Raw genomic sequence first — 72,089 nt, forward strand, 5'->3', positions numbered from 1 at the left:
AATGTAAGACGAAAGTGTAGAAAGACACATTGGGCCTGAAGAGCATGCCATAGGGTGGCTGTTACTTAGTCCCACTTACCCTGGATCACGTTTATAGCAAATATCTTTGTTTAATTAATGAGTTCACAGTCTTGAACTAACTTTTATTCCATTTTTTTTTCCTCCTGGATTGTTTTGAAGTTTTTACATTAAAAATGTCAAATATATACGGTTTGTTTGTTTTTTGCCATGAAAAATGGCAACCAAAGTACGAGTTCAGACACTGAAAGCGGCAAGGTTACATCTGAAAACCTCTTTCTTTTCACGTGGTCAATTCTATGTTGAGTGTTAAAAAGTATGAAAACCAAGAAATCCATTTATTTTGACCCAGAAAGGAAAAAAAACTCCTAATGTGGTTAATCAAGAATGCCAACAAACACTGAGGCTGTAGAGGTGGATTAGTAAAAGTAATAAAGTAACCGTAACGTTATTTCTGTAACGTGAAATAAATTATGTATGAATCAAGTAGGTTTGAAGCGGTTGTAAAGTAAACTGTGTACGAAATAAACTATGTATATAAATACAAATTACTTCATTTAATTTACTACGTTCGATTCTTACACCCCTGGGCGTAGAAAGGTGCTTCAGCTTGCACCTTATATTCTAAAGAGTTATTTCATTCTATAAATTTTCTTTTTGCGTTTTCTTCAATGATATTTCTCGAATTTTAAAGCCTTCATTTTAGAAGAGTATAGGTTAAACAAAATATCTTTCTTGAACAGTTTCTATTGTTTAACTCAACATAAAGTTTTATTATTATATATTTGATACTTTAATGGTTTATTATTAGATATTTAATACTTTAATGATTTGTCATTAGATATTTGATACTTAAATGGTTTATTATTACATATTTGACACTTTAATGGTTTATTATTAGATATATGATACTTTCATGGTTTATTATTAGATATTTGACACTTTAATATTATCGATTTAAACCTAACTAACAAGCTGAATAATAATTTAGTGCATATTTGAGATGCTGAGTATCCGAGACATATGTAGAGAAAGATATGTCTACAAGCAGTTACAAGAATAAAATAAATAAATACGAGTTCCGAAACAAACATTAGTGTGTGTATGTTTCCTTATAGAAAATCCACATTGAGATATCTGCTGTGTTTACCAAGGGGAATCGAACCGCTGCTTTTAGCGTTGTAAATCAGTGGGCAACAAAAATGAAAAAGAGCTTTTAAAATGATAAAATAATTATATTTCCAGTAGCTGTAGATGCTTTTCTTTAAGAATTTTCTAATAAAATAAAAGCACAGCTAGTATTCACCTACTTTATTCTTGTTGCTAAGTCATTGCTAAGAATGACTATACCTGTTCAACACAATAACATGACTTTGCTTAAATTTTGAACTTCTGTTTGCTGTTGTTGTTTTTCTCAGTCAAATTATTTGGCTTATATATATAGAATCGTTGCAGAAAGAAACAAAATAATAGGTTGTGAAACCGGTAATTGCAATTATAATATACAGACCTTAGACACCCTTGTTTTAAACTAAAAATTGTAAAGAAAAAAATGATAATTAATTTAAAAAATGATAAATAATTATTCATTACTTGTTTTCCATCTTAGTAACGACGTTTTGAATAGATTATTCGCTAAAACATTGTGTCTTTCTACACTTTCGTCTTACATTTTTACTATGTGATGTGGGCTTGAACAGATGGTTAAGGTACTCACTCAACTTGTGATCTGTGAGTCGCAGGTTTAAATCCAGACGGACGTTATACTGATACGGTCAATCCCACTATTCGTTGTTAAGAGAGTAGCCTACGAGTTAGCGATGGGTGGTGATGACTAACTGCCTTTCCTCTAGTCTTACACTGTTAAATTAAGGACATCGTAAATAACTCTCTTGTATCTTTGCGCGAAGTTTAAACCAAACTATTTGATATTTTCAACTAAAAATTCAATTTTAACTTCAGCCTATAAAGTATCACGTAGCACCTCATCCATATTCATGCACAAGTATGCAAACATAGAAACAATATCTGAAAAACTCTTGCATAATGCACTAAACTATTTTAATAAGAATTGACATAAAAATGATTTAATGAGTGATCTCGATACTACGTACATGATGAACATATCCTAAGTACCTCTCTCCTATAAATATATATTTAAGAAATATAAATCAAGCTGGCCACCACGCACTAGACGCTTAAAACTAGTTTTATTTTATTTTATTAGTATTATTATTTCATTTCTCCGATAAATATATATGGAAAAAAGGAAATATATATATATAAAAGTGAAGAAAAAAAACCAACAAAACGAATAGAAATATTATGGAAAAAAAAGATAAAAATGAAATGGAAATTTAAAAAAATTAAATAGTGGATAAAAAATGGGCAAATCAAGACAATACGTGGATATTACCCTGAAAAGGGCCTGAGTACTGTGAAATACTCTGGCCCAAAGTCTACACAACAACAAATTCTAACCAGTAGACGACACGAAAGTTAGGGATGGAGGAAGAGGTCTTGTGCACCTGACCCTCCTGGGTATTCAAAAATTAACATACCCAAATACCCACAAAGAAGAAGCGAACTTAAATTATTGAAATCGTGCAGTACCGTTGAGTCCGCCACGAAATAATCGATCGCGTGCTTTGTAAGGTGTTCACAATTAATATCACCTTAAGGTACTTAACAGTCTTCTTATTCAATTCCCCCCTTCAGTGGCCGACAGAGCACAGATAGCGTATTATGTAGTTTTGTGCTAAATTATAAACAAAAAATCTTACTCCGTTAGCAAATTTAAATTAAACATGTTAATATTGTTAGCTTCTTATTCTGAAAGCTTATTATACTGCTATTAAAAATATATGGGTAATATTTGGTTCGTAATTAGTTTTTTAACTAAATAAACAGCAAGTCTGAAATTGAAATACACTTCAAATATTCACAAAATACAGTTAAGGAATTAGTGTAATTGACAATATATTACTGATTGCAATCAACGGAACATGAGTATCCTTAGATCCAAAATTACCCTAGATCTAATATGATCTGAATATGTCATATTATCAGGAAGATTATATTTCACACAAAACGAATGCTCAATAACGAGTACGAACCCACATTTCTACCTCATGACATCGATATATAATCTCTGAATCCGCCAATGTATACTTTTCATAAGTCAGCACACGATGTTATGAAAAGTCTATTCATTATTTCAAGACGTCTTGAACGTCATGCTCTCAAATTACTTGGGTTGAAAAACTTTGATGTATTCGACGCCCATGGAGATACTCTATAGAGTCTATCTTACACTTTCTGGCAGTAAAACTCAGAGTTTCATGACCATTAAAATCTCTTACTCAAGACAATCTGTCTGTAACCTAGCAGCATGATACTGGGTATTAACCTTTATTAAGATAATCTGGACCAGTTGCACCCGAAAGGTTATTGTTGGGCCTAATGCCACGTCACTGTATATCAATCGCTTCAGAATTGCAGTTATGTACATCCCTTTATATTAGTGCCTCTCTACACAATACGTAATTTAAAAATGTAAAAAGTATACCGCTTTGACTCGATAGGCAACACAGCTTTTCGGTCGTTGAATGTTTGTTTTTGAATTTTGCGCAAAGCTACACCAGAGCTATCTGAGCTAATCGTCCCTAATTTAGCAGTGTAAGACTAGAGGGAAGGCAGCTAGTCATCACCACCCACCGCCAACTCTTGTGCTACTTTTTTACCAACGAATAGTGGGACAGACCATCACGTTATAACGCCTCCACTGCTGAAAGGACGAGCATGTTTGGTGTGACAAAGATTCAAACTCGCGACCCTTAGATTACGACTCGAGCACCCTAACCATCTGGCCATGCCAAACCACTCGATTGTTGATAGCAATAGCATTATTACCGTTTTGTGAGATTGGAGTAAATCTCCCTAATCATCAAACTGGAGTAAAATCCATGTTAAGAACAGTTGACTTTGATCCTAAACTGTTGTGTCTGGTGTACAAACAAATTTTTTGGTAACATCTTCACAGTATTTTAAGTATAAATTTGGATATATCACAATAACCTACGATTTTTTCTGCGTTTCTCTGACTTACACCACTTGAACAATGAAGAGTTCTGATACTCTATACACCTATTTGTCAGTAGCAAATTACAATGATGCACAACTATAGACAAAGAATAAGCAAAATCTAAGTAATTTTCAGAACACTTGATAAAATTTGCGAAAATAATCATGAAGAGGTAAAGCTTTTTTTCAGGTTCATAGCAAGTGTAAAATGCACTACAACGGCTGTCATGCAGTGTCAGCTAGTTCAGTTGTAGTAATTTTTTACACGCTAATTGTAAATTGTCCACCAGAAGCTGAACTGACAAAGAGCACTTTTACACTTTTTTAAAAAGATTGGCTCGATTGCCGTAAGTCTTTGTATGTTAACTGCAAACTGTTTCTGATTTTTTTATCAGGACTGGAGATAAAAATGTCCATGAAATAGATAACATTTCCAATTTTATATACTATTACACCCTTGTGCAAATTAATTGAAACAAGACGAAGAATTACGATTTTTTTCAATTTTTTTTCGTTTTATTTCTGAGAATCCAAAAATTACTCACAAATTAATACATGATATGACCGCCTTTATTTTTCAAAAGATCATTAATCCGCTTTGGCATCGGAGTCTACGAGTTGACTGCAATCTTTCCTAATTTTTGGATCGCGGTACCACACCTCAATTATGGCCTCAATTAGCTTATCTTTCGTAGTACAGTCTTTTCCCCGAAGACTTTCTTTACAAATTGCCCAAAGATTTTCAATAGGATTTAAGTCTGGAGAGTTTCCAGGCCAGTCCAGCACCTTTATTCGCGTTGTAGTCATAACATTCTTCACAAGTTTCGATGTGTGGAACAGAGCCAGATCTTGCTGAAAAATATCAGATTCATCTGGAAATCTCTTTTTCAATTCTGGAACGACTCTTCTCTGCAAAACTTCGATGTACTGTGGTCCTCGCATCATACCTTCTACGATATGTAAGCTTTTGATGCCATAGTAGGTAGAACAGTCCCAAAACATCTTCTTCAAGGGATGTTTTACGAACTGATTGATGCGAGATTCTCGAAGTTTCTCATCTGGAGATCTGCGAACATGTAGACTTCTTTGACCCTGTACGAAGAAATGAGTTTCGTCACTGTATAACACATTCCTCCATTGTTCTTGCGTCCAGTTCTTGTATTTCAGACCCCATTGATACCGTTTTTTCTTCATTGAGTTGGTAAAAAGTTGTTTCTTGACTGGTCTCCTCGAGCTTCTAACGCAATTTCAAATGATATAATTTTCTTTAAATTTTCGTCATATGTCCCAAAAATAAATCGACCACACTGTAAAACACAGCTAATGACGCCGTCTGTGTGAAACAATGACTATTAAAGGAAATCAGCGGATCTAGCGAGCCTACACAGGCCGCCATGCTGAAAATATTGTAAAATGATCATTTGTTTCAATTAATTTGCACAAGGGTGTACTTTTTCAGTTTGAATATAAAAATACCTATTCGCATAGGTGAATTAATTGTTACCTTCTACAAAGCAGGGTATGCAATTAGCTTCTATTGAGATCATAAGAGATTTAATAAGAAAAGAAAAAAGTAGAACTTTATGTCTTTTATACAGGGTGTTCGGAAAGTCACTATGCAATTATATATTTATTAACAGACATGTTTCAATATAGAATACAGGAGGAAAATATGAATGGCAATTATAAACAATGGTTAAAGTGACCCTCGTTGGCATCAATACAGGCCTGGATTCTTCTTATTTTGTTTCTAAACACCGCTATCAGTTGCTGGCTTGAAATATTGTACAATATTTGCTTCCTTTATAGTAAAACTGATGACCAGTTTTCGGAATTGTATGAAAAGTCTTGCCTTAAAGGGATGCATAGGAGGGTTTTCCTGAACCCAACTACTACTAGGAATTTGCGTATATTTTGCTACCCATAAATCTTAGAGTTAAGCAAGAAAGAACAAAAATTAATGAATACTGGTCAGGAATAGATAGAACACTTCCAATGAAATTGGTATTAATTATATGAAAAACTATAAAACGCATATAACTTAGTTTAGGGAGATGAAAAAATCCATTTTTTTGTTTTTGTTTTTAATGCATCAGGTAATGTGCTCTTGATATAAATAAAATTCAGACTGTATTATAATAACTATTAGAATACAAAAGTTACTCAGGTGGTATTTCACTTAATAAATTCACAGGTTTAATGTTGATTTTTGACAATATTTGTTGTGTTTAGTTTTACCAGGCTTTTCTACTACGTGATGATAACAGCAAGAGAAAAGGAAAATTTCTTTCATACTAGCATTAGTTTTTCACTTAGCTGAAAATTACGTAACCTGTTTTCAACACGTATAGTTTAAAAACAAACAACACTAGAACATTTTGTGCTAAATTGTTGCTTTTACCTGTCCATTAGCACATGTTGTTTTTAGTTTTAGAGGATATTATGTATTTATACGTAATATATGTTTTACGATAATTACACGTTTTATAACCATTAGTACAAACATTCATCGCAATCAACAAGTTTGTTTGTTTTTTTGAATTTCGCACAAAGCTACTCGAGGGCTATCTGAGCTAATCGTCCCTAATTTAGCAGTGTAAGACTAGAGGGAAGGCAGCTAGTCACCACCACCTACCGCCAACTCTTGTGCTACTTTTTTACGAACGAATAGTGGGACAGACCGTCACGTTATAACGCCTCCACTGCTGAAAGGACGAGCATGTTTGGTGTGACAAAGATTCAAACTCGCGACCCTTAGATTACGACTCGAGCACCCTAACCATCTGGCCATGCCGGGCCCAATTAAAAAGTCAAAAATAAAATATACAAAATTAAATATTTTGCTATTTTGACGTTCCTGTAAAAATGGCCCAGTATCATACATGGTCTATTGGCCAGTGTGCACGTATTATTAATATAAGAATTTGTAGTTTTCGTGTGTTGCTGCAAAAAATTTGGGGCCGTTGGTGCGCTGTAAAAGTGATGACCAAATTCCACTCTTCAGTCAGATAGGAGAAATCCAAAAGTTGACAGTAGGTTAATTTGACTTGTTATCTTCCCTGTAATTTATTAATGCAATATTATTGACAACTGTACACAGAAGAAAGTTCGGGCCCGGCATGCTTAGGTGGTTAGGCACTTGATTCGTAATCTGAAGTTTTGAATTCCCGTGGTAAAAGAGTAGCCCAAGAGTTGGCGGTAGGTGACTATGACTAGCTTCCTTCTATCTAGTCTTACGCTGTTAAATTAGAGGCAGCTAACGCAAATGACACTCATGTAGCTATGCGCGAAATTCAAAACAAACAAGATTATATTTCTTTTGAAGCATTTTACGCAAATCTGAAATAAATACTAACAAAACACTTGTGTTTATTAGAACTCCTGCCCCTAATGGCACAATGGAATGTCCACGGATTTGAAACGCTAGAAATTGGTTTTCGATACCCCTAGTGGGCAGAGCAAAGATAGGTCTTTTTGTGGCTTTATGCTTAACTCCATACAAATTTAGGGCTGCTGTTAGTTAAATTAGAGACGTGAGTACTACTAACATGTTTAAGATGCAAAATATAAATCAAGAAAGTGGAATAGAAAAAAGATTCGTAACCATAGCACTAAAAGGAGTTTATTGATTTGGGTATCGCAAAATTAGAAATCTTCTGATTAAACCAAAACTATTACGAATAATTAAATTTCATTATAAATTATGAAAAATCTAAAAACAAAAGCATTCACATAGCTAATAAAACAAAGGAAAATCCTCGCGCTATGTAAAAATCCGAAAACAATATCTAAATTTATAGTTACAAAAAATATGTATGTCAAATAGAAGAAGACATGCGAACATTTGTAAGTTTTTTCAATTTGAAAAAGTTCGCATGCGCGATCAATAATTAGAAAAAGGTGGTACTGCCCAATATGCCAACATTTGTTCACTTTTAATTAGGACAGATTAAAATAACAGCTACTGTATTATAGAAGAATAATTTAATTTATTTTCTTAATCCCAGCAGTTCATTAATTGTGGATTATTAATTCTTGTGTCCCATGATATATGATGTTAGAAAAATACGTAGCTTCGAGAAGTGTTGATAGAAATAAGTAAAAACCATATAACCTTTCGAGAGGGCTTGGCATGGCCAAGCGCTTAAGGCATGCGACTCTCAATCCGAGGGTCGCGGGTTCGCGCACGCGTCGCGCTAAATATGCTCGCCCTCTCAGCCGTGGGGGTGTATAATGTGACGGTCAATCCCACTATTCGTTGGTAAAAGAGTAGCCCAAGAGTTGGCGATGGATGGTGATGACTAGCTGCCTTCCCTCTAGTCTTACACTGCTAAATTAGGGACGGCTAGCACAGATAGCCCTCGAGTAGCTTTGTGCGAAATTCCAAAACAAACAAACAAACAAAACCTTTCGAGAGGTGGACCTTTCTTCTTCAAGGGTAATGTGTCCCACGACGTAATTAATATTTAAATTTATAGAAGATCTCAAATTTATTTTAGTGTAGGTTATAATAATAACCTACAATAATAACCTTTTGTTAAAGCCACCATTTACGAGGAAGCCATTATCAAGAAATATTGTCAACATACGTTTCAATAAAATTATTAATTGTAGAAGATTCCATACCATCTCTCTGAACTGGTTAAAGGCAAAATATATGTTGAAATGTTTTTCAAAGTAGAAATCTGGTCTACTTCGGGACTTGCTTTTAGAAACACTGAAACATTCAACTACATGCGGAAACGTTGTGTCACGATTCCTCGTGCATGTTGGCCCTTTTGAATCTGTAGTCAGCGTTCATTTTTATTTTTATAGAATCGGCACGACTGACTTCATTTATTTGGGAACTAATATTCATTTCATCATGCTATGAGGGGACGTTGGATTTAGAGCAACTGGATACACACATTGTACATATACAATGCCTCTCTTTCACACTCACACTGGCTTTGACGTCAGTAGTTATCTCATATGTATTAGAACACGTGCAACTTGTCCATTACCTAGGTCAAGCATGCAATAGTATAAACACTCTTCTGTTGTCTGATCAGTTTGATGAGTGGTCAATATTTCAGCACGTTTTTCCATGGACAAAGTTTGTTTGTGTAATCCTTTAATTAAAGCGCATGTCAGCAGCAAACTTTACTATTTACTGAGTATTAATCACTAAATTTAATGGATTGATTTAAATTTTATCAATGTAAAGAAAATAACCCTGGGTCTGGTTATGTCTATTTTTATCACTTTTAAATGGATGAATGCCGCACAAATATGTATGTCAGCCCTAAATTCCCAAATAAAACCCGGTCTTTGCACCTAACACACCTAACAAACTGTTTTTACTACACTACTTTTAACTATTAAAGCCTTGGAATACAAAATCAACATTAAATACAAGAACCCTATTGAAAACACCATTAAGACTAAATATTTATACTTTTCTCACATCCTTATCGTCTCAGTTGTTATGTTTTTCTTTTTATTTATATCAATAGTAATGTATTTTATTATGCAAAGAATCTCCAAGTTGAGTTATTTTCTCGACTATAGGTTATTTAATTTCTGATTAATCAGCCTTGGTATTGAAGGAAATTCGATTTAAAGACATATTTATACGGTAAATTTGAATTAAAACTGGTATTATGTTAACGAACTAGACATGAATCGTATATTATTCGTAATGATAAGAAACCCACTTGAAGTAAAAATTTGTTGACCTGAAGATGACCAAGAAGGTCAAAACGTTGTTCTCTGCTTTATTCGTAAAAGTGTTAATACCAATACCAGCCGTTTTGAGATACGAATCATATATTAATTTCAAAGTAGCTTATTACATTCATTCCTAATCCTAAAAGGAACGTAGGATCGAACAGTTAAGTGAATCACAAAATAACCCTAACGCATACAGAACGAGGAAAGTCTTTCTTCTGAAGACACCAATTATCGGGTCTCATATTTTGTTACAAGATGTTTTCACATGCTCTTAAGTTCAGTAAACCTGAACCATACAATATATTTTATGCTCTCTTTAATAATGTATATCTTTTAAATGATTATATATTTCATTGCTGTCAGTTTGAACAAGTGGGCCCGACATGGCCACGTGGTTAAGGCACTCGACTCGTAATCCGAGAGTCGTGGGTTCGAATCCCTGTCATATCAAACATGCTCGCCCTTTCAACCGTGGAGGTTTTATTATGCGACGGTCAATCCCACTATTCGTTGGTAAAAAGAGTAGCCCAAGAGTTGACGGTGGGTGGTGATGACTGGCAGCCTTCCCTCTAATCTTACACTACTAAATTAGGGACGGCTAGCGCAGACAGCCCTCGTGTACCTTTGCGAGAAATTCAAAACAAACAAACCTTCTTTCAACGTAGCACATAGTGTACTAGTAAATGTTTGTGTGCTGGTTCTGTTAAAAGAAGAAAAACGTACGAAGAACTGGCTCCCATACTACATGCACAAGGCGGTTCGCTGAAAGGAAGGCAGTGAACAAATTTAAAATCTGGCTTTGTAAATATATAACATTTTTATAAGACCAGATCTGCTAGAGAATTTTAAGATTTTTTAGACTTATATAGGCTGGCAAATCTCTTATCTTAAACTTAAGCTCCTTAGACTTTAAGTGTAACATAACGTAGGTAAATTTTGGCAAACTTTTTTCTTCTCCTAAAATAGTTTTTATGTAAAAAGATTGAGTTACTTTAACTTTTGTTTCCACGTTAACGTTCACTGTGCTTTTGAGAGCTTTCGTATAGTTTATTTAGTTTATCTTTAACCCTTATTTTTCTTTTAACATTCATCCTTTCGAAGACAGATTTTAGTAGAATTTTAGATTATAGGATTTTACAGATTTTTCATTTTGTTTCGAATTTTCACGTTTAATTTCAAGTATGAATATTTCATAAGAGCTCAGCGAATTTGAAAGATTTCCTAAGCTGGAGTCAACCTTTTTAGAATCAACAATCACCTTTAGTGAACTGGTTTAGTATATTTTGAATCTGAGGAATGCACGGTATTTTCTAACTCACAGTTTAATTACGTGAGGTTTTTAAATAAAACCGTTGCTTAACTTCGATTTTACTTTTACTTTGTTTTTAATTTAATTTGTCAGGGTTGTTTTACTTCGTTATTGTTATTACTTTATTAACTTCAGTTGATTCGTCTTTAGTTGGATCGGCATGGTCAGGTGGTTAGGGCGGTCGACTTGTAATCTGAGGGTGACGGGTTCGAATCCTCCTCACACCAAACATGCTCGTACTTTCAGCTGTATGGTCAATTCCATTATTCGTTGGTAAAAGAGTAGTCCAAGGACTCGTAATCTGAGGGTGACGGGTTCGAATCCTCCTCACACCAAACATGCTCGTACTTTCAGCTGTACGGTCAATTCCATTATTCGTTGGTAAAAGAGTAGTCCAAGAAGTGGCGGTGAGGGGGGATGATGAGCTTCCTTCTATTTAGTCTCACACTTCTACATTAAGAATCGTTAGTGGAGATATCCCTCGTGTAGCTCTGCGTAAATTTCAAAACAAACAAATTATCATTATTTATAGGGGACCATGTTGGACTGAAGAAGTGTGTGTTTTCTTATAGAAAAGCCACATTGGACTATCTGCTGAGTCCACCGAGGAGAAACGAACCCGCTGATTTTAGCGCTCTAAATCCGAAGACTTGCCGCTGTACCTGTAGGGGACTGAATTGAAAAAAGAAACCAGTAAACTTTTGTTTTCTTATTATTGTATTCTTATACCAAATATATATATTTTGTAAACTAAGCACGGTTTTTTTATCTGTCTCATTTTGCGTGACAACCTTGATTGAAGGTCAGGATTGTAAACGCTTCACACCTCGGTAGACTTAAGCCTTCTCTTAGCAGGTTATATTTAACTAGTGTGAAATAACTCCGCAAGCTGGAAAGTATTAAAGTTGTTCAAAACAAAAACATTACGCATACTGATAAAACATAAGTTTCGCTTACTTCCTGAAAACGTAAGTTAATCTGTAGTTACTTAGAAAAATTACATAGCATTTTAACAAGTCATAGAGAAAAAAACATTTTTTTAGTAACAATAATTCAGAAATATTCTATCAATTTCAAGAACTGGAAACTTAAGTAAGTGTGTTAAGGCCCTATATATATAATCTTCAGAGTAAAATGAATCGTTCATCACGAATCGTTATTGTTGTACACGAAGAGAAACCGTGTGAGCAAGAACTAATAATAATAATAATCTATGCGTAATATTAAATTCTACGACAGAAGGTGAATATTACGTCCACGCTCTCAGAATAAAAGTGGAACAACAAGTACCCTATTACTTACGTTTATAATCGTATTACTTAAATTATTCAGACCTGTACAAATATGGCATAGAATTTCCTTCAATTCTATTGATATTGGTTGTTTCTGAAGTTTTCGTTTTTCTTGTTTCTAACGTGTGCAGTGTATTGAACTGCAAAATATGTGCAAGAATCAATTTCATTTCTCATTAAATAGACAAAAAGAGTTTTCCATAAACTTAAAATATTAGGGGAACAGTACAGGTGACCCATTGCGTAGTTTTGCGCTTAACTACAAACGAACTTAAACTAGGAACTAAGTCAAGGCTTTTATTAATAACCTTGAATACAGTCCTCATTCACAAGTCAACACAAGACTGGTGCTGCTATGTGCACTTTTCTATATTTAAAACACGTTTTACTGGTATTTCAACAGAGTTTTATCAGATGACAGACCAGTTCGGTAACATTTGTGCTTTTATAAGTTGCATGAAATGTACCTGCTAAACGAATATTTTCCTTTGAGAAAATAGTTTATTTAGAATTAAGAATCGAACTAAGACCCCTTCAGAAGTTAATTAATAAAATTAATAGTTACTGAGAAGTGTAAGTTGTTTAATGGTAATCATAGTGTAAAATATATATTAATTACTTGGCAGAATGTTGTTTGTATGCACTTCACTCTAAAGTCGTATTTATACACACAACAAAGACGACACGTCTTGAAAATGGAATGTAAATGACAGGAATCATTACATATAAGGCCCAGCATGAATAGGTGGTTAAGACACTAGACTCGTAATCCGAGGGTCGCAGGTCCGAATCCCCATCACATCAAACATGTTCGTCCTTTCAGCCGTGGAGGCGTTATAATGTTACGATCAATCCCACTATTCGTTGATAAAAGAGTAGCCCAAGAGTTCGCGGTGGGTGGTGATGAATAGCTGCCTTCCCTCTAGTCTTAAACTGTAAAATTATGGACGGCTAGCGCAGATAGCCTTCGTGTTACTTTGTGCGAAATTCAAACAATATAAGAAAACACGCATTACAAAAAACAGTTGTTCGCTTGCCACAAAGTTTCTACCTAATCACTTATTTCAAGGCCGCTTGGTGAATCATTTAGAAAAAAAGTACAGAAAATGAAGTTCAAAGTGTGACAAGTCTTTTAAAGCACGTTTTAATCAGTTTACTAATATAATGGACTTCCAAAGAGAGCCCTGTTTATTTTTTCTTACTACTATACCTTATATAACCTTGCTGTTGTCGTTATTTTTGATTTTGTTATATGCAACAACTTCTAAGATTTTATTGCATATTTATTCTTGGAAATACAAAAATGGAAAGTCGGAAATTAGGACTAATGTATTGGTTGTAATGATTTTATTAACGGCTCCTAATTGACTAATGTTTAATTTTACGCTTTAAATAAGGAGCCGTTAATAAAATCATTACAACCAATACATTAGTCCTAATTTCCGACCTTATCATTGCATGACTTTTGTATTTCCACCCAGAATGACACTTAGTCTAGACTGCCTTGTGCAGAAACAATTCTATGTGTTTGATGGTGAAAAGATGGGATAGGGATTTCAAAAAATGTATTGTTTACAGTTTTGAAATTCCACCCCTCTCACTCTTTCCTGCTGTCATTCATCATCCTATGTGACACCTCTGTTGTTTCTCAAGTAGTTGCAAAAAACAGACAAACAAAAAGCGTTTACATCCTCATTAAAATACCGTTTTATGAAGTCAAAACTGTAAAACTCATCGTGACTGTTGTACTTGAACCTTAATTTTCAGCTTGAAGTAGCAACAAAACTTTAGTAGATATTTGTCAGCCAAACTTTATCAGAATAGTATACCATTAATACAATTTTCTATGTTCCATTTTTCCCAATTACTAAACGTTTTTATTCCTATTTTTATTTTTAAAAGTATTTGTTTATAGCAATTGGAATCCGATTTGCGAAAACATATTACACGTACTGTAAGTTATCATAAAATGGGATTTCAGTTAATGGTTCTGGGATTCCACACATGGTACCAGTGCGGAAAGAGCACGAATAGCCTATCTTATAACAAACTTCTAACAAGCAATATTGTGTTTGGGATAGCCCGGAACTTCTATTTACTCTTACAAATATTTTGTTTTACCCTAAAAGGAAGTCTGCAGTGTTTAAATAAGTGTGTTATAATTTAAATTAATGCAAATGGCTTATATTATGTTCTCATGCGTGTGTGTGTTGTATCACATTATTTTCATATTATTACATTTTTAAAGTCACATTTCTCATACTGCGTTTTTCGTCTATAAGGACGGGCCTGGCATGGCCTAGCGCGTTAAGGCGTGCGCTTCGTAATGTGAGGGTCGCGGGTTAGCGCCCGAGTCGCGCCAAACATGCTCGCCCTCCCAGCCGTAGGGACGTTATAATGTTACAGTCAATCCCACTTTTCGTTGGTAAAAGAGTAGCCCAAGAGTTGGCGGTGGGTGGCGATGACTCGCTGCCTTCCCTCTAGTCTTACACTGCTAAATTAGGGACGACTAGCACAGATAGCCCTCGAGTAGCTTTGTGCGAATTTCCAAAACAAACAAACTATAAGAATGCGTGTTCTTTTTTTTTCACTAAGATAATTCTATTTATTTCATTACACCTGTTTTGTTTTATTTTGACGAATAAAGTTTTATTCTCGATAGGCTGTATTTATATTTTTTATCGAATATAAATCGTATCTTAGCCAATATTTGTTGTTGTTGCTGTTTTTGAATTAAGCACAAAGCTACACAATGGGCTTCTGTCCTTGGCCCACCACGGGTATCGAAACCCGGTTTTTAGCGTCGTAAGTCCGCAGACATACCGCTGAGCCACTGGGGTAGAGAATATTTATTTTGAGCCTAATTTTCCCAAAACTGAAAAACTCCTTTAAATATGAGAAATAATTTCTTCTGTTTTTTAAAACTACGTATACAACATTTTTTATGAAAATACTAAAATTATCAATATAATTTTTTTATGATTTACCGAAAATTCGAACACTTGTTCTTTGATTTTGACTATTTTCTTAACAGCCTTCGTACTTTCACTTTAGTAATTCAATTTCTTATAAGCTGTCGTTATTTCTGAAAATGTAATACGTATGGGCTTACTTTATCCTTTCGGGATGTCTCTTGCTTACCCGACATTTTATATAATATTGTAGTTTTCACTTCAAAACAATTACGATCTCGGTATGACAGCGGTAAGACTACGAGCTTACAACGCTAAAATCAGGGACAGACACGCATTTGTTTTATATTGTTTGTTTTTTTTTAGTTTTATTGAATCGATTAGTTTGTTTTGAATTTCGCGTAAAGTTACACGAGGGTTATTTGTTCTAGCCGTTCTTGATGGTCAATCCCATTATTCGTTGGTAAAAGAGTAGCCCAAGAGTTGGCGATGGGTGGTGATGACTAGCTGCCTTCCCTTTAGTCTTACACTGCTAAATTAGGGACGGCTAGCACAGCTAGCCCTCGAGTAGCTATGTGCGAAATTCCAAAAACAAACAAACCGTTCTTGATTTTGCTGTGTAAGACTAAAGGGAAGGAAATCAGTTTAAATACTAGATTGTGGAATAGCACTCAACCTACACAAAGAATCTGATAGTCTAATTAATCATATTTTATTTTGCCACAGAAAAAGAATGTGTGCTGCAAACTTCTAAAATAATAATAAAAATAAAGCTTTGACTTTATTTTTTCGTCCTTTTACTGGGATTGATTTTATTCAATTTTTGTTCTTACTTACAAGTAAGAACTTAATTTAGTTATTTTACAGACTTCTTGAATAAAACGACGTGTTGAATATCGTAGTAATTTTCGATTAGATCAAAGTTAAGCTACTTAAATGATATTTTATTACTCAAAATCACAAAAATAGTTATACGTTTGTTTCTATCCGCTGTTGTTTATATATATTCAAGAGTTATTTTGTCAGAAATAAAACCAACGAGTTGAAATAATTAGGTGCCGTGATTGGTTGAAAAAGTGGAAATATCAAAACAACAATTCCTGTATATTTGTTTAGATGGAAGTCAACTAAATATTAACAGTGTCCACAACCAACACTTGTCTGGCCAAACAAATAACAGCATTTTACCGTCACCCTTATAATGTATCCGCGGCCTCAAAGTCGAAGCGTGATTTTGTATTTACTTTTGTAGTAGCAAAACACAGATGCATAATACACACTGGACTCGATAATTATTGTACACACTAAGTAAGGTAAGATATAACACTATAATATTACACTATCATAGCAATGTGTGCTTATAGTACAGAGACATGTACTTGTAAGTTTGAAGTAAAAGTATACGGCTTGGACTGAAGTTACAGTAACATACGTCATAGCTTCATCAGTAACTCCCACATCTAACGAAAACTACTTGAAGCTAAGGTTTTTTCACTTACTTCATACTATGGTGTGAGTTCCCACAAGATGTAGAATGCACCCTGCCCCTGTCATTTTTAGTCTAGCCTACCCGTCACTTGGAAGAGGCTGACACCGACTCTGTAATAAGGCCTGGCATGGCCAAGCGCGTAAGGCGTGCGACTCGTAATCCGAGGGTCGCGGGTTCGCGCCCGCGTCGCGCTAAACATGCTCGCCCTCCCAGCCGTGGGGGTATATAATGTGACGGTCAATCCCACTATTCGTTGGTAAAAGAGTAGCCCAAGAGTTGGCGGTGAGTGGTGATGACTAGTTGCCTTCCCTCTAGTCTTACACTGCTAAATTAGGGACGGCTAGCACAGATAGCCCTCGAGTAGCTTTGTGCGAAATTCCAAACCAAACAAACAAGACTCTGCAATACAAAGAAAAAAAATAAGTAAATCAAAGTAATGTTCTGTTTCGTAGTTTAGTCAATATTAATAGGTTTTCAACACGCAAAGTACAGCCTTTTCATTTTTATTTGTTTATTGATAATACATTATCATTTACAGCGTTTATCGTTGAAAACAAATATAATAGCTACCGAGAATTTTATTCTTCTAAACCACAGGAAAAACATCGGGAGCCAAAGCTTAGCGAAGACCTTACTCCATGTTACTTCCTGGTGCCCTAGAGTAGCACGCCTATTTTGATGACTATCCGTCTCCGGTTTGGTAATTGTAAGCGGATACAACACACGAGAAAGAGAAAGAGGCCTTTGATGGGTGGAATATGAGAGCCAAAATCGAACACAGACTCTATGCTATTCTCCCTGAGGGTACTACTAGGTACAGAAATTAATCAGCTAGTAAATTCAATATTACATAAATGATTTTCTTTGTAAAAATCACTACTGATTATACTAGTGCAACAACATACCATCTCACGTGAAGACAGTTGTGTTTGTTATTATTGTTTTATAAGACATCAATGTGCGTTTTCTTATAGCAAAACCACCTTGGGCTATCTACTGAGCCCATCGAGGGGAATCGAACCTCTCACTTGAGCGTTGTAAATCTGGAGACATACCGCTGTACTAGCGAGAAGCCTTGTAAGACAATCGTAATCACTGGTTTGACCATTCTCAAGTACACAAAAAAGAGTGATCTTACTAGTGATCTAAATGCCGCACCAATTTAAAAAACACAAGTCTTTTTCACTGTAAAAGCTGTTAATTTGAAATTAAATAATATGTAATAAGTAATTGAAGTAAAACAAAACTGTTAAAACAAACAACTAATTACCATTAATTCAAAATAAAGATATTTCTATTCAAGATAAAAGACTTACACTTATTAGTTTATAATAATATTTTGCGTTACTGTTCTTGTAATGAACTAATACATAGTAGTTTCTGATTTTTTTATTATTATCTTAACAGTGTAAGATTTGAGATCGGGATTTCTCAGACTACCAACGAACACTTACCCAACTGAGCCAGTGGGTTAAACTGCTAGCAACTGCTGGTAAAGAGATTTTAATAATCCACTCAAATTAATATCACTCAAACTACCACAGTCTGAATAACAATACAATAATCATACACATGTATTTGTTAAAGTACCATTTATAAAAAAAAGTTTTTTTGTTGTTGTTTTTTCGCGCAAAACTATACGAGGGTTATATACGCTAGCCGTCCCTAATTTGGCAGTGTAAGACTGAAAGGAAGGAAGCTAGTCATTACCACCCACCGCCAACTCTTGGGCTACCCTTTTACCAACGAATAGTGGGATTGACCGTCACATTATAATGACCCCACGGCTGAAAAGGTGAGCATGTTTGGTGCGACGGAGATTCAAACCCTCGACCCTCAGATTACGAGTCGAGCACCTACACCAACTGGCCATGCCAGGCCAAGTATTTTTGCTAGTAACAAAATACACTATAATATAAACAAATTAACAATTAACAACTTTATAGAAAAAATACAAATGGTTTTTGAAGTTTAATCTCTAACCAAAACAAGTACATAAAACATGCCATAATCAAACATGAAACGCTGAACAATCGACGACTTAAATAAATGATGCTTTACACGAAAAGTTCATAAACACCTCATTTTCTTCTCTTTTCAAAAATCTTACTTATATTTAAGTTCATGGCTAGGTGGTTAAGGCACTCGCCTCGTAAACTAAGGGGAGCGGGTTCGAATCCCCGTCACACCAAACATGCTTCCCTTTTAGCCGAGGGGGCTTTATAATATGACGGTCAATCCCACAATTCGTTGGTAAAAGGGTAACCCGTGAGTTTGCGGTAGGTGGTGATGACTAGCTTCCTTTCTTTTAGTCTTACACTGCTAAATTAGCAGTGTAGCTTTGCGCGAAATTCAAACCATACCTTTTTTTTTATACTTGTATTGCTTAATTAAGAATTTCTCTTTAGACCGTATGTGTAACAAATATGTATTGGATTTTCGCATGAATTTTTGCATTACGTTTTTCACTTCAGCTGGGACTAACGTAGTTGGCGTGTGTACTCAGCTTAGATCTACAACAATAACTCATTGTTATTTGCTGAATTTGACATCCGTTTTTAAGAACGTAAATGGAATTACCCATATTAAGATATTATTTATTATTATCAAATATTTATCAGTTAGTGAAATCAGTAGTACTTTGCTTATGAACAAGAAGAAATTTTTTGTTACCTTTATCCTAGAAAAATTAAGTAATATAAATTAACTGTATGGTTATAGTTCTTAGGCTTGTGGGGTTTCCAAAATATGATCTCAGTTTTCCAAGAATTATATTCATGTATAGATTCAGAATTAAATAATTTCCTTTTTTGTAATCTATTCTCACATCAGAAATTATGTTCTACTTAACTGTTCCAACATCAACTATAAAAAAATTACCCCCCTTTTCCCGATGACTCTGCGGTAAGTCTGAAGGTTTATAATGTAAAAATCGAGTTTCTATACCCGCGATGGGTAGAGAACAGTTAACCCATTTTGTAACTTTATGCTAAACAACACGCAAACGAAAGGAAGTCAAAACATAAAAAATAAAGAAAGGATGTGTTGTGTCTATAACTTTATTTCAATTTTTGTGCTTCTGTTATTTTAACATCTTAACCACCGAGCCACTAACAAAGAAATCACAAAAACCAAATGAGCGAGTTTGAGGCCCTGCATTTTACTTAATTCAGAGAGATAATCATTGCTGGAGAGGCAGAAAAAAACATATTTACTTAAAAATAAGGAACACATTGTATTACTTCTACTATCACTAATATTTATTTCTGTTGAAGAGCTCCATGGACAAAATAAGTGAATTTGCTTTAAATCCTTCACCTAGCAATAGTGCCCTTTAGTCTCCACTCCACGCCCTGTTGCCCCTGTGAGCGTCCATGGCCGCATTACGATATGTATCTAGATAAAAACGTTTTACCAACGGTTTGTTACAAAATTTGACAGTCTGAACAATAAAATTTAATTAAAAACATATGTATAATGTTAAGAGCTTTAAGTTATTTAGTGTAAACGAACGTAGTTTCCTGCTACAATTTGAAGTAATTCTAGCTAAAGAAAAAGGATAATTTTCTTTTATTTTATATTTTTATGGTGGTTATGATTTGTTCCATGAAAAAGCTAAAATATTTAAATTTATTCTTTATTTTTAAGGAAAATACAGTGGTGTAGAAATTCGAGCCCTCCACCCACACTCGTTATCCTGTCCTTTGTTCCTTATTCTCTTGAAATAATACCTGGTCTGCCTATTAGTGAGGTTATGACACTAATGTGGTGCAAGAAGGTCGACATTAGTGTCCTTCAAAAGTAAGCCAGGTAATTCGTGATGACGAGAAACCCAGAAAGAAACTTCTTGAGATACACATAATCCAGGTAATTATTCAAGGTTACAACTTAACGTACAGGCTACTGGTAATGATAGCCACTCAGGATAAATTTCATGTTGCTTTTGAATTAGATAACATAAGGTTCAAACAGTATGGCAGATGATATTGCATAGTCAGCCAGGTAGAAGTTATTTCTAATCGAATAAAAAGTGACCATCATTCTTAAGTTATCAAGTGAATACACTGTACTTGCGCAAATAATAAGCTTATTCATTTGTGTTTACACTGTGTGCAGTTTATTTGTTTTATTCTCACCAACTCAGTAACCTAGAGAAGTTCATAATTATTTCATAACATATACGTTGTGGATTATTTGTTATTCAGGGAACCTATCTAACGGCTATACAGAAAATCATTTCCTCCTGAAAATGATACATGGAGTAAAAACATACCAACATACCAGAGACACAATACAATCTTGTTTATCAAAGTGGCCTGTCTCCTCCTCCCACTGTTCACACTCAACTTATAGTCCTCTTAACCTTAGAATAACAGAGAATAAGTTTATTTTTATATTTCACAGACTATATTTAAGATTGGTAGTTCAAACTACTTTTAAATAGTTTCCTAATTTCCTCATTTCCCTAACTATTTCAATAATTTGTTTATTTCCAGTTTCTACTTAAAAGCCTACGTGCACAAAAGGTTGAAATAAATTTTCCTGTAATTAACTGGCCTCCTAGATCCTCCCAATGGCACAGCGGTGTGTCTTCGGCTTCACACCGCTAGACATAAGGTTTCGATACCCGTGATAGGCAGAGCGTAGATAGCCCATTGTGTAGCTTTATGCTTGATCCTAAATAAACAAACAAATCTCCCAGTGGCCCAGCAAAATGGTTTTTTACTTATACCATTAAAACCTGAGTGATGGGCAGAGCACAGAGAGCCTATTGTGTAGCTTTATGCTTTAATAAATTAAAAAACAACAACAGTCCTTTAACAAATATTTCACCACCAATCGTGTCAATGATAAACTCACAGGCGTAATTAATTACAACGCTAAAATCCGGGCTTTATTTCCCATGGTGGCCAGAATGCAAACATCACGCTGAATAGCTTTGCAAAAACATCAACATAACTGGTATTTTTACACAATTCATACAATTTACAGCTTTGTAATTTCTACTTTTCACGGACACTTATTATTTTGACCTCGTTTTCTCTAAACTGGTTTCCTTGCTAACTGAATATGTTGCTGCTGACCGGGTGACAGTTAAGATTAATGAACTGACTGAGAATTGAGTCGGTTCATACTCACAGTGGAGGTGTGTGCTGCTGTGAGAGTGTTGGATGTCTCTGAATGTTGTATTTTACAATAATTTGATCAGTTATGGCACTTATCCGAGGCTGTATTTCCAGACTTAGTAATTACACTCAGGTAGTAACTCGAAAATAGTATATACTTTTTACTTTAAAATATACGTAAATTGTTAAATGTAACCAGCACTACTAATAGTTTCAAGTTGTAGTAATTCTGTTAATGTTACTAGTTATGGCAGTACCACCAGATTGGCAGTCGTGCTGCAAAAATTAGGAGATTTGAGTGTTTATAACGTTATAACATACCAACGTTGCTGTCCGAATCATAGGAAGCAAACATTGTATAATTTAAAGAGATGTTATAAGTTACGGTTGTTTTCCGTAAGCCTTTATAAAAGGTGATTATAGCAGTAATAGAAATTTAGCGTATATTATAATTTATAATTAACTATTTTACATTTAATGATCATTTACGAGATTAGTACATAAAACAGCTGTTACTGTCTTTGGTTGTTTCACTATTTTGCAGTATTGTTATTACGATTTAGAGCTATTTTACTGTGTTTTTAGCTTAACGCATGATTTGAACATTTATACGTTTAATTTGAGTGTAAAAACCTCAAAGCACACCACAGAAACAGTGAAACTGTAAAAAAAAAAAAGATACTACATTATTGACTGCCCGTTATCGTATCTTCACTACAAACTGTGAAGAAAGTATGTCCTCGAAATGTTTGTATTTACAGTAAATCACTAAATGTCTAAATGTGATATACGTTAGTTATTTAATGAATTTTTATTTTTCAAATTTAAAGCTTACTAGGTTTAGCTTCACTTATAACCAGGAATTAAGTGATTTTAATATATCTTTTTAGTAATAATACAGTTGCTCAAATTTAGTAGTAGTTTATTCTGTACACATTTTGCATTGAAATATACTCAAAATTGTTTTTGCATGCATTCTAGCTGTTATAAAGATATCCCATCCATTACGAAAAAAAATTTTTTTTTGAGATATTGATAATGGAATAAGTTATTTTAACATGTACCTGCAATGCTATGCATGTAGTTTTGCGGAGTCTTTCGCAATCTGATGAACCAGACTTAAAGCTATTTACAGTTATGTTTTAACCTCGGTAAAAATAAGATACATATTGGATATCACAGGATTATTTTAATATATTGGATGGGGAAACTAAGTGAGTTAAGAAAAAAGACCAGGTCATAGCTATTACAAATATCTGCAAATCACTTGAATAATATATATAGAAAATATGATGTCAAACAAGGTTTTAGGTAATATATTAGGTCAGTGTTATAAAATCATTTAACTGAAACTATGATTCACTTGATTCCTATCGCCACCAGACTTACAACAACACTATTAAGGTTATCTGCTGGTGTCGCTAATTTTGAACTGTTGACAAAAGAGTAGGCAAATATAGCTAGCAATATTCATTACCAACATGTACCATTTTTTATTCTTTCTTGTATATAACATGGTGTATTTTATTAGATTGAATCTAATCAGTTTGTAAGTACCGCTAATTGCCTAGCTTTGTTGTATTCATAGAAAAATATTTAGTACAAGTTGAAGGAGGTCATATGCTAAAATTGCAAAGTGTGATATTTTATTCAGTTTTGGTCATTTAACTCATAAAAATTTAGTAATGGTACAGTTGCTTAGACGTAGTAACTAGTTTATTCTGTACACATTTTGCATTAGATACTTGTTTTCAAGTTTATTCAAATTTTTTTTATTTGTACTGAAATTTATTAAAAATATTTTTTGCATGAATTATTGCTGTTATAAAAATATTCCATCCATTACAAAACAAAAACTAAAAAATTTAGTTTTTTCAGGTAATTGATAATGGAATAAGTTGTAAATTAGTTAAGCTTACAAATTACATTATTTTAATTTATACCAGCAATACTATACATGCAGTTTTAAAGGATTTTTGTCAGTTTGGTGAGCTGGTAGAAACTGCAAGCATTGAAGGGCCTAAGAAGAAAGTGGATGAGTATTCTAGAGATCAGGTTTGGACATGGGAAAAGAGTATTTCGAAAAAAAAAAATTGGCAATAGGAAATGAGTTAAGCTAGATGGATCAAATAGATCCCTTCTTATCCTTTGTAAAATGTATTACTGAATAGGTCTGTACTGTTATACCTAAGTTTGATTAACATAATATTTAAAGACAACAAGGGACCTATTGGTCCATTGAGGCTTGCCACCATTTTCAAATAACAAAAATATACTCAAATCCAGCCCTGATGCTTTAAATATTTATAAAGCCTTTCCTTAAAACTTATATTTACTGTATTCATCACATCTAAAATCAGCCCATTGCAAAGGCTAGTCACGCTGATAAAAAGTAAATCTGAGCTGAAGATGATCCTACCCTGTCAAATATTCTCACCGATACATATGAAGAAAGATCGATCTATGCTATACATTTCTTTAATATTCTCAAACTCCTGAACATTTAATCATGAAGTCAAACCTTTTAACTTTTAGACCTATATTTATACTTAACTTTTATGAATTTTTATTTATTATTCATGCAAATAGCATAAAGTGTAATGTTTGTGAGTTTGGATAATCATTTTAAAAAAAAAATTATTGTACGTTTTTATGAATTTGGAGTAATTTGCCTGCAGTAGTAATGTTGATTGTTTTAATATTTACTCTTCATTAATTATATAGGTCTGGTAGTTAAGTCACTTGACTTGCAGTCTGAGGGTTGCAATTTCAAACTCCCATCACATGTTTTCCCATTTAGCTATGGGGCATTGTAATGTTACAGTCAATCTCTGTGCATTGGTGAAAAAATAGTCTAGGATGAATGGACAGTGTTGACTAGCTTCCTTCCTCATAATCTGTCACTGCTAAATTAGGGTCAGCTAGTGCAGATATTTCTCATGTAAAGTTTTGCACAGCTCCAAATAAACCACATCACTAATTATAATCTATAAGTTAAGCTTTGATGTTCTTACCCCAAGATAAAGGTAGAATGAAATTTTCTGTTTTAACAGTTTATTGATTATTTTGCTATATGGGCAAATTATGTCTATAATAATATTAAACCTCATTTTTTTTTATTTCATAGCCAAAGGATAAGTCTGCCCACATTATTACATTTTATGTTGCTATCCTACTCAAAACTGTGTATAGAAACTCCTTTTCCTGTATCCTACTCTGATATTTAAAATAGTCATTCAATTTCCTCTTAAACCCTGTTAAATGTTTCAAGTTCTACCACACCAAAAAGTGAATTATACCATAGGGTGGTCATCCTATTAGAAATGCAACACTTACTTAACTGAAGTTTCAGTTTTCATATCATAAACTTGTGTCCTTTAGTCTTACTGGAAACAGTTTTTTTTTTGTATGAACAATTTTTCTGACTTGCAAGTCCTGTATAAACTTAAAACTTCAATTATATTCTTCTCTAAGCCTTTTCTAGTAAAATCATCTCAAGAAATTTCACTCTATCTCCATACTATAACTACTCCAAACTTGTAACCTTCATGATAGCTCATTCTTTCATTTTTACGTGTATGGTGACCAAACTTGAATGCAATATTTTGATAATAAAAGTAATTATGAGCATGATGATAAATAATTGGTAATTTTTTAAAGAATGACAGATCATGGGGCTGAAAAACATTTCCCAAAGGGTTTTTTTGTAAGCCTTTGAATAATGGGCAACTGATAGATGACTTTAAGTTAGATAATGTTACTTCTCTCTGCAAGGGAAGCAATAAAAATTGTCCCAGAACTTTGTAGGTTTATTAGTCTTAACTCAGTGGTGGGAAATGTTTCTGAAGATCTGATAAAACACTCAGTTAAAAAGTTTAAAGTTCTGTTTAGTAGTTAGCATAGTTTCACCAATGGAAAAATCTTATCTTACTAATCTTTTGGCATTCTCTGAAAAAATTGTTGTTTATGTATGTAAAGATAGAAGTGTAAGTTTGGGGTATCTGGATTTTCAGAAAGCATAAATGATGCATAGAAGGCTTAATCAACAAATTAATCCCTATAGGTGTAAAGGATAAATTTGCTCATTGAATATGAAAGTGGCTGGATGGAAGAAATGAGTTGGTTTCTATAAATGGAACTCCCTTAAGCTGGATTGGTGTTACAAGTGGGGAACCTCAGGGATCATTGTTAGAGGACTTTTGCTCTTTTGTATTTGCATTGATGACATCAGTGCAGGAATGTTAAACATATTGCACAAATGTGTTTAAAATATTGAATTGGAAGGTGTTATTAAGCTGTGAAGAAGATATTGCTACTTTTCAAAAGTACATAGATTATTTGATGAATTGGGTGAATAAATGTTATATGGTTTTGTATTATAATAAATACAATGCAATGCATGTGGGATAACATAATTTGAATTATAAATATAACTTCAATAGAATAACTTTAACAGTGTTATGGAAGAAAAAGTTTAGGTCTCTTTAAGGGTAGCCCAAGAGTTGGTAGTGGGTTGTGATGACTAGCTGCCTTCCCTCTAGTCTTACACTGCTAAATTAGGGGTGGCTAGCACAGATAGCCCTCGAGTAGCTTTGTGCGAAATTCCAAAACAAACAAACAAACTCTTTAAATAATTAGTGTTCAGTGCCATCAGTTTTGTATTGTAATTGCTATCATGAAAGATTAAGCTATGCATTCTGGCACAAATTTCTTTTTAATATTAAATTCAAATCAAGTAGACTAACCTATCAAAGCCTTTTCTTGTTGAGTTTATTTTTATATTGTCAGTAATCACAAGATTTTTTAGGTTCTAAAAATGTTTCTAAAAAAATTGAAAATTTACAATTGTTGGGAGGTCTTGTGTATTCTGTATCTGTATGTATGTATACACACACACATTTATTCCATGACAGCATTGTCAGCACCTGTTGTCAGTGTATTTGAATCATTAATTCTGAATTCTCTCTTTTTCTGTGTTTTAGTTCATGTGGTGTTTTTATTAAATAACACCTGCCCATATTATTATGATGCCCCTCAGTGTGGATTCCTGTATGTGGTGAGGAAACCTCCCAGAGGGGTTCTGTACTTTCATTTTACCTCTTGTGGGATCCACCCACATATTTGCTGTGCATGGCGACCTGTGAAGGGGAGGAGAGGATCCTGGTGGTTGAGGGATCCAGCCCTAACACACCACTTTGGCCTTGAATTCCTGTAGATGGGTGGCCTCCCAGAGTAAATTGGCTGGTCCACTTGGGTGAGGGTCAACTAAGTATCACTGTTGGATGTTCTCATTCAGTGTTGTGAACATTGTGTCTGGGTCCGGCATGGCCAAACGTGTTAAGGCGTTCAACTTGTAATCTGAGAGTCACAGGTTCGAATCTCGATCCCACCAAAACATGCTCGCCCTTTCAGCTATGGAGGCATTATAATGTGACAGTCAATCCCACTATTCATTGGTAAAAGAGTAGCCCAAGAGTTGGTGGTGGGTGGTGATGACTAGCTGCCTTCCTTTTAGTCTTACACTGCTACATTAGGGACAGCTAGCACAGATAGACCCTAGAGTAGCTATGCACGAAATTCAAAACAAAACAAAATCATATTGTGTTGATGCTGGTGTTTGGGTACAGTGCTCACAAAACCCTGGCATTGCTGCATTGTCCTTATTTGGTATTGTAATGTGTCTTGTCATAGGGCTTCATGGTGGGTGGGGTCAGGGGGAACCAAAATATTCTTTCTTTATTATGAATCCCCCCCAAATAAAAATAATGTGAAAACAGACCATAGGTAAATGACCACATCTTGAAGATTCTGAACAGCAGTCTTCACCTTCTACAACACCTGTACCTGATTTTCTGATGTTACATTCTTTGTCATACAAATTGTTAGGGCAAATGTCTTACTTTTTTTATTCAAAAGGGACTAGAGAGGCTAGGTGGCTCTCCAAAGTCAGTCAAAAAGCTATGTTCTAGAGACATCTTAGTGGAAACATCCACTCCAAAACACAGTGAACTCCTCTTGTATTCAAAGGCCATTGAGAATGTATCCATTAAGGTTACTCTCCATGGCACTTTGAATTTGTCATGAAGAGTTATTGTTGAGAAGAATTTGAAGAACATTCCTGAGTCAGAGGTCCTTGCTGGTTTCACTACCCCAGGAGTTTCTGCATTGAAGTATATCTCCACTTGCAAAGATGGAATTATGATGCCAATCAATGTATTGATTTTGATGTTTACATCACTACATCCATTTGCCACCATTGAAGTAGGTTATCTAAATTGCAAAGTACGGCCTTATATTCCGAACCCTCTCAGATTTTTCCAGTGTCAGTCATTCGATCACTCAAAAACATCGTGACATGGTTTCTTGATGTATGCTCATTGTGGTGGCAATGACCATGACACCTACAAGTGCAAAATGGACCTTCTTTGTGGTAATTGTAGTGACTCTCACCCATCTTACTTTTGTTCATGCCCTAGACAGGTGGAGGAAAAAGAGGTACAGTGTTTCACAACATTTCTTACCTCAAGGCTCAAAAGTTACTGCACACCATTCCATCTAGGATATATGCTGCTGCACTATATTCTACTGCTAGTGTGGGAGTGCAGACATATCTCTCCGTACTTTCAACAGAGTCATTTTTAAACCATGTGAAAAGTCTTTTGCCCTTTATGATTAAGAAAGTTGAAGAGTTGACACCCATCTCTGTGCCCACCATTTCTTCCAGCAGCTCCGATGATCCTTTGGTTCCAAGTTCAGGCTATTCCAAGGCAGTGGCATAGCTTGGGGGGGGGGGGGCAAGGGGGAACATCTGTCTCTAGGCACAGCATTGGGAGGGCACCAAATTGATGTTACATAATTAGGAAAATTGTGTAACGAGGGGGCACAAAAACTGGCTTTGTCCCCTGGTGCTGAAAACCCTACCTAAGTCTCTGTTCCAAGAGTCCATCTTCTTCTCCAGCCCCAAGATGCAGAACAATTATTTGTTCTTGCCCTCAGATGCTGGAATCTTTTTTTAGTGGCAGAGACCTGCTTGCTCTCTCTCTCCAGGGCAGGATCCATGGAGATTGATAGGTCTTTTTCTTTTAAAGAGAATAAAGAGAAAAGACAAAAGGGCTCTCTGCCCAATTCTCCTCCACTTAAATAAAAATTGCCATATTGATACAGTGGAACTTTTTCTATTCTAATTTAGAAGATATCAAGGTGCTGATTGATTCCTATCATCCTGTGTGTCTTTCTTCACAGGAAACGTTTTTGAAACCTGCTGATAAGTTACCTTTTGGCAGTTTTCTTTATACTGTAATGACAGGTTGTGTGATGGACAAGTACATAAAGGTGTGGCACTGCTAGTTGGTCAGCTCATGCCTGCTCTATTTTTGCCACTAAATACATCTTGGAGGCTGTAGCCATCCATGTTTCCTTGGGTTGTTTCCTTCCATTACTATACATTCTATCTACCTGTTTCCTGGAGAGACCTGTGATCAATCAGATCTTGATACTTTTATCGAACAGTTGCCATCCTCCTTTTTAATACTAGAGGTTCTAATGGATATAATCTCCTCTGGTGAGGTCCTAATATTGATGGGAGGGACTGCTCTATAGAGCATATACTCTAGAATTGCAATCTTTCTCTCTTCAATACTGGTGTTTATACTTATTTTTATGCACCTAATAAGTCTTTTACTGCTATTGATCTCCCTGTCTACTCCCCTTTACTTTTTTCTCACTTTTCTTGGAGGGTTGAAAGTGACCCACAGGGCAGTGATCATTTTCCTGTCATTTTGAGAGAGACTGACCATGATCAATGCCACCTGACTCACACACCCAGTGGAAGTTGGAACAGGCCAACTGACTCTCTTTCACTACTCTCTCTTTAACTTGATCCTGCTATTGTCTGTAAGTCATCGATAGACTGTGTGGCAGCAGTAACTGACTGTATTGTCTAAGCAGCTGCTCAATCTATACCTAAACCTCAACACAGCATCACCAATACTTTCGACAAAATATTTTACCAGATATCTAGCACTTCTGATTCATCCCCCACGTTAGCTATCATGAGTTGGGCAGAGTGATTGCCTCTTTCCTTTCAGGCTGGTGATCTCTATGACTATAATCGTCCCTTTACACTTGTAGAACTCAAGCTTGCTCTCACTGGTCTGGCAGTACATCTGTGAGACCTGATGATGTAAACTATGAGATGCTGCACTATCTCTCTCCTGCTTCTTGTGGTGTTCTTCTGGTTGTTTTTTACTGGATCTGGCAAGAAAAGGTTTCTCCTGATGCTTGACACGAGGCTATTGTCCTACCTTTTTCTAAGCATGGGAAGGATCCAGAAACTCCATAAAACTACTGTCCAGTTGCTTTGATGAGCTGTCTCTGTAAGACCTTAGAAAGGATTGTTAATGCTTGTCTTGTTTGTTTCTTGAATCAAACAACCTCCTCTCACCCACATAGTGTGGGTTTTACAGTTTCGATCTGCACGCACTTTTGCCGCCAACTGGATATTCACCCCGATCCAGAACGCCATGTCTGTGAAGTTGTGCTTCCCTTGGTTTCTGAGGCAAAGTTCTTGGAGCTTATCTTTGACTATAAGCTGGGTCAGCTTATACCACACATCAAGCAGCTATGAGTAAAGTATACAAGGGCAATGAACATCCTCCATGTACTCTCTTCCACCTCTTGGGGAGCAGATCGATGTTCCATGCTAAAGATCTTTTGTACCCTCATTTAATCAAAACTGGACTATGGATCTCTGTTCTATGGCTATGCCAGACCTCAGCCTGAAGATATCAGGCCATGTTGGTATTCACGGGAAAGATCTCACTCACACCACAGCTAAGTCTGTCTGCTCTGGCACTGCCATATCTGTTCAACACATGCACCGTGTTTTTCCTGTATTCAAGGTTCAGCTCTGTGCCAATTGGCAGTTGACTTGGAGTGAGCAGCATGACAACAAGCTTTTCCAGATAAAATCCTTTATTGGACTTTGGCCATCTTATTACCATGAAAATCGGAAAGACGAAATTGTCCTAACTAGACTACACATTGGTCAGAATTTTTTTAACTCATCATTTTCTTTTATCTGGGATTGAAGCACCAGTGTGTGGTCTGTATGATTCTCGAGTTGCAATAGTTCACATTTTACTGTCATGTCATTGTTAAGACTCTGAACAATGGCACCATTTTATGCATGTTTTGTCCACAGGTTTAACCCCTGACACTGGACAGTGTCATTGGCAATGGTGATGCTGTCCACCTCACAGGTGTTTTTAATTTTTTCAGAACCATTGGTTTTTTTAATGCTATTTAAAATTTTAATTCAAAAATTGGACTTTTTGTTTTAACGTGATTTCATTTTATGAATTTTAATAATTTTACTTTATTTTTAATGTTTTACTAGTCGTTTGTTGCTGATAGCTTAGTTATTTTGTGCCATAAAATGCCAACCAATATTATGATGATGATGAAGATAATGAGAAAAAAAAATTTTTTTGCTCAAGCCTGTTCACCTTCATTGTTTGAATAGTGGGATTTGTTTGCTATCCCTAATTGCATAAGAGATTCTGCTGTTTTGATTTTTTTATCCACAGCATGTTCCATTTTAAATCTTAAAATAACTTCTGTTATATGATATAGCATTAATATCAAATTTGATCATTTGGTTCTTGAATTTTTATATTTTTGAGCTTTTGATTTTTAGTAATAATTTCAAAATGAGCTAAATATAAATAGCCTTTAACAAAGTCATCTTTCTCTACTCATTGTACTTAAGTTTTTGACTCCCAAATTAATTTGTTAGATTGTGTAACTTAATGTATTGTGAATTTTATGCTCTGTATGGTACAATTAGTCTCATTTCTTCACAATAATTATCAGACATCATCTAATCTCTTTTTATTAATTCTTTTGGCACTAAATAAGGTTATATTTCCTGGTCCTAAAATAAAGCAAAAGTATATTAGTACAGTGTTTTGTTAATAGTAAAGTCCTAATTAAATAGCTTTCATATTTATTAAATTATTTGTAATACATTTGTAATTAAATAATTTTCAGATTTATGAAATTACATGTAAGTACTTCAAAATGAAATTTTATTTTGTTTAGAAAAATGTTTATGGAAATTGTTCATAAAGGTTTCACAACTTACTGTAAATCAGGTGACAGTAATAAACTATTAATTTAGTTTTAAATGAATTAAGTGAAAAATTCCATAACAAAAATTGAGCTGTATCAACTGTGATGTAATGTGTTATCTTTTACTCCACAGAAAACTATTCCAGCATTATCTCTGGTCTCACGAAATTCTTCTGATGTAGCTGTAAGTACACATATTTATCAAATTAATAATTTTTTCAAGAAATTTCTTCTTTGTCATCTTTGTTCTTCTGGCCATTGTACACATTGTATATGATTTTCACAGTGTGTATATGTATGTATAGTGTTTCTGTTCAGTGGATTTCTTAGCTCAGAATAGCTCAGTAGTTTCTGTTAGGAGAAACCACAATAGTGATCCTCTATTTGTCTGAAATATAGAATCTGTGAGCACAAAGGTTAAAAGCTGTTAAAAGCAGCTCAACCGTGGCAGCCCATTGTCAAAAAATGAATATAATAATGTAATTTATAGTTGCTGTATTAGTCAAATATGTGAAAGTTGGTGTGCTACAACATCCCCACTTCTGAAACATTTAGATCTATCTAAATGACTTTTATTGGATGAGATTTTAATTCATTGTTTTGTGCTGGCTTACAAACTTGCAATCTAAATGAATTTGGTTTTATTTCAATAAGATTTTGTAAATAAACAAACTTCTTCTAGTGAACTTAAAACAAATACTTATTATTTCATTTTTTTAAAATGCATTAATCAGATCTCATAACTGGGTTTATATTTTGGGAGTTAATACTGAGAAACAAAATAATGAAAAAAAATTACAAGCATTCTCTTTTAATGTTGTGTAGTGATAAAATGTTATATGGATGAAAGATTTTAATATAATATTTTCTAAAGTTATGATTCTCCCAAGTACAAGTTTAGTTGGCATTTCTTTAAACATAGAAAACATGATTGTTTTTTTCTATCTAGAAACAGTACAATGTTAGTGTTTAGTTGTTCACTATTCTTTATATAAACCTATTGAACATCCTCAGAAAATTTTAGCATTCTTACTATATTAAATTCTTTTTTGATACTTTAGCCTATACATTAACATTAAAGCTGTAGGACATATTTTTTGAAACAGATGTGTTTGATATGTTGTTTTGTCCATTTCTTTTCATTTAAACTATTTATCCATTTGTATTGTGAAAAAGACTTGAGATGGATATTTTTTCATGGGTAAGATGCTGGATGAAGAACAAATATTGCATTTTTTGTCTTGTTATTGTTTTTTGTAATATTGTATAGCTTACAGAAAGTTATGTAAAGTGAAAGCTGTTAATCTTTTTTAGCTTAAAACTTATATAAAAAAGTTCTTTCAATAGGTGTATCTTTTTGCAGGGATGAAGAAAGAATTTCTTCTGAAATCTGTGGGTTTTTCATTTAATTTATGAAAGTAAAACTTGCATAACACAAGATTTTACTTGAAACACTAAGCAGATCATTCTACATATTGTAAACTGGTTATTTTTGTACAGATATTTAGGAATGTGTATTAAAGATTTTCAAGATCACTTTTAGTAATATGAATCTTTAGACCCACAGAACTGAAAAATGTATATAAAGTTTTTGTGTTTTACTTCCTAATGTGGTAAAGTAATTGAGAAATTAGAAATGCAGCAAAATGTACCAGCTTTGACTGTGTGATGGCATGTACTGGTTTAACTGTGATTGTTTGAAATTAACATACTTTCATAATCCACATTAGTTTCTTTTTGAATTATATTATTATTATAATTTTATCTTATTATTTTCTTGTTTTAAATAACATATTCAACTTTAAATAACCTTAAATCACCATAGTGTGAAATACAGCAGTGTAACACATTTTCACCAGCTAGTATTTTCTTCATGTCTTAAAGTAGTGTGATCTGGGACTTCCCTCCCACACTTTAAACTTAATGTATCTCAACAAATTGCAATTATTTGATTTCTGAAAAACAATTTAGTTTTAAGTATCATGTATATCAAACTTCATACAGTCTCTAATCATAACATTGTGAAATAAAACCTTCTAACATGTCTTTAAAATTTGGGAAGAGTTATAGACAGTGTATTATAAATTTTTATAATTACAGCATTAGGTAATAAAAAATATACATGTGTAACTGTTTTTTAGTCTTTTGTATTGTAATAGTTAATGTATATGTTTGCTTAAAGTAAAAGGTCTTTACTTTGTTTCTTAGTAGTAGTAAATATTTTTGATGATGAAAATGTATTAGTAATTAAAAAATCCATGACAGTTGGCAGCATAAGATAAACTTATGATATGATGGTAGTAATTTATCAGTGACCGAATAATTTAGAATATATATACATCTTTGTTTTCTTTTACGTACCATTTCTGCTTCTGTAAGGGCACATTCTTCTTTCTCATAAACCACCTTCAAAAGGAATTTTTAATTAATTTGGTGGCTGGGCTAGGGTGGTATAGGGATTCTATAATTGCTTCCATGTTATTTATGTTGCTTGAGCATGTTGAGTTTTATGTATATTAAGGACATATTGCAAGATTTATGTTCTTATACATTTCTTTAGGAACTGAAAGCATTACTAGCAGAAAAAATAAAAGAACAACAAAAGATTGTAAAGAGTTTTAGGGAACAATATGGCAGTAAAGTTGTTGGAGAAATTACTGTAGATCAGGTAAGAAAAAAAATTTTGTTCTTGGTTGAAAATAATTCAACACAGAATTTGCTGATATCTACAGTAAATAAACAAAAATTTAAGTATTACGGTATTTTTGTAATGTTTTCATAAAGCTGTCATTTCTGTCTTGTTTCCCTGAAAGGGAGCTGAAGGCCATCTGAAGGGGTCACCTCTTTTTACACTCACACCACCATACAGTAATGTATTGTCTGTCAGTCACTCAGTAGATGCTAAAATGATGTCATGTATGAGATTCTTAAAGCATACCATGAATCACAAAACAAATTATGTATTCTGTAGATTACAACCCAGTGTGGTAAGAATTTCAAAGACAAGAAATTAAAATATTTGTCACTCTTAATTTTAGTTTTAAATACTATTGAAACAGAAAACATTTGCAGACTCTGCAAAAAAGTAGGTTGAACACCATCTTGATTTTTTTTGTAGATCATATTCACAGATGTAAGAATATATTGTAAAAATATGAAAAGACTGAATAACTGGTGACATGGTCAAACTGTGACCTGAAGTAGGGCAATTTTAACTAAATCATAAAAAGTTGCTTGCAACATTTTTTTACAGGAGATCTAATAGACTTTTAATTCCAACAGTTGCTGATTTATCAACTGATATGTTATAGGAAATTTGAAAAAAAAATCAGCTTTGTATCATATTAAGTCTTATATCTATGGCTTATTAAATAAACCAATATTTTTTACAATTTTGGGTTTTCAGGTGATTTTGCAGCCTCACTATGATAATCCTAAGAGAGATTGGTTTGAGATCATTTTTGAATTCTATGAGATTAATTCAGTCAGTGTGGCAAATTTCAGCCTTCTACCGCCATTACTTTTGCAGCTTTAGGCAACCAAAGGTGCCCAAAAATGAATTCGCCAAAAGTAATAAAAAAATAATTAAATTTTACAGTGCTGTAAATCAGAAACTATTGGATATTGATCTAATCTTTGGCAAATTTTCATTATATGGGTAGATGAGCATGTGTGAATTTTTTCAAGGTACTCTGAGGGGGTCACCTGGAAAATTTTCCAAAATCTGGATGATTTGACATGGAATGGCTCATAAACATTATGCTTTATATCAAATCATTGATGTCAAGAAACCCACTTGTTGAGAAATTTATATGCAAACCAGCCGTTTTTGCATATAAAATTGCTTTATATCAAAATTGACTAAGCATAGTTTAGTGGCTGGTATGTCCAGACCAGACTGGGAATCAAGGAGTTCAAAAGTCAGACCTGTCCTTGTGGTAAAATAATGTTTTAAATGTTAATTTGCAATTTCATTTCATCATTACCTTCCCATTATTGAAAAACACACACTGCACTTGGTGCTGTATATGCATTATGAGCATGACAGTTAAATCCTGTTATTTGATGAGACGTGATTAGTCCAGTAGTTGGTAGTGGGAATTGAATAGTAACCCTCCTTCTAGTCAAGTGTTATTCAACCTCTGGACTGCAGACTGGCATTGGTCTGCCAAACCACCTTCCTGCTCCTTGGGATTTTGTGAAAATAGACTAAAAGTGACAAAATAATCATATATGAATCAATGATTTTTCATTTTACTTGCATTTTAGTGGCCCCTGATAATTTATAAAGGTAGCAAGCCAGTCTCCAGTATCAAAACAGTTTGAAACATTACTCTAATCTAACAGTTTATATAGCTCTTCTGTGGCTTTGTGTGAAACTTTTATATAAGTACAAGCTTATCTGAAAATTAAAATAGTTTTTTTAAGTTTTGTATTTTCATTTCCTGTAACTTTCTGATATGATTTTTAATTTTTAATCATAATACACTGCTTCATACACTATTAAAAGTGTGCTTTCTTACATATTAAATATTTGACTGTTCATTTCAAAGTAAAGTAAGCAGTATTTTTATACTAATCCTAGTTCCATAATTTAAATATATTAGTTTAACTTTTCATTTTTCAGTCATCTAAACAAAAATACCTTTTGTCTTCTGTATGTTAACATTCTGTTCACAATGTTGAACAATTGAATACTTATAGTATACTAGCAGCATTAGCTAGTGTTGCCCATGTTTTTGAAAAAAAATCTACTCTCTCTATTCCCCCGTTCTGTATTTCAATAGGTAAAAAATATTTTGTGAACTTATAAGCAAAAAAATATCATAAGTTTGAGTTTTGAAAATGAAATATGAATCTCTTTTAAACTGGGGTTTCTTTATGAACAGTTTTATTGTTTTGTTTTTTCCTTCACTGGCAAAAATAAATAGCCCTTTATGGAGAATGTTTTGTTTATCTTGTACACATATGAATACCCATTCTGGTGAATAGGATAAGCTAAGCTCTATTCTCCCTCACATCCCTCATCAAATATTAAATTTTCAAATGTAAATATTAATGTAATGTTATTCTCAATTTGCTTTAATGTAAATTTAGTATATTTTTAGAATGTGATACTATATTCACATTATGGCATTGATGTATGAAATATACTACAAATAGAATGCAATATTATATTTTGTGTGTCAAAAGGAAAAAAAATCCAGTTCTAGGTATTAAACCACCCAGACCAAAAACAATAAAATACATTTGCTGACTTGATTTTAATCTTATTTTACACAATAATTATTAAAATACAAGTAGTACTGTTTTCATATAGTGTATTTTAAGGTAGCATAATTTTATTTTAAAGGCAAGTCTTACTGTTTTCTTTTTCACATACATCATTCTAATTATGCATGCATACACATGTGTTATTAAATGTATAGTTGATCTATAATTGAATAGGCCTATAATGCTATATTCTACATTAAATATAACTCAAATTTACCAAAAAATGTCAAGTTTGTGTAGAATTTATTTGTTTCACATATATGTTAATGATAAAATTACTGGTATGGCCAGCAGATGATACATATGTATATCAATAAAAAAATTGTTGTTTTTTCACACCTTCACATCAGGAAAGTATGACCTGTGGAGTGAGTGCAGTGGATAAACAAGCAAGCAAACAAACCAACAGAAAGATTTTGAAATTTATATATAAATTAGAACAGGGTGATGAACATGATTAACTGATTACTTATGAGTATAGGTTGCTTCAATTAGTATCATTTAAAATAACCAGTTAATCAAACCTAACATTCAATCAGTGTCATGAAAATTGTTAACTAATTAAAGCTACTTGTTGTGCATGTTTCATAAGCTTTGCTGCTTTTTGCTCATGATCCAAATTTTATTTTTGAGAGTTATACTGTTACTTTTTCTTAGATCACTGTCTTTTAAAATAAACAAAATTTCAACCATTATCAAGAATTTTAGCACACAAAGGAGATCCTTTGGCTGAATTGCATTGACAACCAACATCTTCCAAAAATTATTTATATTTGAGGTAGAATGTGTTATGAGACATATTTTAAAACTGTGGCCAGTCCATGATGGTAAGTGCAAGTGGCCATGAGGACAGTGTTGTTATATTCAAGCAAAACATTATAAATATTAGGTTTAATCATGAAATAAGTTAATTATGAAGCAACATCATTTTTTGAGAGACAGACACTGTTTGTAGTTACTATATGAAGGTGAGTTTACTTTGTTATTTTCTTAGTAAGATTAATTAAAAATATGTGACCACATTCTGTTCAAGAACTTGGAAGAAGAAGAACCAGGAACACCTTTGTTAACATTAGTCACCCAATTCTGCAGATTAAGGTAGATTATTTAAAAGTATGAAATTAAATGTTGTTCATTAACCAGACATTCAATTCTAATATTAAAAAGCTTCTTCATAGAGTACAATACAGTGGCAGATGATACCAGATAGTTGTTTCTACACTAGTCTGCAGATCAAGAACAGGGTGAGCAAATTTGATGGCAAAGAGTGTCAAAATAAGACCATTGAGTCATGAGACCCCACCCACCTCTGAAATCCCCAGTGTAACAAACCTGAATTAAACAAAACAAAAAATTATAAGTCTAATTCTGGGCAGAGCATAGGTAGCCCATTAAGTAGCTTAATGCTTACAATGAATAAATGTAATAGCAATAATTCGAGTGTTTGATAGTAAAATAATTTGCTACAATAATAATAGAAAACAGTAATTCCTATTAGTTGATTACTTTCTTGACAGTTGATTTAATTGCAACTGATTACTTGATAGTTGTATTAATTGTAAATGGTAATAATCTGAAATACTAGTTTGAATTAAACAATAGTTTAATGCTTTTGGTTAATCAGTTAGTTTACATGACACTAATTAGTGTAACCACTTTTAGTATCTATTAAGTTGCCCAGCTCTTAACAACTATGTGATATTAATTTTTGAACATTTTGTCATGTAATCAGAGGCTTATACTATTTTAAACATGAATAACTGTAATTTGTTTTATATTGGCATGGATTACAGCCAGTTACCTTGTAAATATTGGCCAAGATGTGTGTGTTTCTTCTTGTTAGCAGTAATTTAATCTGTAGCTAACTTGCATTCATTTTACTTTTATGTAGGTTTACGGAGGGATGCGAGGGATCAGAGGCCTTGTGACAGAAACTTCTCATCTAGATCCTGAAGATGGTATCGAATTTCGTGATTTCACTATTCCTCAAATCAGAAAATTACTTCCTAAAGCTCCTGGTGGAGGGGAACCTCTTCCAGAAGGCTTATTTTGGTTGCTCTTGACTGGAGAGATCCCCACACTAGAACAGGTCTGTTTTGATATCAAAAATTAAAACTTGAATTGTTTCTTATACAAAAATATTACATATTTATTGACACCTGTTGCCATTGGTCATTAAAATAGATTGTAAAATTAAAATATTGGTTTCATCTCATGTTTATAGAAATCAAAGTTGAGTATTGTTTAATTGTATGTTTGATTTCTGATACATAGATATTTTTTATTTTAATGTCACTTTTAGGTAATGTTAAACATTGATTTCAATTACTTTTATCAGGTTAGCCAGTGTGTACAATCTCAATAAACTATTTTAGCACTAAATGGAAAATTTTTATGCCCTCTACTAATTTTTTTAGTAAAACAAGTAAAATTATGTGCAAAGTAATACTTAAATTTAATACTTTCATAATTGTTTCAGTTAAAATAATTATCACAATTCACACATGTTGTTTGTTTTTGATTTTCTTTACATCAACATGGATTGCAGGTAGTTATTTTTAAGCTATTTGTAAAAATAATCCCCCTAAGTGACTCAGTACTAGGCCTGTAGGGTTAAAATTAAAATAATGGGTTTCAGTATCTATGAGTGGCACAGCACAGTGTATCCCAACATTTCGCACCCGACTCTTGGCAGCCAACAGTTTGACAGCAGAGCTCATTGGCAACAGATGATTACCCAACCGAGTATTTACATCAACATTACAGTTTAAGAAAAAAGACTCGTATATCATACATCCATGTAGCCACATTTATTTACATAGCATTAAATAACATGTTGTAACATTGCTCACTTTTTGCAGGTAATAAGCTGTAGAGCGCTGGTATCATGCAATTCATCAATGTGGCATGGATGGTGAATAGTTGATGAAAGAGTGTTGGTGCAATGTCGTAGGTATCGTCAAAGCTCCAGTCAGATGAGTTGCGGATAACTTGCAACAATGTTCTTGTGCTGAATATGAGTAGCCTATTGGCACCTGGCCCCGAGTCATGTAATAAAAAACAGTTCTACTGTTTCGAGGCGAATGAAGCATTCAGGTAGGACCATAGTTTCCAGGTAATCAAGCTGTCGTGGAATGTGCTGTTGTCTTAAGCACGTCTGCTGTATCGTGCACTTGAGATTGTTCGCATGTGGTAGGCTTGCTGCAACAGCTGGTGCTACTGTGGTGGTGGTGTTAGCCAAAATGGTAATAGGTGGCTCTGCTGTAGCACCTGCCTGTGTTTTAATTGCAGATACAACTTCCAGGACAGATTTTCTTGGTCCATCGGGTGTGTGGCTGTGCTTCTTGAGGCAAACTATAACTGTATCGTCTCGGACATGAATCCATGCTGGACAGTGCAAAGTTCTGTAATTTTCACACATGTACAAAGTTACCTGATTGTCCTTCATGCTACCCTTATCGAATAAATAAATGTATCCATTGTTGCATAACTTCGGCTTTCTTCTGTTTGATGTCACATAAATCACTGTGTTGTTCATGATGTTACTTATCGGCTGTTTGAAACTGTTTTAAAATAAATCAATGAAAGTTTAACAAGAAGACTATGTGTTGAAGTTCTAACAGTAAATGCAGATATTTTATATGTTTTTTTCCAGGTTTAATAGTGACATCAATTTTCAAATGAATGTTAATTTGTTGTTAACATTAGTAACATCATGAACAACACCATAACTTAACCATGTATTGCTTGGCTGGGTAATCATCCACTGCTGATTTTCCTGGGTGTGAAATTGTCTGCTGCCAATGAGCTCGGCTGTTAAATTATTGGCTGCCAAGAGTTGGGTGCGAAATTGCAGCTGTGAAATGTCGCAGAACCTCATTGTGGAGTTTTATGCTTAACAAGCAAACAAACATATTCCAAGTATAAGCTTTAATTTTTCTTGATCAGTCAGGTTTTACACAAGTAATATATGGTCCGATATTAAAAAGCAATCACTATGATTGCATAAAAGTCATAATAATGTAACTAGCGATTTAGATGAATAAAAGTAAAAATTCACAAGTAAATTACTGCTCTTAGACAGTTTTCAGAAATCAGAGTGACTGGTCATGTCAATGAATTTTTTGGTGAGAAAGCCAAGAAATTAATTTGGACAAAGGAAATTACAATGTGGCATTAATCATTTTGTTTCTTATGAAAAAAATATTTGGAGGAACATTTAAGGCATATAGACTTATTTACACATTGATAACTATGAAAATTTCTTAATTTTCTTAAGTAAAACAAAAAAATTATTAGATCAAGCTCTACAAAAAAAGCTTTTGGTAATGTGCAATGTCAAAAACTATTAAATCACAAATGGCATAATTTTGCTGTTTGTTATATTAATCATGAACTTTCTGAACACTGTCAACAAATGATATATCATGGGTCCTTTGCTGACATAATATTTCATCATTCTATTAAAGGATTATGATCAAATAAACTTTATTTTTTATTGGAGAAGCAATAAAATGGCAGATTAAAATTGTGATTTATGAGATAGAAACATATATACAGACTTTGTAGGGGTTCTCTAGAGAACTCTGAGGCTACAATGAGGACAATCCTTGACATTTTGGAGAGACATTATATTTTACTTTTCCTGTGCCTTCTTTTAGTCTGTTTGATTTTCAATCACCATGTGTGACTGTGTGTAAAGTTACATATGAATAGCACTGGGGACAAGTTTCATATCTAAGGTGGATGCATTAGCTGGTTTGAAATTGCTTTACTCTAATAAAACAACTTACTTTACCACACAAAATGCTGTTCCAGTTAGCAGCCATCGACATAGTCTTTAAATGATCTGTGAAAAATGAAAATGAGGCCACTTTGGAATAAGTTGCCTTTGATTTGTTTTTCTTTTCTTAGTTCTTGAAATGCAAGATGTTTTAAGTTTTCCCAGTGGCTTTTGAGCCTGCAACTTACTTGATGGTTTAAAAGTCTGTGAGTGAATTTTAGTTTCTTTTGTGGTTCATGCTGGAAGGTTCTTAGTTACATGAAGGTACACATTGTTGGAACTTTGTTATTTAACTTGTCACCACAAGGTAGAGGCATTTTTCTGATTTTCAGATAATACACTTGCTCCTTGAATTTTGGGGTTCTAAGGAGGAGTTGTAGTCACATATATAGCTATGTTCCCTGATGGGAAATTAAGTTTACAAACTTGCAACTCAAATTAACATTTTGTTTCTTTTCATCTTCCAGTTTAAGATGACTCAGGATCTCAGTTTTATTTATTGTGAGCTGGATCTGTCATTAACATACACATTGATTTTTTCTGTTTCTACACTCCTCCCAGTTGTTAGACTCAAATTTCACGGGCTCCTACATATTATAATACCACCCATTTGTGAGTCCTGACTCTAGACAGCAACCCCTCAATACATTGGTAATCAGCATAGATTCCATCTATATCTAAGGTTTTCACTGCTTAGTTGGAATGCCAACAACATCAATGATTATTGTATACCTTCAGGTGCTGTGAGAGCTCAGTTCCAGATCTATGGTAACCTTAACCATGGGTCTAGGAGCTCTTGAATCACAATTGGTTGTTTAGTTCACATATTTCCCATTATTATCCACCCAACCAACCTGCAGTTCATCAGGATTTGGAACTTAATTGTATGATCATCTGAGTGAGGTTGGTGTAGGGGTAGTGAAAGAGTCATCAGACTAGTTCTTCAGAATTTCATTACTCTAGTTATTGAGCTTATGTTAACAAGAGATTGGTGTCCAGTCATCATTCTTCCTTGTCTATATCAGTTCCTAGGTTTTCTAAGGTTCACATGTTAGTCATTCCTCAATCTGAGTTTTTTTGTTTCTTACTAGAATTGTAGATTTCCAACCTGGTTATAATCATCTCCAATCTGCACCTTGCATCAGTGGTGGAATCCCACCACTATTGGTATTTGTGGTGCACAAGGGTCAGGTATCACAGTTCAGGTTTTTTTTCCCCCTTGGACTCACAAAGGCTTCACATTGGTTCTGCCATACTGTATAAGTTTGTATTTTTCTCATTGACTTCATTCCATCATTCTGTGTCACACACCATTCCACAGGTGATTGGTTATTGCTAGCACCATCTTGTCATTTGTTAGATTATTTCATCCTGATCATACTTTCAGATGCAACCCAGACAGGCTTCTCTTTTGGGATTGTGACATCCATTCTTGCTTAAATTCAATATGTTTTTAGTCTGGAAATAACAGAATGCAGCTGTTTCACATCCTACTCAATGTTATAGAATAGGACATTACACTCTTACTCACCTCTCCTTCTCCCTTTGTACTGTATAATTTATTTCCTTTTTTGAATGTCAGTATCACTCAAATCCTTCATACCTTTGGGACGAGAACATGAGCAATCATTTTATTTGTCTTTAAAGGATCAAGGATTGTGCACATATACTTGCAGATTTCCTAAGTTTCCTTAGTCAAGATCATTTTTCAGTCTCAAGAAATTGTTCAGTCTTGACATTACCACAATTTGGGTTCCTCTACTTGCCACTTCAACAGGCAAGGCCCCATTGTCAAGGTTTCTTATTGGGTAAATCATCAGGCTCTAATCTGACTATTCTGTGGTGATATCTTATGTTTTTCATTAGAGTCATGTGGTTTAGTTCCCCTAATTTTCAAATTTTTAACCCATTTTTTTAGGACTAGTCCTATCTTATTACCCTCCTACCTTCACATGCTCCATGGGTAATGCCTGTGGTAGCAGATCCATTGTCTTAATCCAAACAGATTCTCAGATTAAATAGACGTTGCATTATGAGGTTTTGTTGGATTAGCTCTTATTTGCTAGTATAATTGGTAGGTTGGTCTCTCATTGGATTGCTGAACTGTTGGCAGTTTGCTTTCCAGTGTCTCTTCTTTGGGGCTTTGGGAGTATCTGCTTTGCATCTGGATGGAACAGGATTACCACTATAAATATTATCTTCATTTTACATTACTCAGGGTAAAAAATATGATTTGTTTGAGCCCATTGTCAGATCCTATTAATAGCAACAAATTGGCTGCTACACCCAATTTTTATGCTTCTGCAATTTCTTTCAGTGTGTCCAAGTCTTCTTTTTAGGCTCTTGCTGTGAAGGTAATCATAATCTGATTTGGTACTCCTGACTCCTCTAACGTGCATTACTCAGATTCTACTAGTGGAGCTAGAAAGTCCTTACTACACCTGGTTTCCAGTCACTGGGATGGTAGACAGAGGCTTTTCCTCCTGATAATTAAAATGAGTTTCTTCCACTCTTGTGGAAGAGGGTGAAGTTGGAGGCCCTCCGATTCAACATATTTTGTTTAATTTTAATGTGTTTTGTTTATGGCTTAAAAATTTATGGTTATAATTAATCAGAGGCTGGGATTAGCTAATTTTAATGTGGTCCTTCCTTATAATTTTGTCTACTAATTTAGCTTCATTTGGATGTAATTATTTAAGTTGGGTATAAAAGACTGGAGCAAGTGAGAAAAATCAGACCAATGCTTAGGTGGTAAAAGATGTGACTCTGGCATTAGAGTAAATGCTATAAGTGTCTATGAGGTAAGTAATATTTCAATACATTTTTAATTTTGGAAAATATTAACATTTATTTTGGACTTTATATGAGACTGCAGTCAAAAAGTATTGAGATACTTTGTTGAAATATTCTGCTAATTTAGTGTTGTTACAAATAAATTGGGATTTTCCTATTATAGGCTTGAAAAGGAAAGGAACTTAATAGTGGTTGAAAACAATTCTTGACATATTTGTTTTACATTATAAATACTTTAGGCAAGTCAGTTTTGAAGTTTACAGTGTTTCAGTTCCAGGTTGTCAGTTTTCCCAAAAAATGAAAAAAATCACAAAAAACACTGAACTGATAAAAGCCTTTATTCTGTTTTATTTTACTAATTAAGGTTTTATAACATTTTGTAAATTGTGAAGATTTTTTCATTTGCCTTTTGGTGATTAATGGTTGTATTCCAGCTACTTATTAAATGTGGTTGTCTCAGAAAAAAATTGAAATTGAACTTTAAATAAGAAAAATTCTTCAGTTATGAATTTCAACTTTTTGTGTTGATTTTCAAAGTAGTTTTTTTCCTCAGAAGATTTTACTTGCAAATTTATACTTAAAGGTTGGAGCTTTGAGATTTATTTTAACTTTTTCTTTAGTTTCTTATTGTAATGGTAGTTTTATTTTTTTAGTTTCAGTTAATTATTTTCTTAATTTTAAATTTCTAGACTTTTGCCTACTCCTGTATAATTATGCTTCATTACTTTGTTCATAACCAATTTTCATATGCAAATTCATATTCTTGGTTTCTGTTTTTGCATTGTATTTCAAATTCATTTTTCGAGTGGCTTAGTTCTGTTTCATTGTTGATGTGGCATTTTTGGTTTCCCATTTTTATTTAAATACAGAGTGTTAGAAAACAATTAGCTGAAAAAAAAAAACAGGGAAAGAAACAGTAGGTCATAACTGGAATATTTTTCTGAGGAACCTCCAAACTTGTATTTCATTATGACACAGAAAATAAACAAAGGAGATTTTATACACACTACTGAGATTTGAACTTTATAAAGCTTGTTTGCTGCACTTTCAGTGCAAGGATATTTAACTTATCTTCCATAGGTGAAATCTGTGTCAAAGGCTTGGGCTGAAAGAGCTGGTCTGCCATCCCATGTTGTAACCATGCTGAATAACTTCCCTTCACACCTCCACCCAATGTCTCAGTTGAGTGCAGCTATTACAGCATGTAACACAGAAAGCAAGTTTGCTAAAGCATACTCTGAAGGAGTTCCCAAAGCCACTTACTGGGAGGTAAACATAAATTTTCTCTGCTAATTAAGAATCTAATAATTAAACATTCACTTCATATATAATTGATGAGTTTTATCAAACAAATATAGAGCCAAGACCTTTTGTAAGAATTTCAGTCATGAATGTACATGTAAATGTAGTTATTTTTAATGTTTAATAAGAATTCTCCATTTATTATCTATATTTGATCTTTTGGTTTTCCAACTGGAAATTAATTTTTTTTTTATTCTACATTTTACATTACATTTTGTTGTGGTAGAATGAAAAAACTTGTTGGAAGAAACAAATACTCAGTATTATGTGCTCATAAACAATAAAACATATGTAATGTAGAAATGTTTTGTTTTATTTTCCTTTATTTATTTGTCATATGTATAGGATCTATTTTCCATAACATGCTGACAAGTTAAAAAAGGGTATCAAATTATCAAAACACTTAGCCTTTTATCTTTGATTTTAAAAAGGTAGAAATACAAAAACAGTTCTCATTAAATTTTTATGCCTCGTGTTGGTCACATGACATTTCAAAATAGTGTCTCACAAGAGAGTAAGTGCCAGAGGTGGACTAGTAATAATTAGATCAATTTTTTAAATAGAACATGATAGATATTTTTTTCTGATGTTGGATTAATTATGATTAGTATGGTTTTATTTTTATGTACATATGTATCCAGTATTACTGAAAGGCAATTTAAATGTTAAGTGTTGATAAGGGAGTTTAAGGGTGTCCATAAAATCCACCTAAAATATTTTAAAATTTTCTACTCAATCAATATATGTGTATGATTGAAAGAGATATGCAAGTTTAGATTTAGATCATTACGGTACATCACATTTATCTATAAAGTATCACATGCAAATCTATGCATAGCCACAAGCTTCTACACATTATGAATTAATGCCCATTACATGCATGCAAATTTACATTTTGTGTAGTTTGTAATTCCTTCATAAAGCTATATTTTGGAAAATGTGACTGTAATCCTGTATATTTTTTAGAGGTGCATCATACATTTATGAACAACCTAACTGATAATCAGTCAGACAAGATTTTCACTTTAAACAATTAGCTCACTTACTAAAAGGAAAAAAAAAATCCTACAGAATAAAACTTATGGTTCAACTACTGCAGAGAAGATTTTTAAAAGACTGGTTGATAAAAGTTAATTGAATCTTTTATCTATCACCATATAACATTAAGTAGCATTGGGGAAAAACAACAGTTAACCATTTTTGCTTATACTAGGTTTTAATGGTTTTTCAAAACCATCACTTTTCCAGTTTCAAAGCAAACACATAATTAACCAAATATGAAAATTATGTTCAATTAGATTTCTTGTCATTCACTTCATGTCTAGTTTATATAGGGTTATTAATATCTTAGTAGTCTTTGTACTTCTGAGCAGCCTTCAGTAATGCATTTGATAAAAACAAAAAGTGAATGTAGCTAGGTAGCACAAATCATTATCTGAGCAATAGACTACTGATTCAAAACCTATGATCTACGGACTTTCTGCAGGTAGTCTGTGGAAAATTTGCATAATTGCAGAAAGAAGCATAATAGTGTATAGACTTAAAAATTACATAAAAAGTAGGTTTAATGTGATAACAGTATCAGCTTATTGCAACATAATATGTAAAACTAAGAATACATTTTTATTGATCCAGTTAATATATTTATGGAACTGCTATTGATGTGTGTGAGTTAAATTTCTGTATAATTGTACTGTCAAAATGGGCAATGGGAAGCTGTCATCTGATACACTTGATGGATTATGTAAATCCTTCAGGGTGAAATGGCAAGCTTTGGACGTGACAACTTAACATTGTGACATTTTGAAATAGAAACTAATGTACAACAATTGTTATGCCAATCCAACTATTCTGTAACATTTCCACTTTAATGTATAAGAAATATTCCAATATGATAGCTCTACAATGCATAAAGCTGTTGAAAAAGCATGATACTGAGGTTTGCTATCTTCTTTGTGCAGCAAAATAACCAGGTTTACATACATTTATTTAAATATATAAATACTTTAGGCAGTTTGACAACCCTAACAGTAATCCCTGTATATATAATCAAAACATGTACACATTTCCATTTTTGGATATAAATAACAAAATACTGTTATATATACTTAATACTCTTCTGTTTTTATCTCTTTATTAATTTTTTCTACCAGTTTTATAACTTGTAATTCTTCAGAAAATAACTTTACATAAAATCTATAATAAAAACATTCAAATACCATTTTCAATGTAATATAAATAACTTAAATGTTTTCTGAATGTACAGCCACAAAATACTATCTGTTTCAGAAGTAGGTTAGATTATATTAAAAAAGTTAATTAGTTTAAACTTATCGAATGTATTTTTCTTTCTATTCCTTTAACTTGTTTTAATAAAACATTTTTGAAATTATACTTTCTCTTGTTATTATAGAAAAGCAGTTTATTTCCCTATTTTTCAATAACTTAATACAAAATATACTACTTACTTTATTGTCCTCTTTTAATTCTTAGTAAAAAATTTCAATGTTTGAAAACTTCAACTGTATGTATATCTTTCATATTGTTCTCCTCTTAAAAATTCAATGTTTTTAATAGTTTCATGAACTTTATTTATTACTGCTATATAATTGAATAGCTCTTCTATAGGAATTCTTGTTACATGATATTTTGTGTTATAAGTATATGCAGTGCACAGCATTGCATGTGTGTATAATTTGATACTTATGGTAGTTTTATTATCTACAGCACACTTTTGAAGATGCTATGGATTTGATTGCCAAATTGCCACCAATTGCTGCCACCATCTATTGCAACTTGTACAAAGATGGAAGTGGTATTGGTGCTATAGATGTCAATAAAGATTGGTCTGCAAACTTTACATCTATGCTTGGATATGATGACCCCAACTTTACAGAGTTAATTAGACTGTACCTTACTATCCACAGGTAAATAGGAAAAATGTCATAATTGTGTACAAATATATTTTGGAACAAATATATATAGTAATTTGTGTTTGAATGTACTTATTTAGTCAAAATTTAAAATAATTAGTGTAAAGTTATATTTTTATGAGCACGTCATTTTTAACTTCGACCACTGTTTAGTAAACTAGTACATTCTTTGTATACTTCTAAATCTTTTATATTAAAGCTTGTTGCTTTAAGGAAGATTTATACTATTTAGGGAATTGTAAAATTGCTTAAAAATTAATACTTGCTGCAGGTTAATTACCAATTTTTAATGTTGAAACATATTTTCAATATTTAATTTCTGTTCTTACAGTGACCATGAAGGAGGAAATGTCAGTGCTCATTCTGTCCATCTTGTTGGTAGTGCCCTATCTGATCCTTACTTATCATTTGCATCTGGTATGAGTGGTCTGGCAGGACCTCTTCATGGACTTGCAAACCAGGTTAGCTCAGAACAAAAACATTTTTATGTTACCTGAATTGAAGTGGATATATATTCATTCTATTCATCTAACTTACACTTTTGTCTATAAAAAATATTTTTTTAAATATAGAAGGAAACGATGTTCTGTAAGTAAAATGAGAGAATACAATTCATGTACTGAGCATTTTCAAGTTACCTGTGTGATGTATTTTGAAATAAATAGTTTTTGAAATATATATATTGTTGATTATCTTCATAGAAGTAACTTTTAAATGTTCTACATGTCAATGCACATATTGATTTAAGGACATTGTGTATGTATTAATATGGTATAAACTCTGTCATATTTTGTCATGGTTATATATTTGTGGAATACCTACTTTTCCAGTGATATATTTAGCTGACTAACATCTGTAAATAAAATTATAAGAATAAACTTAAGTGACAATGATGTATCTCTTCCAAAGACTAACTAAAACATTTTATTGCTTAATTTTTGACACCTTGCACAATCTGTATTTGGAGAGTTTCTCAAAAGTAAATTCTAAGTGAAATGCATACAAGTTGTTTGTAAGCCTCTAAATAAATTAGGAACTTTCTGCTGTTTTAGGCTACTAAGCAAATTTAATTTAGCAGTTTTATTTTTTCAGACTCCTGAAATACCAGAAAAAAATTATTTAGTTGCAAATAATTATATTGTGCTATTGGTAATGCTATTTGTACTTTTTTGCAATAAACAACATAAATGAAAAGACTTTTATAAAAACTTTTTTGTATTCACAAATTGCACTTTTTGATTTTCAGCAAACTATCACCGTCAAATACAAATGTAAATCATAGTAACTTCTAGCTTTGTTTTGAACTTCTACTGTAACAACTTAATGTCTTATGTGTTTCCAAACATAGCAGGAGTAGATGAAGATGCACATAGCTTTTGACATACTGAGAACAATTTTGAAAAGCAAATGTCAAAGTTTTTGCATAGTAAAATACCTAATGAAGTTTGATAAATGAATGTTTATTTTTCATTTATTATTGTTTTTTTTTTTTTACATTTTTGTGTTTGTGTATGTGATTAATATCTGATATACAGATTTTCTGATACTGTTCAAGAAACAACAGAAATACTAGTGAACATCTGGACTAAGTATTATAGATGTTAATAAATGAAAAGTTTGTCCTGAATATTATATTATACAGCTCAAGTTTGTATTAATGTTTACATATTGTGAAGTATAAGCACAGTATATTTAAGATATATATAAATCTTTTCTTTATATTTTACACAACTTCATTTTATATATTTGTATAGAACAGATATGATTTTTATGTGTTGGTTTATTTATTAATAGGTATGGTTTATCAATACAGTTGAGTATTGATTAAAGCTCAACAGTTATATTGACTCTAAGAAATATCACCTACATTATTAATAAATCATAAAAAAATTGTAGCAAATGAATACTTTTAGTCTGAGATATCTCAAGATATTTTTATTTACTCTGATTGAACAATGGATACTCTTGTTTAGGTATTTCAAAGTTAATAATATATATTAGGCTAAAACTTAAATTGTTCAAAACCAAACCTAACAAGATGGAAAGCTTTTAATTCAAAGTGGATTCTGAATTTTATATAAAACATTTAAAGTAAACATTTACATTATGTCAGTAATCTAGGATAACACTACAGGTTGAGTTAATTGCACTAAAATAATAATATAAATAAGCAAAACAAACATACATATACGATAAGAAAGACAAATGTTTGAAAGTAAATAAATAATCTTTTTCCATTTTCTTGTTTCCAGGAAGTTCTGGTTTGGCTCAAAAAGCTACAGAAAGACTTGAGTCCTAATGCAAGTGATGAAGAAGTGAAAGAGTTTGTTTGGAAAACTTTAAAGACAGGACAGGTAGCATAAGTCATTTTGTACAAAAATCTTATGATTAAGTTGGAATGTTTTAAATCTATAAGATAAGTTTTTATATGGCTAAACAAGTATAACAAGGTATTGTTAAGATGTGATAAACTTAAAGATAAAATACTGTTTAAGTGAATTTAACAAAAAATGAACCTTGTAAAATTAGTGATCACACGTTTTTGTAAAATATAGGTTTTAAAACTTAAAATATCTTTTAATATGTTGCTACTTTATTTTTGAAATTATTTTTTTTACAAAATGTAATAACTTCAGTTAATTTTCTTTACCTATAATTGGATAACACATTCATTTCATAATTATAAAGCCTTTATTTCACCTTCTATTGATTGTATTGTATTACTCAAATCAGTTAAACATGCCTCTGGAGTACTGTAAGCCTTTCCTCATTCATTTTGTACCTTTTTAAAGGACATTATGATTCTAAAAATTTGAAAGTAGTCAATAAACACTTAGTTTTAGCTGTTACATTAGAAAACTACATTGAATATCTGAAACTCAGCTTCACAATACATCATTGAAACTGGCTTTAACTTAAGTTGCTGGTTGTCATAAAACTTTGCATGCAGTATACGTCCATTTGTGTGGACTACTGTAAAAAAAAACATTTATTGGTTTTTTCTTAAAACACTTGAGGATCTAAACTTTTTTTTTATATATCACATACCTAAACCTTCTAAAGGTGTTAAAAACAAATTGTGATAACATTGCTAGTAGTTAACAGCAGACTTTTATTGTGTCTAGAGGAAAACCACTAATATTAAAGATAATTAAAACTGTTTTCTTTTAATATGAGCAAGTTTAATTCTATGCAGCTTCTTTGGGTTAATTAGCATGTACAAATACCTTCTTTATATAGTTCATTTTGCCCATAAGCATGGTCACACTGCCAAAAAATCCCAGTTGTTGTATGTGATCAAGAGGTGCATTCTTTGTGAAAATAAAGTTAAACTACTTACAATGCATTTACTTTCAAAAACTTTAGTTTTGTGTTTCTACAGTAATAGCCATTCCCAAAAACCATTAAATGAAATCCAGATAATGTTCTTTAAATATAATATGAAGAGATTGATATTTAAACAATGCCATATTAAATCATTATAATGTTGTGATTTGTTTAGTTACATTTTTGTCTACTTTTTTCTTAAATTTCTTAATATAAAAGTAATCGTATTATATTTTTGATATTCTTTGGTTTAAGAGTTTTGGGTATAGTATAACGACTAATGTGCTCAAACTGTGAACCTGAGAGTGCATGATATGTGGCTCATCCATGTAAAATTCTACTTTGTGAGCCACAGGTTTGCTACAAAAGTAAAGGTTTGAGGCAAACAAGAATTGGCAGTGGACTAGCTGCCTTCCATCTAGTCTATCAGTTAAATATTAGGAAAACTATACACAGAGCCATTTGTGTAGCTTTGTAAGAAAATTGTGAAACAACTAGTTTGTTTAAAAGATATACAAATTTCAAATTAGCATTACAGTGGGGGACAAAGTTGTTGAAATGTCTTTTTTTTTCTTTCTGATTTTTAAAAACATTTTTGGTTATTAATTTTCATTGTGTCATATGAACTGTATCTGAGTGCCATATTGAGGTCATCATGTTGTAATTACGTATATGTATGTATATATGTTTTAATTTATGTACTATTTATCTACAATGGATATTAAACCTGCAAAATAACATTCTTCACTATATATATTCTACATTTTATATATTATGAATCCTTTTTACAAGTAGATCTGCCTGATGTACAACATTTAAATTAGGAATATGAGTTTTTCCAAGATTAGCTATTTTTTTATGGCTTTTATAATTTACTTGCCTTAGTTCTAGGATTAGCATTTGATATGGGAAACATCGCTCGTTAATTTCACTGGGTTTTACCTACTGTAGTTTAAATTGATTCAAGGTGTCATATTTTATTCATGATAATTATTGCAATTTGCTGGGAACTATGAAAGGCATTTGTGAACACCAAGGTTAAAAATGTAATTTGCTATAAATGGGAGCATGGGTCATCCCTTTCCAATATTTTAAATCAAAGCATACACTGTTCATCCAATATAAAGTAACCCATTGCTGTTTTCTTCACGTATTTTGCTACGACTTCTGCTTAGTTGAGTGTTCATTAATAACATTAAGGTAATGAAATTGAAACTGATTAACTGCTTGTCCATTTAACCTTTTATTTTTGGAAGATTCACTGAGCTTCTTTGTCAGATTTCATCAACATTGTTTCAGCTAGTTTCTGACAACTTTTGAGGCTAGACAGTCAGACAGCTATACTTTATATATATGTTACTTGTAACAAGTACACTTCCAATCAATATATTAAAAGTTTTATTACGTATATTAACATTGCTTTTAGAAACTGCTTATACTATGTTGAAAACCCATTTTTTTAATCCTATAGTTTTCGGTTGTTTTTTGGAATGCTTTTTCATGTTAAGGTTGTACCAGGTTATGGTCATGCTGTTCTACGAAGAACTGACCCTCGTTACATTGTCCAGCGAGACTTTGCACTGAAACATCTTCCAGACGACCCAATGTTCAAGCTAGTCTCTCAACTCTACAAAATTGTTCCACAAATACTGCTTGAGCTGGGAAAAGTGAAGAACCCATGGCCTAATGTAGATGCACATAGTGGAGTTTTGTTACAAGTAAGTTGGTTTTGTGGAGTTTTGTTACAAGCAATGGCTTATTATATCAAAGTTAATTTTTAAAATATGAATATAAAATTATTTTAAATTTAAAGTATGGAGACAAAAGATTTGTGGCATTGTAAATATAATCTTAACATCAATATAGTATACATATTCTAAATGTAAGTTTTCACTTTCAGAAACGACAAATAATGGCTGCATTTTTCGTGGTTCTAACATTTTTTTCGTAAGCTACTTTGCAGTATTTACATAATTATATAGCATGGACAACTGTTGCTAAATTGATTGGATCAATATTCTTTTTTTTTTCAACAAATGATTTAGTATAAATTATGCAAGCTTGACTTTTCTGACATTTAAAATATCCTTACTTACTTTATTATCATATACTTCTATTCACTGATGAATCTATTTTCTTTTTAGTATTATGGTATGACAGAAATGCAGTTCTACACTGTTCTATTTGGTGTTTCTCGAGCTCTGGGAACTGCTTCATCGTTAGTGTGGGACCGTGCTCTTGGCTTACCTATTGAGCGACCTAAGTCTATGACAACAGAAGGATTAATGAAGCTTGTTGGTGCTGTGTAAAGAATGTAGAATTGTAGTTTTGAAGAACTTTAATACTGAGATGGTTGTTTTTTTATACCTGGTAGACATCTTATTTTGTGAGAAAAATAATACATTTACTTCAGTCAAAATTTTTTGTCATTGTTAAACAGTTGTTTATGAAAAAGATAAAAGATGTTTCAAATATTTTTCCAGGGTTTTTGATATGATGAGTCTTGCAAAGTTGGTAAAATAAGGAATGTTTAGTCAAATTTGAAAGCACAAGTATAAAATCTAGTATATATAACAAAGGAGACACCATCATAAACAATCACTTAAGTTCTACCTCCCTTTCTTCTATAGTTACTACTAACTTATAATTAAAGAAAAGTAAAAAAACATTTTGAATCTCGGTTTGCTAGGAGGGTCATGTGATCTTATTATATTTCTATAGCATGAACATTTGTAATAGTAATTTATTGGTTTAATTCTAATCTTATTTTCACCATTTTTTTTTTTAATTCCAGTTAAGTGTTTGTACCAAATTAAAGCTTATTTTTTATATGTTAAACAATTTCTGACATAACTGTCACAGATATTTTTATATTATGTCAGACAAGTAAATTATTAAAACTGGTCCTCATAGCTTTGTGCTCAATTACAGTGAACGTTGTCTGGAGACAGTTTCTCACTATTCATACAAAATAAAAGGATTTATTCCCTAATTGATTACATGTTTGTAAACATTTTAATGTTTATATATGGACTCTTGCTAGTAAACTTTAAATCCAAAATGTTATTTTATAGAAACACTTTGTGATATTATCAAACTAATATTTTTAGTTGGTTGTTTTTTATTAGTTATGTAACATTTTTACCACTTTGTCTTACTCTGTATTTTCTTTTTGCTTATATTTATCATATTATACAGTCTTCATTTTTTGTTAATTAAATCTAAGATTAATGGCATTGAAGTGCTGTTACAACAGGTTTTTTTTAAAAGGAAACATTAGATTATATCATAATACATGGAGTTCTATTTTGAATATTAATTGACTTGTAATAATAGGTAGAACTATTGTCCAACATTTCTATTTGTACAATTTTTTAAGGAAATAATTTTATTATAACTAACAACCTAAATCAGTGGTTAAAATGTGAAAAGCTTGATAATGTTGTATGTTGTTTTTTTTATTAAATTCCCTACCATAAACACTTGGATATAAATAGTATCTGTAAGTCAGCCCAATCACTATATATAAAAATGCAATTTTCAGTATTCTAGAAAAATTATTTGGATGGAATAAAATTAGTTTTCAGTTATACAGGGGTTGTTTTAGTTTTTAGTACAGATGCAAGAATATTAAAGTTACAAAAAGTGTCAAGAATACATAAGTAACCTTTCTTAATGAAAATTGATCACATCAATGCACAATGACTTCAGTTATCAATTATGTAAATGACTAGCTTGGATCCTAAAATGCCACACACAAAGATAAAACCATTATGTGTCTACAACTTTTATAAAGTAAATTAATTGAAAAAGGAAACCCTAACAGCAGTAGATGTAGAGTCAATGAACACTTAAATACTGGTGGAAAAAGCTATTGAAATAGTGTTAAACAAAGATATAAGTTTATAAGATATGAATCAAGAATTAACCATTTTATCTTAGAAGTCTTTCAATGTACAAAGAAAAGGTCTAGAATATTATAATCTTATTACTCATCAGCACTGTAATGGAAGATGTTAATCCAACTATATTTTTGTCACTTTCCTGGTGCAAATGTTTGATATACTATATGGCTTTAAAGGAAAAGAAGAAATAATGTTATTAAAACATTTTAACAAACTATATAAAAACAATTCACAACATAAAAAGAATAAAATGATTGTACAAACTCCCTAAACATGATCATGAATTTAAAAAAAAAAAAACTGTGTCTCAAGATTCATTTAAAGAAGGCTCATGAATAAATTTGTGTAAATTAGTTGTGTACAAATAATAGTGAAAATCAGTTTGCTAGTGTAATAGTAGCAAGTCTGAATTTGCAATGCTATAATTAGGAGTTTGATAGCCTGATGTGGCTTTGCTATAACAAAACAGAAAAATAAGAACCTAAAGAGGATGTGAAATAACAGCACCAAAACTGTGCACCAATAAAAACATGAGAATATTTTAAAATAAAAAATTAGTACCCTCTAAGCATAATTGATGACATTGTATAGTAAGCAACAAAGAAAAAACAAACACATACAAGAACAAGAGAACTGACCAAAAAACACAAGAAGAGGAAGAGAAGAAATGTATTGCAAGGTGTTATTAGTGAAATATTAAATAGATTATGATACAGATGAAGTAAAAATGCAAACTTAAAAACTAATATCAGAAACTAACATTAAAAGATTTTACTAAAGTTATATAATAATAAAAAATATAGCACTTTCACAGTGTATAAATAGAATGTTTAGACTGCAAAAGATACAAACTTGAAAATTGAAGTTGTCATGCCCTGTCTGACAACTGTGCATCTTGAAAATAATACTGCAGCAAAATTTCCATTACAAAAAAAAAAAGACTGTTGCAATTTTATATTCAAAGCACAATATAGTTCCTTACAAGCTTTCCATAATCCATCTTTTCAGTGAGGATAATTCCCAGCTTCAATAGTCTAAGTGAAGAGGAATTCATAGGCATTTCATCTGGTGACTTAACCAGGATGTATCCTTACAAACTAGCATGAAGATCCATTTCATTCTCCAGCTGCTTAAGATATGCCATAACTGAAAAAATATTTAGTGGGAGAAACTTATGTGTAAGTAATTTGTATTGCTTATGCTTATCAAGATTGAGATCTTTTATGTACTTTTTTTTTGGTGTCACATGGACAGTTGTTGTCTCTGGTCTGCATTCTTAACTGTTGCTAAATGCTGTACTTTGCTTACCATGGTTGGAATACAACATTTTGCAGGTTTCTCTGAATGGTCCTAGTCTTCAAATTATTTGATATTCCTTTGTTACTCAAAGTTATTAAATATTAGGGATATCCTCATCTTGGGAATTCTAAATTGTTGATCTGAATGGATCTTTACAATCTAAATCCATGAATACTTTACATCAGAAAGAGCTGTTATATAATACTTCCCAAAATTAATCATAATCAAGCAGTTAAAATGTAGTTATGATACATTCCATTCTACTGTGGTTTCATACCAGTTATGATATCACGACTTATTATTTGCAGATTCAATGTCATTTTAGTCTAGCATAATATACATGTAACAAAACACCATTAACAGTAACCTTGTGTTTCAAGATGCAAGGAAAAAAAAAGTGATATCAGTATCATGAATCTATACTCAGATTTTTATCTGAAAAAAGAATCTTCATAAAAGAAATCAAGATTAACACGTTGAAAAATCCAATAACTTAAGATACTTAGCTAGAAAACTGTTATGGATGCTTTAAGCTGAAGGATACTTCTAAGGTTTAAATTAAAAGCAAAAATTTAGTGGTTTAAGACAAAGTTATATAGCACACTTTTAACTTTCTGTAATAAAATTACTAGAAAACTAAAATTATCCTATGAATGGAAAAGCTAAGCTCATCAAAGACTAATTTTATTGCAACTTAACTGGACAACACTTTTCAATTTAAATTTTTGATCACAAATACAGAGAAAATCTTGTTAAACTGTACCTCATTTCAAGTATTACATCTGAGTAACTGTACACAGCTGGAGAGGTATGTTATAATCCATTATAGTAAAATTAATTTCTTGTTTTGTGTTTCTAGTATTATTTATTGTCTAAACAATGGACAAAATCAATAAAAGTCTGCATAAGAAATGTGTGTGTTTGAAAACCCACTACTAGTTCTTATTTCTCCAATTTTAAGTAAGATCTTAAATTTAGTTTTATTTTCTTACATATGGTATTTTATAAGTGAATGAAGCACTATTTACTTTTATATATTCTGCAAATGTTTGAATATTTTTACTCTTTTCACCTAAAAATTTTTGGTTTGTTAAGATATCTGTGCTTTGTTTTTTCCCCATTAAATATAGAAAACTCTCCTCAATTGTTTCTATTCCACAATTAATCAACTCAGATTTTAATATAAATGGGTATTTTTAAGCTAAATGGCCCCTTATATAACAAGAGCTAGAGTCAAATCAAAAACCTTTAAGTTTGGCATAGTCATCTCTAATTTGAAACTGTTAATCAGAGATAACAATTAGCAAACACTATCTGATGATTATATAGCTACATTTATTAATGGAACTGACTGTCATAATTACACTTCTCCCACAGCTGAAAGTGTGAAGCCTGTTTAGTGCACATCCAGGTTCAAGTATCAGTTCCTTTCTGATCTGCAGCAATTATAGTAACTATGCCATGCCCAACTACTATCTGAAAATATATACATTCCATAAGTTTAAAGTGGCATTTAACTTAAAGAATTTAAGAACTTGGTTATATGTTAAATTGTATAATAAATTAATCATTACTTAAGAAATTAAGAGACGATTCTTACCACCTAAGATTTTCAATAAATATAAACCTTTTGTACATGTATTATCATTGTGTAATCACAGCAGCATATTCAAAACAGTGGCAACCTTTTAACTCAAACAATTACTTTAATTCAACAAAACATGCCTGTCCTTTAGTATCATCTAGTTTATCTAACAGTAGTAATTTTTGTTTTAATCATTTGAAACCATAAAGCAACTTTTCTATCTAAAACACACCTTCAATACTCTTAAATACATTCTTTAAATTTCAAACTAATGTTAAAAACCAGTAAAGATATATAGATTAAATTAAAATTTTTAGCAATCAAACTATTAAACACTTCTAAAGTAATTTTCACAAATTTGGTCTGTGATATATTTATATGATATTAGCATATCAAAGTTTATATATCTTGTGTGACTTATTCTAAAACCTGTAGCATGTAAGTATGTCAAACTTCTAAAGCAAAGTATTAAACCAACCTTTCAAATCAAATTTGAGTTAAGTTTAATATTTCTATACAGTTTCACAACACAGATATTATAAATACCAATATTAAGTTCCTCATCAATCTGCAGAAAAATATCCTGTCAGAATTTAATGTATACTATATGAATTATTTAGACCTGCAGCTCAATGAATGAATAGACAAAATAACAATAACTTGAAGTTGAAGTTTCTAAGATAAGTTTTCAAAATTAAAATACAGTTTTATAAAAGTATTACATTATTTTGATCTTAACTAACCTCTAGACAGAACTATACAAAACTATAACAGTTTCATTCTGTACCATAGATAAGCCAAGCCTTAAAAAATATTGGCAGTTTTGTATCAATCTTCAAATTTTCTTATAATGCTCATACTTTCATGGACTTCAAAATATAAATAAATCTAAGTTTGTTTTCTTTGATGTCACACACCTAGAAAAAAAATCTATTCTTCCATTTATACAAAATTAAAATAAACTAACAGTTTTTTCAGTGTTAATAAATGAACACACATTTTAAATTACATCAAATCTTATATACAGTTCATTCAATCAGCACTAAATGTGGCTAACTGAGATCAGCTAAGAAACATAAGATATAACTTTGGCTCGTTGTTTCTGTATAGATTGTTTTCCATACAGACATTCAGCCCTTTGCAAGAAAGCATTTACCATCTGACGAACCACTTCATCAAAGAAGATATGAGACAGATGAGAGTGCAGGAGGGAACGAAATTCAAATGATACCTACAAAAAAATGGAAGAAAACTTTTAAATGGTATAAATATAAAATCAGAAATGGCCATGACAAATTCATGCATAAGATGTGAATTGGGAAGAATATTAAGTTATTTTAAAAATCATAACTTATTCATACAATTTGGCCAGTGAATGTCAAAAAACTAACTCACTTCATTAGCTTTGCAGAAAAGTATGTTTTCTCTGCCAAATATATTAGTAACCAACATATCATGTTACAATGAGTAATACACATCTTACATAAATTAATTATTATTACAAAATAAAGATACTTTTCTTCAGATATAAACTACAGAAGTTCAGGTCATCTTCTTTCTGCCTGATGATGACCTAAGCATGTATAATCAAATCATGTTTTTCAACAATAGATAACTGTGATTTGAAAAGTGTATTATCTGTATATTTTGTAGCATTTAATTAGTATATGTAAACCAATTAAAATACAATGACACTTTTCAAATTCAATTGTATTTTCACTACTGTTTCTTTCCAATGTCTATTAATTGAAATCAGTTGTCTGAAATAACATATATTTCTGTTTCAAAAAAACATTGCTTGTTTGAAGATCTGATCCTAAACTCTGAGATTAATAAAATATTTCTTATATTCATACTGGAAACTGGCATTCACTACAAGAGAAAATAGCTAGTAAGTCTAAACAAGTTTAGAACTATACCAAAATGTATTTGAAATGATACATATACACGAGGTTTTTGTTCTTACCAGAACAAGTTTGTTAACAAAAGTCATCTGTTACTATCAACTTTGAAGGTTTTATGATATATTTAGAACATACCAATTATATAAGAAATCTGACCAAACTTTACAACATTTAAAAGAAGACATTTTGTTCTACATGATCTTTGTTATAAACTAAGTGAATCTTTAGGTACAACTATCATTTATGGTCTACAAATAGCTCAACCTACACTGTAAAACACTAACTAGTAATTTGTATTCTCTGTTAATCAGTAAAATACTCAATATTTACCTAAATATTACTGAATCTACAATGCAGTATACAAAACATCAAGTCAGAAGCCAAGAATTGGCGATAACCAGATGAAAAATTTCAGACTAAGGCTGATGTACGAGGGATAGCCAAAGAGAAAGTGGGAAAAGTTGACCCTCCCAAAGGATTGGAAACCAAGGTTGAAACAGTCAATATGATGCCACTAAAAGAACTCGACAGGGGAAGGAGAGAATCAATACAAGAGCCTTGGATAACAGATGAAGACCTACCCAATCCTGGTTGTGAATATCTATGCCCAAAGCCTAAGGGTGAAGGACAGAAGATGTCCAGAGATGTAAACATATAAAATAAAAAACTAGTGGATGAAGTGTGCATTCTATATGAAGAAATCTGTTGTGACAGGATAACTGATAGACAACTATATTCATAACACCTGTAACATGAAAATCAAGGAAAACAATTCAGTGACTGTGGAAACAAAAAGTTTGTTTTCTTATAGCAAAGCCACATTAGGCTATCTGCTGAGCCCACTGAGGGGAATCGAACCCCTGATTTGAACTTTGTAAATCCGGAGACATACCGCTGTACCAGCAGGGGGCAGGAAACAAAAAGAGAAGATTCAATGTCTGGAAACAGAGATACCTGAAATGAGCTTCCTTGCTCGGAAACATAGGAGACCACAATGGAATTGTCCAAGTGAAGCATTACTGCCTTCTCATATAACAATTTACAAACTCAAGACATAGTTAGAACTGTTAGAAGCTCTAAAAGACTGATATAGTGAGGAGAATCCTCTTCTGTCCAGAGGCCCTTCAATTCCATATCCCCTAGACAAGTTCCCTATCTCAAGAAAAACTCATTCATAAAAAGATGCATCTCTGGACATGAGAGTAGGAGAGGGATATCTATTATTCCTGTTTAACCACCAGACAAGATCAAGCAGGCTGGGAGTCAATAGGGCCATTGAAAAATCCAGTGCATCCATGCAAATGTTTCATTGGTCCTGTAATAACTGCTGAAGGAAATCCATGTAGGCTCAACCCTCAGGAATAAGCAATTCCAAGGATGCCCACATCCCCAAAAAAGATAGAATCATATATGACAGCGAAGAAAGAGATTATTATGTTAGAAGACTGTCAAATCAATGACATGAAACATAATTTGAAAAATACCTCTAAATGGATGAGCTACTATGTGGAAGTATGAATATACTTCTCCATTTTGATGAGAAAATCAACTCTTGCAGCTTTGGATAAAAAGCTGAATTATGATGTTCTACCAAGTGGAAAGAAGGAACAAGAAGAAGCCAGTCATTCACATAATGGTGAGTATGAATGTCCAATGAATGAAGATGATTCAAAAAGGGTATGACTATCCAACTAAACATGTGTGAGGCAGACGCAAGGCCAAACGGTAGAGCTAGAAACTAAAAACCTATCTCTTGTGCACAAAACAGAGATAATGACATGAAGACCCTGCAATCAAACTATCCAGAGACCAGGTGCAAAGTGCCACTAGAGAGAGAGAAATCACTTAATGGTAAACATGAGAGGCTGGATGAAACAATTGAGACAAGAAAAGTCAACGACAGGTCATCAATCACCCACCTTTTTTGATACTATAAACAAACAGGAATAAAAAAAATTGTCTATGCACTCATTATACAACCTCTTTGTGCAGAAATTCCTGGATGGCTTGTGCTTGACAACTGGATATAAGATGATCCTTGTGAAGAGGAAAGATAAATGGTATGATAGATAGTGGATAAGGATATATGAAATAAAAGACCACTCCACTTGTAAAAAACCTGAACAACCCACTCACTGATTGGTGGTGAAGAAAGGTCTTTCACATAGACATAAGTTATCTAACTTAAGTACTCATAGGAATGGACCTTACAGGATAGTCACTGATGCCACTGTTAGTATTCCATATGAGCATAGGATGCTCAATGATGAGGGTAGAATCTCCTTTGGTGTTCTTACAGAAAGTGAAGCCAATACTCTCAGTATGGAAACTTAAGCAAGAGATGGAGGAAACCATCCAGTTAAAGACCAGGAAAGATGAGAGACCAGTAACATAAGAAAAAGTAAAGATGGGCCACATCCACTGGAGATCTTTCAGGGCCAAAGAAAAAAATCAAATGCCCTCAAGCAGAGCAAAAGATACTAGTAACAAATCAACTAATACCAAGAAGAAAACAGATGCTGGTATCTGTACCAAAAGTACAATAAATAAGATCTTCTGAAACTTGAGAGTGAAACCTGAGATAGTTTTCAGACAAAACTTCCAAAGAAGATTAAAAATGCAGAACTGTTGTAAGGATCTAATGAATCCATAAAATCTGGGTAAAGTTAAGACAAACAGTGGCATCACACCTAAAACTCAAAATAGGGAGAATATAAAAAACTGATAAAAACAGTGATTAAAACTATATATTTTGTTGTCATGCCACAGTCCAAAAAAGCATAGAGCACTGTTAGTAGAATATAGTTCACATAAAAGTATTGCATGATGCTGGTTTGTCTCTCTGACAAATTGCTGCATCCTTAAAATGCTTCCCAAATATTGTCAAATACATCTTAGATTGTGAGACTGAAACAGATAAACTTTAAAATATAACAAGAGAAAGCAGAACATCTAAACTCAATGATACTGATGTTAAGTATTTTAATTTATGTAGCCTTTGGGACGTAAGACTGCCACTGATATCAGGCATGAGACAAACGACCATGTTTCAAATGACAGAAAAGTGTCCAGATCTACAGTATCCTGGATCTCAATAAGAATGGAATATTTGGCATTGTAACAGTTAAAAATCCTTTACTTTAATCTGCAAATATTGTCAAGAGACTGAAATTTGGTAAAAAGTACAAAACTGGATTATTGGTTATTGGTGAAAGGTGTTATGGACAGATGAGTCTAAGTTTAAAATATTTCATTCAAAGCATATATTTTACATCCTATGGAAGAAAGATACTTATTTCAGTGCATAGCATCTACCATAAAGCATGGGGGAGGCAGTGTTATGGTTTGAGTGTAATGGACCAGTGTAAGTTCCATCAGATATTGATCTGGTTTGCATATTATTAGTAAAGAATTCTTCTACCAAGAAGATAATGACATCAAACACTTATCCAATCTATGAAGAAATTACTTAGCAAAGAAAGACGCTCCTGGAGTCATTCAAATGATGTAATGGTCCACAGAGCCCTGATCTCAAACCAATTAAGTAGATCTGGGATTTTATAGATAAAAAACTTGACAACTCAAAAGTTACTTCCAGAGAAAATTTATAGAAGTAAATTAGAGACATATGGAGTAAACTCCAAAAGAGCACTTTGATTAAATAAGTTGCAACAGTGTCTGAAAGACAACCTGTTGTTATCAAAGCAAAAGGGACACACACAAAATATTAACTGTTTGCTGAACTCAAGCACTTCTACTGAGTTTCTGTTTTACTATGTATGAAACTTAATAAACTTTTGATGTTTCACCTGGGATTTATCTTCCACTGTTCTTTAAAAGTAGCCTGAAATCTAATTATTGATTTTGTCCTAATGCTTTTGCACAATACTGTATTTTTTTTGTTAAAACAATATATTTACATTCTACATATTAAATGTGTTGTTCTATATCTCTTGAACAATATGGGTATCTCATTTGTGATGATAGGATGCCCATTATGACCCCTGCCCCATATAATGAATATAATGTATGATCCTCAGTACTCCTGTGTAACCACTATCAAAAGGACAACAAGATTAGGAAAAGCACAACATTAACTCACAGGACCCACTGTACAAAGTCTGAGTGATTGTATCACTAAGCAGGAAATAATATACCCCAGTTTGTTTTATAGTTAGCTGTGGAATGTGGTTAGATATACAACACCCCTGAGCAGGCAATGGTCACCACTGAGTGAGTATTTAGTCCTAAAAAGGACATTCCCCACCCTACCCAAAGGGAAGTAAAAAGATAAAAAAAATAAGTCACAAACAGATCAATAAAATAAACATAAATGGGAAAAAAATCGATCCATAAATCATTAGTAATAGCATGTATAAATTGTGACACAAACTTCAGGAAGCTGAAATGAAATTCAAAAGACTTGGTAAAAACTACAATGGACAAGCTGCAGAAATTGAACAACAAATGTTAAAGTACTACTTTGCATCGTTAAAGAAAGTTCATATGAAGAAGAGCACAATGTTATCACATCTACACTTGATAACTGCCTACAAGAAGTGAGTTAGGTAGAATCAAACAGTAGTCAAGAGGTTGTCACACTTGTATTAGTGGAAAATCATCATGAGTTTATACATGGATCATGGTGTGGATGGGTGTTTTAAAGCTTGTGGCATGCAAACAAATTTTGCATATAGAGGTGAACACTAAACAAGTGATATATGTGTGTGAAGAGATATGACACTGCATCAAACTGTATCATAATTGCAATAGAAATAATTAAGTAGCCAATTTATTTATGTATGGTGTTTGAATAGAATAAACATAAAAATAATATTCAATAAAGATTTGTCATCATGAGATTTAGTAATCTCATCTTATACTCACCAAACAGTACTCTTATTTTAATAAAATCATAATATATCTATTAATAGTAAAAACACTGACACTACAATTTTAAACAATGAGACAACATCAACAAGATACCTTTATTAAGCCTTACGGAATCTTAACCAAGTGACTTTGTTTCATACTGTATATACATTCCTGTGTTTAAGTAAACTACTTGCACACGATGATGAAAAAATCTCACAACAGTGTATATTTATTACTCTATTAAGCTTGTAATAGTTTCCCTTGTTACCCAATCACCCTCTTTCTGAACTGTACAAGTTATGTGTTTTTTTCTCATTGAAGAAAATTTCTATAACTTTCAAGCAGATATAATTTAACAAAGAAATACTTTCACAATTCACAATTGAATGAAACAGACAAAATGGAATACTTCCAGAAACATCAACAACAACAACAAAAAAAAACTCTTAAACCTATAAATATATTCCACAATTATACGATAGCCTAGTTCTTGTTCTGTCCAATCATATTTGAGACTTTCCTTACAGGTGCTTTTAAAAGCTGTATTTCATTAGTCAATGTCCAAACTACCTGATGTGGCACCATAACAAGGTGTCAATCAAAAACTCAGGGAAACATTTGAAAATAATAAATTAATAAAAGATTATAGTTACATAGTTAAAATTTTACCCTTCATATATAACCAAGATTTAAAAATGAAAAAGAAATAAATGTTTGAAGCATTTACTGTCATTTTTTTATTTCATTATCTTAATTTCTTTTCATTCTGACTATACATTTTTTAAAAAGCAAATCTTGACCTTAAACAAAATTATGATAATTTAGTAATAATAGTCTAAAGAATACCAATATACATTTTTGGAGAAATAAAGATAAGTGAAACTGTACTACTAGTATTAACTGCACCCTTGTGCAAATTAATTGAAACAAATGGTCATTTTACAATATTTTCAGCATGGCGGCTGGTGTAGGCTCACTGGACCCACCAATTTCCTTTAATAGTCATTTTTTCAAACAGACAGCATCATTAGCTGTGTTTTGCAGTATGGTCGATCTATTTTTTGGATATATGACAAAAATTTAAGGAATATTACGTCATTCGAAATTGCATTAGACTTTTCTCCAAAATGAGGATATTCGCTTTACTGCTAATTAGTTGTCTTTCAGCCGTCATACATAATGGATGTGACTCCTAGAAAGCATACAAAGATTGTGACACTGCACAAGCACACTGGCATGACTTACAGGGAAATCGTGGATGTTGTTAGTGTTAGCCTTTCGACCATCAGCCATGTGATCCACGCCAAGGTGAGTACAGAATCTATCAGTCCAAAATGTTAAGGAAGATGTGGCTGAAAAAGGAAAACAACGCCAAGAGACGACAAGTACATGGTTAGGGAGAGTGTGAAAGATCCATGAAAGACAAGTGATGCCATAAAAAGAGATTTGGAGGTCAAAGGAATAAAAGTCAGCTCTTCAATGGTTCGTCATAGGCTTCTTGATGTCAGTCAAAAAACAACTTCTTACCAACTCAATGAAAAAAAAAGGTATCGATGGGGTCTGAAATACTAGAACAATGGAGGAAGGTGTTATTCAGTGACAAGACTCATTTCTTCATATAGGGTCAAAGAAGTCTGCATGTTTGCAGATCTCCAGGTGAGAAACTTCAAGAATCTCACATCAATCAGTTCGTAAAACATCCCTTGAAGAAGATGCTTTGGGGCGTTTTCAGCTACTATGGCATCAGAGACTTACATATCATGGAAGGTATGATGCAAGGACCACAGTACATCAAAGTTTTGCAGAGAAGAGTCATTCCAGAATTGAAAAAGATATTTCCAGATGGATCTGGCATTTTTCAACAAGATCAGGCTCCGTGCCACACATCGAAACTTTTGAAGAATGTTATGACTACAACGTGAAAAAAGGTGCTGGACTGGCCTGGAAACTCTCCGGAGTTAATTCTTATTGAAAATCTTTGGGCGATTTGTAAAGAAAGACTTTGAGGAAAAGACTGTACTACGAAAGATAAGCTAATTGAGGCCATAATTGAGGTGTGGTACCGCGATCAAAAATTAGGAAAGATTGCAGTCAACTCGTGGACTCCGATGCCAAAGCGGATTAATGATCTTTTGAAAAATAAAGGCGGTCATATCATGTATTAATTTGTGAGTAATTTTTGGATTCTCAGAAATAAAATGCAAAAAAATTGAAAAAAATCGTAATTCTTCGTCTTGTTTCAATTAATTTGCACAAAGGTGTAATTCCAGTGTTAAAGAAATGAAATAATAACAAGATAATAACATTATTCCACTCTTCTCAACCTCACTAGCAACAAAAGAAAAAACCTATATAAGAAGGTAAAACATTCAATTAAAGTTTTCATGCAGTATATGGTAACCTAATCCTAACAGGATGAAGAAATCTCTGTTTATGAACTGGCAATATTATAATGCCCACATGTGGTATTTAAATGTAGGTTTCTGAAATTTCATTAAAATATTACATTTTTATGACAAAATATAATACACACACAAATACAGAACTAAGTTGCTAAATTAGGCTTACTTATTAAACACTGAAAAGAAAAACTTGCACAACACTGTTTTGATGATTATTTAGCAGAAAATGATTAGTTCTGAATAATAATAATTTGGACATAAAGTACAATTTCATTAGGATAAAAAAATACAAAGCCAATTTTCACTAAATAATAAGTAAAACACAATATTTCACTGGTTTACCCTATGCATATAGGCTCTCAGTTTTACTAATTTTGCAATGCATATTTCACAGCCTCTTTACAGTTGCATTCAAACTTAATTTTTAAAAAAACCATTATTAATGTATGACAATAAACTTGACATCAAAGTGTACTTCATAATTCAACTTTTAACATTACCTAAGTTTTAGTGTTAAATTTTAAAGGGAAATGTTTAACAATTCTCAATCTACACTCTTTTGTCACATGATACATCTGTCCTCTAACCTCTTCAAATTAGACTTAGCAACTAAACCTAACCAATTAGCAACACAGCTTCCAAGTACAATTGGTTTCAATGTATAGATTAAGGGCTGAGTTTCTTGTTTATGTATTTTTTATTTATTACTATACATTTTTAACAGAATTAACAAAAATGTGAAAATTTAGAAATCTGTAAGTTAAAATATATGACAAAAAAGGAAAAAACAGCATGCAGCACTCAAGCTGCATCCTTAACTTGATTGTCTGTTTACCCTAAGCTCTCTTTTTTTGACTTATTACTTTTAATGTGAGAAAGGGTCTAAAATAGGTTAATAAAACTATACAATTAAAAGAAAGTGGATGTAAAAATGTTAGAAGTTGAGACTGAGGATAAATAATTTTAATTATCCAATGCAACCTGCAGCGATTCTATTAAAAAAAACAGATATTACTGATTTTATTTCAAATTTTCATTTCATTGTACATTTATTATTTCATTGCAATTACTGTGAAAATAGAGAAAAATAACTTATGTTGTAGCAAAAAAACTTTTGACATTCATTTAAGATATTTTATAGGTTAAACACAAGAACAGTCAACTATTTAGAAGCAATCAAGTTTGGGTGTGTTTTATTTTTTGAAATGCACTTTCTGTAATTCTGTGTGCTCTCTTATTAGCACTTATTGATTGGATACTTATTGCACAATTGCTTAAGAGTACAACAGCAGGTCTGAATAATTACTGAGGAAAAATACTGTTTAATAAATGTGAAAATACATTTCCTAATAATATTAAAGGTATTCAAAATTCTTGTTTTAATTTTTCACTCAGGAAATATTAGTGAGTGTCATTTCCATGTCTACTCCTTTCAGTTTATTAGTGATACAACAGCTTAAACTTTTAGAGCTTAGAATAAGCAACATCTAAAACTGAAATATGTAATATTATTTAATACTGTGATAAGGCAAATAAATACAGATAATAAAACTTTTCTTTGTTTTGATTGGTTTATATAATTGCTCAATATTAATTATAAAAACATGTATTCACCAAAAAAAAAGAGTAAGCACTTCACATCAAAAAAGAAATATGGAAGAGTCACACTAAAGATAAAAACTGACAGTACCAAAAAAATAAAATGAATCAATAGAGCCAAAACTGACAGATACACTTAGAAGACATTTATGACTCCACATATTTTTTCAAATGGATTTAACCACACATTCTGACTGAAAGTAATGAATCAGAGAAATAAATACTTACATTAAAGTGTAATATACAAGTCTTTGGGTTTTCTGGAAGGCCAGGACTAAATCTCCAGACAGTTTCTAAATGGTTAAATAGTTTACCTTCTGTACAGCAAGCCTAAAGATAGAGAAGTGAAGTGAGTGCAAAAAAATTTATAAAACTTTCATTGTGTCCCCATTAAACAAAAACTGTTGTTGTTGCAGTGAAAGGGCTATCAAACCCAAAGTGAATATTAAAAACAATAAAACAATTTAAAATCAAAACAGTAGATATGTTTAACTTATATTTATCAGGAAGAATACATAAAACATTGTTTTCTCACAAAAAAAATGCAAAAGAATAATCAAGAAACATCTGCAATAAGAAAAACATTACAAAGCTAATTTATCACTTATTGCTGAATTAATAATTCATGAATTCAAAAAAATACTTATTTTGCAAAAAAAAATTACTTCTATTACATACACTAATACATAATTGTAAGTGCAGACAAAAAAATATCAAAAATGTGTTAATTATTGGCAAACTGTTTAAATATAACCAATACTGTAAATGATCTCAATTATGTGTGAAAGATTATCTAACAATAAATACTGTGAAGAAAGTACAAAATAAAATATGAAGTGGAGCACCAACCATCTTCACAAGTCATAGAAATAGTGAACTTTGGAAGAATGCAAGTTAGACAATAAGTTCACTTACATAAACTGCATTTTAGGCATAAGTAGGTAAGATGAAGCCCAGAAGCCTTATCAAGCTTTAAACTTCCAAGCTTTTCTCTTAAAAATCTCATTACTTGTGTGATCATATTTTACACAACCTGTTTTCCATCTAGAAATTTTTTGGGACAATGAATATTGTTTAAAAATTCACTAGTAAAAATTGAAAAAAATATTAGAATTCAATAACCCAGTCATCCATATAATCACAAATAAGCCTTTCTTTATCATTCCTTAAAGGCCAAATTCTAATCCTTATACTTTGTTTACCTTTAATGTATTTAAAGAAATCCTAACCATTAAATTTTACACTTTTGGCCAACCTTTTTCAATATACATCCTTTTCAATTTCATAAGTTGAAAAGGAAGTTCTTAATGCAAATTTTAGTAGAAGAATAAGGATGAAGGATAACATGTTAGATGAGCTTGCTAAAGACATGTAAAGGCTTGCCCAATTATCCTACCCAAATGCTTGACATGAAATATAAATCTTTAAAGGAAGCAGTCCAGTTGGCAATGGGACTTGAAATAATACAAGTTAAAAACAACTAAAAGCACCATCTTGTAGTTATTTGGCTATAAGATCAAACATAGTGAAAACATTAACTTCTGTGATGGTATCAAGCAGAAATCAATGGATTAATTAGACAATTGTTCACTCAGAATTAAGGAAGTATACAAAAGACAATAGGTGTTTTTACTGTAACTTAAATGGTCATATTGTCCACAACGGTAGATAAAAGCCTGTAGAAAAATCACAACTGCTTGAAGAGAATGTTAGAAAAATAAAACTACTATAAGTGTGCAAAACATGGGCATTATAACTAACTGTGTTGAATCAAGAAATGTAAATAAACCAAAGAGAGGAATTCTGAAGTTGGGTATACTCCATCTGCTCTAATTGAGATAAGGAATGTAGTATTTAGAGAAATCAATCCAAGAATCAATCGATTCATTAATGAGAAGTCTTGTAACATCATTCAACCTGATCTGCTAATAGCAGGTGGGAAATTGCCTCCAGAGATTAAACAGAAAGACAGATTGATACAAACAACAAGAGGTCATAAAGCTTCAAAAAAAGGAAAGCTGAACATCATTCTCACT

General features: G+C 32.4%; 2 protein-coding genes across 7 annotated transcripts in view; one reads left to right on the forward strand and one right to left on the reverse strand.

The window, feature by feature from the left end:
• The first annotated feature begins 21,910 nt into the window (after positions 1-21,910).
• Positions 21,911-56,074, forward strand: LOC143252739 (putative citrate synthase 2, mitochondrial). Of its 5 annotated transcripts, none has more exons than XM_076505330.1 (10): positions 21,911-22,074; positions 32,206-32,256; positions 34,633-34,740; positions 39,238-39,435; positions 46,003-46,191; positions 48,952-49,151; positions 49,489-49,618; positions 51,410-51,511; positions 53,993-54,202; positions 54,629-56,074. In XM_076505330.1, the coding sequence occupies exons 1-10, from the start codon at positions 22,027-22,029 to the stop codon at positions 54,791-54,793; spliced, it is 1,401 nt and encodes a 466-aa protein (XP_076361445.1). In that variant the 5' UTR covers positions 21,911-22,026; the 3' UTR covers positions 54,794-56,074. The 5 variants fall into 5 exon arrangements, with proteins under 5 accessions (XP_076361445.1, XP_076361446.1, XP_076361447.1 ...); XM_076505331.1 differs by lacking the exon at positions 21,911-22,074 and adding an exon at positions 22,228-22,354; XM_076505332.1 differs by lacking the exon at positions 21,911-22,074 and adding an exon at positions 22,579-22,673.
• A 3,300-nt stretch (positions 56,075-59,374) lies between these two features.
• The window catches only part of LOC143252740 (coenzyme Q-binding protein COQ10 homolog B, mitochondrial), a 20,867-nt gene continuing 8,152 nt past the window's right edge, over positions 59,375-72,089 (reverse strand). For both annotated transcript variants that reach the window (XM_076505336.1, XM_076505335.1), the window contains exons 4-5: positions 70,282-70,383; positions 59,375-60,504 (exon numbers count right to left, since the gene is read on the reverse strand). In XM_076505336.1, coding sequence (XP_076361451.1) covers positions 60,340-60,504; positions 70,282-70,383 — 267 coding nt within the window. In that variant the 3' untranslated portion in view covers positions 59,375-60,339. The remainder of the gene's footprint in view (positions 60,505-70,281; positions 70,384-72,089) is intronic.

This window comes from Tachypleus tridentatus, chromosome 6, assembly GCF_004210375.1.
Source record: "Tachypleus tridentatus isolate NWPU-2018 chromosome 6, ASM421037v1, whole genome shotgun sequence".
Lineage (NCBI taxonomy): Eukaryota > Metazoa > Arthropoda > Merostomata > Xiphosura > Limulidae > Tachypleus > Tachypleus tridentatus.

Bases quoted from the DNA above. Each gene is read 5' to 3' on its own strand.
- LOC143252739 (XM_076505330.1), top strand. From the start codon at position 22,027: ATGGCACTTATCCGAGGCTGTATTTCCAGACTTAGTAATTACACTCAG. The intron at 51,512-53,992 runs GTAGCATAAGTC...TTTCATGTTAAG, and splicing joins AAACTTTAAAGACAGGACAG to GTTGTACCAGGTTATGGTCA. The intron at 54,203-54,628 runs GTAAGTTGGTTT...TTTTCTTTTTAG, and splicing joins ATAGTGGAGTTTTGTTACAA to TATTATGGTATGACAGAAAT.